This window comes from Neoarius graeffei, chromosome 23 (genome assembly GCF_027579695.1).
Source record: "Neoarius graeffei isolate fNeoGra1 chromosome 23, fNeoGra1.pri, whole genome shotgun sequence".
NCBI lineage: Eukaryota > Metazoa > Chordata > Actinopteri > Siluriformes > Ariidae > Neoarius > Neoarius graeffei.
In genome coordinates this window covers 9,835,856-9,907,944 of record NC_083591.1, presented here as the reverse complement: position 1 = coordinate 9,907,944, position 72,089 = coordinate 9,835,856, and the positions used below count along the sequence as shown (strand labels likewise).

The following is a 72,089-nucleotide window of genomic DNA, read 5'->3' as shown; positions in this document are numbered from 1 at the left end:
GAATCTGTGCATATTTAGGGCACCCCATTAGTTATGAAACTGGTTATTAGCACTAGTTATTAGCACCAGCATAACGTAATATTTCATCTTGTTTATCACACAAGTCAGTTCAGTTATTAAAATGGAAAAAAATGTCACTGTACAAACTGTAAAAGTGTTCTGTTGATAGGCTAATCCAACCACGTTCATACTGTTCATTTACCATTCGCTAATATTTTGAACACACGTGAGCGATAGCTACCTTTCTTTGGGAAAAACTGAGTGACCAGTTGCCTGCCTCTCCGGTCCCTCTCAGCTTTCAGCTGCCTTTCTTTACGTTTTTGACAGCCACGCTTCATCTTTAGCGATCATAGACTGTACGCACTCCACTGCTGGCTGGCTGCTGCACCGCGACACAGCAGCAAGTAGCGTTGCACTGATCAGCACACAGATTTAACGCATCGCGCTTCTACCAGAACTGGACCGTACCATTTCGCAAAAGGGGGAGGGTTAAATGACAATATGTTGAAGAAGTCAAGAAATAGACAACCTTGTTTAATTAGCTCATTTTACCAGATGGAATATTGCATTGTTGTTATTTCAAAAGTCTTATTAAAATCATATTATCAGCCCCTTAAAGGGCCCCATGGCAGTGCTGGGCCCCTAGAATTGTTCTAACCTTTCCCCCCCTGGCGGCGCCCATGGCTGTGTCACCCAACACGTGTTTATGTATTAGTTGTCACTGAAAAGTGTAAAAATAAAAAGAACACACACCTGTTCTGAAGCCTGCTTCCAGTTTCTCTGTCCCAGCACCAGTTTCGGCACCAGTGTAACACTTCTCTGACTTGTGGGAAACAGAGGAACTGGAAACAGGCTTCAGAACAGGTGTGTGTTCTTTTTATTTTTACACTTTTCAGTGACAATTAACACACATACTTTCACACACACACACGTTGGGTGACACAGCTCTCTCTCTCTCTCTCTCTCTCTCTCTCTCTCGCTCTCTCTCTCTCATTTTTGGCTATCTAAAAGGCACACAGATATACAGGTTAATAGACAGCCAGTAATTAGACACAGGCACACCTCATCATGCTACCTACTGGTTCAACCCACCTCCTCGCCGTTCACAGCCGACGCTCGACCACACCCCTGCTGCCACAATGTCCCTTTATATCCTGCGAGGAAACAGAAATAACTTGTCTGTTGCCTTTTGGATTTGATGGCTGGAGATACGGTACTCTTAAATTCATGAATCTGCTTGGTTAGAACATGTTGATTAAATTTCTGACAGTAGTGTCAGCTGGTTTATATTAACACACGTTTGTTAATATGTTATATGGTTTCTATAGTAATAACTCATTCACAGGGACTTGTTTATTGGACATTAATTTGAAGGTGAAATTAGAGTCAGGTGTTTTCAGTCAATGGGATGACAATCAGGTGAGAGTGGGCACCCTGTTTTATTTAAAGAACAGGGATCTATCAAAGTCTGATCTTCACAACACATGTTTGTGGAAGTGTATCATGGCATGAACAAAGGAGATTTCTGAGGACCTCAGAAAAAGCGTTGTTGACGCTCATCAGGCTGGAGAAGGTTACAAAACCATCTCTAAAGAGTTTGGACTCCACCAATCCACAGTCAGACAGATTGTGTACAAATGGAGGAAATTCAAGACCATTGTTACCCTCCCCAGGAGTGGTTGATCAACAAAGATCATTCCAAGAGCAAGGCGTATAATAGTCGGCAAGGTCACAAAGGGCCCCAGGGTAACTTCTAAGCAACTGAAGGCCTCTCTCACATTGGCTAATGTTAATGTTCATGAGTCCATCATCAGGAGAAAAGACTGAACAACAATGGTGTGCATGGCAGGGTTGCAAGGAGAAAGCCACTGCTCTCCAAAAAGAACATTGCTGCTCGTCTGCAGTTTGCTAAAGATCATGTGGACAAGCCAGAAGGCTATTGGAAAAATGTTTTGTGGACGAATGAGACCAAAATAGAACTTTTTGGTTTAAATGAGAAGCGTGATGTTTGGAGAAAGGAAAACACTGCATTCTAGCATAAGAACCTTATCCCATCTGTGAAACATGGTGGTAGTAGTATCATCGTGTGGGCCTGTTTTGCTTCATCTGGGCCAGGACAGCTTGCCATCATTGATGGAACAATGAATTCTGAATTATACCAGCGAATTCTAAAGGAAAATATCAGGACATCTGTCCATGAACTGAATCTCAAGAGAAGGTGGGTCATGCAGCAAGACAACGACCCTAAGCACACAAGTCGTTCTACCAAAGAATGGTTAAAGAAGAATAAAAGTTAATGTTTTGGAATGGCCAAGTCAAAGTCCTGACCTTAATCCAATGGAAATGTTGCGGAAGGACCTGAAGCGAGCAGTTCATGTGAGGAAACCCACCAACATCCCAGAGTTGAAGCTGTTCTGTACGGAGGAATGGGCTAAAATTCCTCCAAGCTGGTGTGCAGGACTGATCAACAGTTACCGCAAACGTTTAGTTGCAGTTATTGCTGCACAAGGGGGTCACACCAGATACTGAAAGCAAAGGTTCACATACTTTTGCCACTTACAGATATGTAATATTGGATCATTTTCCTCAATAAATAAATGACCAAGTATAATATTTTTGTCTCATTTGTTTAACTGGGTTCTCTTTATCTACTTTTAGGACTTGTGTGAAAATCTGATGGTGTTTTAGATCATGTTTATGCAGAAATATAGAAAATTCTAAAGGGTTCACAAACTTTCAAGCACCACTGTAGTTTTATCATCAATCTATTGGTAAATATTACATGTTTGCCTTTCTTCTCAAACTACGACCAGCCATCACTGAAATAATTTATCACTCTGGAACATTCAACTAAAACGAAGTGAGCTGCTCACTTGGAGAAGCAGTTTATCTTATAAATGCAGCACCTATCCTCTGCCTGGCTTAAGCTATTTTATCTTGATCCAAGTCATAATGCCAGTGTGTCCAGTCTCATCATCTTGTCATCTTAATGATCTCATCAAACTATCTCACAGCGTTCACAACTGAAACAAGCATCTGTGAGACTGTTTCCTCTCCACTCACACACTATAACTACACTAGTGTCTTATTGGATAATAAACAGAGTCATGTAATGTACACAAACTGCATTCCGTGAGCCTCAGGCTCCTTTTGGCTAGCGCTAAAGCCAGCTTAAAGCACGTCAGAGCTGTGAAACAATACCTCTAAATCTCTGATCATCAGGCTGAGAGTGTGTGTGTTGAGTGCATATAAACACACTGCCTTGAATGTAGCTACTAAATCGGTGGCAGCCCTGTGTGATATCATTGACCGTTACAAAAGGCTAAAAACTTCCAAATAACAAACAAGTTCCTGTACATGCTAATCACCTTAATTTGGTACACTTAAGTTGAGTGGTTGACTCCATCTCCACTACCATGCACCCTTACAGTGGTGCTTGAAAGTTTGTGAACCCTTTAGAATTTTCTATATTTCTGCATAAATATGACCTTAAACAACATCAGATTTTCACACAAGTCCTAAAAGTAGATAAAGAGAAGCCAGTTAAACAAATGAAACAAAAATCTTATACTTGAAGATGCCCTCAGGGACTGTTATGACATCACGGACTGGGATGTGTTGCTTAGCCCACACTGTGAGGACATAGAGGGGCTGACACACTGACACACCTTAACTTCTGTGCAGACGTGGTCTCCCCCGCTAAGACTGTACGGTGTTACCCTAATAACAAGCCATGGGTAACACAAGAAGTCAAAGCTGTCCTCAACAGGAAGAAGGCCGCCTTCAGGAGCAGGGACAGGGAGGCGATGAAAGCAGCACAGCAGGAGGTAAAACGCTGCATGAGGGTAGCTAAGGACAGCTACAGGAGAAAGGTGGAGCAGAAGCTGAAGGAGAACAGCATGAGAGAAGTCTGGGAAGGTGTGAAAACCATCACAGGCCACAACACAAAGACCAGAGTCGTTGAGGGGACAGTGGAGAGGGCGAATGAGTTGAATGACTTTTTCAGGCCCTGTCCACATGGCAACGGATTCAGGTGAATCCGATACAATTGTTTATCGTTCCGGCCTGGTGTCCACACGGCACCGGCGTTTTGGGTGCCCCAAAACGAAATCTTTTGAGAACGGGTTCCAGAGTGGAAAGATCTGGCAACGGCGCCGTTGTGAAGTCGTCTGGATGAGTAGAACGGATTTGTTTACGATGACGTCACAACCACATGTGCTTCACGCTGGGTAGAAGTGTAACGAACTCGATGCGAGTTGTCAACAACTCCTATAACTTGGTTCATGAAATGCGCTTACAATTATTTTCACTGTGAATATTTATTGTGTAATGGTGCAAAGTGAGAGAGAGAGAGAGAGAGAGAGAGAGAGAGAATAGCCCTTAGGGCAGAGTCAATCCCGCCAGCAAAAATAGAGAAAAAAAGGAGCGATCTCACCTCTTCAGATGTTGGTTTAAGTCCTACAATACATTCCTCAAAAAGGGTGTAGAAGAACAAATTAATCCATCAACGTGTAGCATTCAATTTATTCCGGACCATTAAAGACGCCGCCTTCCGCGTAGAATCATACGCCATCCTTGCCGCCATATTGGATAGGGCAAAGCGGAGAATAAAGATGCCTCATTCATGTGCTGCGTTTAACTGTACCAACAGGTTTGCCGTCCAAACGAGATCACATGGAATTACCTTTCACAGGTGAGACTGGAAAAATACTTTTCATTGTATTTGGTCATTATAACATAATTTTACGAACAGATTTTTCTGACTTTGTAATATGAAGTCTCGCGCATAATAGTTTATGTGCATGCGTCCTTACTTCTTCTATTGTTTTGGTGTCTCCGATGGGACCGCCTTACAGCGCACCTAGAGGTGTGGCATGTGTATTGCATCGTTTTCAGAAAGCGTTGCGTTGCCATATGTACCTGATATTTTATTGATCCGTTGCCCATGTGGACGCGATATTTAAAAAAAAAATCTTGTTGCCGTTGTCGTGTGGATGTAGCCTCAATCAGTTCAACCAGCCCACGTCCCCCCCACCCTCTCCCTCACTGCAGCCATCTCTCCTTCTTCCCTCAGCACACCTCCCCCCAGTCATCACAGCAGCCCCCTCCTCCCCCACCTCAACACAGACTCCTCCATGCATTACTGCAGACCAGGTCAGAGGTCAACTGAGGAAGTTTCACCCCAGGAAAGCAGCAGGCCCGGACAAGGTGTGTCCCCGACTACTGAAGACCTGCGCTGCTGAACTGGGTGAACCACTCCAATGCATCTTCAACCTCAGCCTGCAGCTGGGGAGAGTGCCAACCCTCTGGAAGACATCATGTATCGTTCCAGTTCCCAAAAAGAATCGGCCCAGCGAGCTGAACGACTTCCGACCGGTGGCACTCACTTCACATCTGATGAAGACATTGGAGCGGCTCTTCCTCAGCCTCCTCAGACCCCAGGTACAACATGCCCAGGACTGTCTGCAGTTTGCGTACCGGGCAGGTGTCAGTGTGGAAGACGCCATCCTCTACCTGCTACACCGAGCCCACTCGCATCTGGATAAGGGAAATGGCACAGTGAGGATCCTCTTCTTGGACTTCTCGAGTGCCTTCAACACCATCCAGCCCCTATTGCTTCAGGACAAACTGAACAAGATGCGAGTGGACCCCTGCCTGGTCACCTGGATCTCCAGCTACCTCACTGACAGGCCGCAGTACGTCAGGCTGAAGGACATCACGTCTGACACTGTGATTAGCAGCACCGGAGCACCCCAGGGCACAGTGCTGGCCCCTCTTCTCTTCACCCTGTACACTGTGGACTTCTGCTGCAACTTGGAGCTGTGTCACATTCAGAAGTTTGCCGATGACACAGCCATCATTGGGTGTATCAGTGATGACAGAGAGGAGGAGTAAAGGAGCCTGGTGAGGGACTTTGCTGTGTGGTGCAACAGGAACCATCTGCAGCTCAACACCTCGAAGACCAAGGAGCTGGTCATTGACTTTGGGAGGTCCAGACCAAGGTCACGACCAGTTCTGATCGAGGGAGTCAAGGTGGAGGCTGTGGATTCCTACAAGTACCTTGGGCTGTGGCTGGACAGCAAGCTGGACTGGACTTGCAACACCAAACACTTATACAGGAAGGGACAGAGCAGGCTATACTTCCTTAGGAAGCTGCGGTCCTTTAACGTCTGCAGGAAACTCCTGTGGATGTTCTATCAGTCTGTGGTCGCCAGTGTCCTGTTTTACACCGTGGTGTGCTGGGGGGGGCAGCACATCCAAGAAGGACACATCCAGGCTGGACAAACTGATCAGGCGGGCCGGCTCTGTGGTCGGCTGAAGCTGGACTCTCTGGTAACGGTAGCAGAGAAGAGATCTATGGACAAACTATTGAACATCATGGATGATGCCAGTCACCCTCTGCACACCGTCATCAGCAACCAGAAGAGCCTGTTCAGTGACAGAATGCTCCTTCCCAAGTGCAGGACGAACAGACTTAAAAACTCCTTTGTCCCTCACACCATCAGACTGTACAACTCCTCTCTGGGGGAGGAGGGGTAACAGGAGAACAGAGGATGGGAAGGAGCAGTAGCCTAGCCTAACAATAAGCAATACCGGACAATGTGCAATATAATGTGCAATATCTCTCCTGCCGCCGCCCCCCCTTTTTTTCTCTCCCCTCCTTCCCCCTTCCCCATATCTTATTATTTTTATATTTGTATATGTAAATCATTTATTTTAATTTATCTAGAAGTTTTCTCTATTTATTTTCTCTGTTTATCTGTAATGATGCTGCTGGAATCTTAATTTCCCTGAGGGAACCCGCCCAAAGGGATCAATAAAGTTTTATCTAATCTAATCTAATCTAATCTAATCTAATCTAATCTAATCTAATCTAATCTAATCTAATTTCTTGAGGAAAATAATCCAATATTACATATCTGTGAGTGGCAAAAGTATGTGAACCTCTGCAGTAAACAGATAAAGTAATAACTTGAGTTATAACTTTATACTGTATAGATGAAAAACATTCCCATGCAAACTGCCAATTGGTGGAATGTTTGTGGAACCGCAAAGAATCGTCCCCAGACATGAACAAGCTCCCAGTCTAATGATAAGGAAGGTAAGAGAGAAAGCCGGATAGACAGCAGTGGGAGAGAGCAGTGGGAACAGTTACACAGAGAACAATAAGCAATGAACTGCACCGCAGTTACCTCAATTCCTACATCCCATGCAAAACACCTCTGCTAAAAAAATGAGCACAGCAATGCACATCAGACAAATCAGAGTTCTTTTCGAACAATATACAGTGGTGCTTGAAAGTTTGTGAACCCTTTAGAATTTTCGATATTTCTGGATAAATATGACCTAAAACATCATCAGATTTTCACACAAGTCCTAAAAGTAGATAAAGAGAACCCAGTTAAACACATGAGACAAAAATATTATACTGGGTCATTTATTTCTTGAAGAAAAATGATCCAAATGTTACACATCTGTGAGTGGCAAAAGTATGTGAACCTCTAGGATTAGCAGTTCATTTGAAGGTGAAATTAGAGTCAGGTGTTTTCAATCAGTGGGATGACAATCAGGTGTTAGTGGGCACCCTGCTTTATTTAAAGAACAAGGATCTATCAAAGTCTGATCTTCACAACACATGTTTGTGGAAGTGTATCATGGTGCGAACAAAGGAGATTTCTGAGGACCTCAGAAAAAGCGTTGTTGATGCTCATCAGGCTGGAAAAGGTTACAAAACCATCTCGAAAGAGTTTGGACTCCACCAATCCACAGTCAGACAGATTGTGTACAAAGGGAGGAAATTCAAGACCATTGTTACCCTCCCCAGGAGTGGTCGACCAACAAAGATCACTCCAAGAGCAAAGCGTGTAATAGTCAGCGAGGTCACAAAGGACCCCAGGGTAACTTCTAAGCAACTGAAGGCCTCTCTCACATTGGCTAATGTTAATGTTCATGAGTCCACCATCAGGAGAACACTGAACAACAATGGTGTGCATGGCAGGGTTGCAAGGAGAAAGCCACTGCCCTCCAAAAAGAGCATTGCTGCTCATCTGCAGTTTGCTAAAGATCATGTGGACAAGCCAGAAGGCTATTGGAAAAATGTTTTGTGGATGAATGAGACCAAAATAGAACTTTTTGGTTTAAATGAGAAGGGTTATGTTTGGAGAAAGGAAAACACTATATTCCAGCATAAGAACCTTAAACCCATCTGTGAAACATGATGGTGGTAGTATCATGGTTTGGGCCTGTTTTGCTGCATCTGGGTCAGGACGGCTTGCCATCATTGATGGAACAATGAATTCTGAATTATACCAGCAAATTCTAAAAGAAAATGTCAGGACATCTGTCCATGAACTGAATCTCAAGAGTAGGTGGGTCATGCAACAAGACAACTACCCTAAGCACACAAGTCGTTCTACCAAAGAATGGTTAAAGAAGAATAAAGTTAATGTTTTGGAATGGCCAAGACAAAGTCCTGACCTTAATCCAATTGAAATGTTGAGGAAGGACCTGAAGCGAGCAGTTCATGTGAGGAAACCCACCAACATCCCAGAGTTGAAGCTGTTCTGTATGGAGGAATGGGCTAAAATTCCTCCAAGCCGGTGTGCAGGACTGATTAAACTGTTACCGGAAACAATTAGGTGCAGTTATTGCTGCACAAGGGGGTCACGCCAGATACTGAAAGCAAAAGTTCACATACTTTTGCCACTCACAGATATGTAATATTGGATCATTTTCCTCAATAAACAAATGACCAAGTATAATATTTTTGTCTTATTTGTTTAACTGGGTTCTCTTTATCTACTTTTAGGACTTGTGTGAAAATCTGATGGTGTTTTAGGTCATATTTATGCAGAAATATAGAAAATTCTAAAGGGTTCACAAACTTTCAAGCACCACTGTATCTCAGGCTTGATATGAACAAGAACTTAAATGAAATGCCACACAAGCATTAAATATGGTTGTCTGCATTTGGGCCATTTTCATCCCAGATTCCAAATGCCATGAAAAAGATATCCTCCAGCATTTTTCCAACATAGACAATACGCTTCAACCAACCACACACAACAATTTCGGTGTACTGAAAACCTGTTTATTCAAAACTCCCAGTGTAGTTGAAGCAAAACGTTTCAGATTCCATAGCAATTAAAATAATCCAGCCCTCTGTAGATGTTTTTTCTGTCAGGGGTGGGGTGTTTACCTTTCCTTATCCATAACCCTGATAAGGGGGACTTAGGGGCTTCTAGCATTTGTCCAGAATGCCACCACGGACTAGCAGAGGGAAGGGGTCGTCCTATGTCCCCATTGCATATTGGCTCCAAGCTAGATATGCCTGCTTCCCTATCCGATTGTCCACCTCCAAAGTTAGGTCCCCATTAAAATTTACTATGCTTCCAAGATATCCAAATCTCCAGAGAATGTGGATAGATTTGTCTATCTTGGAAGCATCGTAAGTTTTAATGGGGACCTAACTTTGGAGGTGGACAATCAGATAGGGAAGGCATCTTTTATGCTGACAGTAAAATAGATCCTTTGATGAAACATAAGTCCATCAGTCTAAAATTCAAGACCAGAATATTTCAAGCGGTAGTAATGTCAACACTGTTGTATGGAGCTGATGCATGGAATGTCACCATAACAGATGAGAAGCGACTATCTGCGTTTTATAACAGATGTCTAAGAAGGATACTAGGAGTTACTTTGAGAGATTGAGTGACAAATGGAGGACGAGTAAGCAAGTTCCACTTATCACCCACCTTAGAAGAAAGTCAAGTCAAGTCAAGTTTATTTGTATAGCGCTTTTAACAAACATTGTCGCAAAGCAGCTTTACAGAATTTGAACGACTTAAAACATGAGCTAATTTTATCCCTAATCTATCCCCAATGAGCAAGCCTGTGGCGACGGTGGCAAGGAAAAACTCCCTCAGACGACATGAGGAAGAAACCTCGAGAGGAACCAGACTCAAAAGGGAACCCACCCTCATTTGGGCAACAACAGACAGCATGACTATAATATTAACAGTTTTAACATGAGGACAGTTTCGTTGATGTTATAATTCTTCACTGATGGAAACTTGAGTGCAAAACTGTTCATGATAACTGCAGTCCTACAGTTAGCAAGTCAACTTTAGTCCTCAGCCATAAAAGCATTACTGTAAGAGTCCAGAGCATCCTCCAGGTATAATCCTCAGCTGTCCTCATGGGGCCGTCCTTCACAGGAGCGATGCGATAAAACTCCGACCAGACACAGGGCACCAGGATGGGTCAAGCAGGTCCGACGGGCAGAAGAGGCCAGCATCTCAATCCCAGGACCAACATGTAACTCAGAGGGACAGATTGGGGGGGGGGAGAGAGAAAGAAAACACATGTTGTTAGGTATGCCCTAAAAATGACAAGTATTAAATCTGTGTGGTAGGCTCGCAGAGACGAGGGTCTTGACATCAGGCATAACACACAACAATGGCATGTTAATATGGTTAAAAAAATATCATGACCTGCTCTGGCTGGATGCTTGATTGGGTGATGGGAGCACACTCCTCAGCAATGATGGGATGCAGATGGGACCCTAGGGGCTGGCCAAGACAATTCAGTTACATTTCACCGGGTCTGGGACATGCGACAGAAAGTCTGACGGCCGATTCCCTGCAGGCTATGATAGCCAGTTGAGGTCTCCACCCTCTCCACCAGAAGATTTTCTGTTGACTCCATGTAACTCAGAGGGATAGATTTGGGGTGGGGGGGGGGAGGGAAAGGAAACGCAGGTTGTTAGGTATGCCCAATGTCACCTGAATAAGTAGAAGCAATATACATATTGCACCGAGTACAAGCTGGGACTCCGGCAACTAACTATGACAGCATAACTAAAAGGAGAGAGCCAGAAGGTAACACAGGCATGAGGGAGCCCCGAGACATAAAGCAGCCAGCCACTACACCGTCAACAAACTTGAGTGAGCAAGCGAGTGGGGACTGACAGCATCCATACATCCCAGTTTACCAAAACACTCTATGTCTGAGGACCCTCTAGATCTACACCTTTACCTCATAAACACCATTAACAAAAGGCTTGACTAAACAGAGATGTTTTCAGCCTAGACTTAAATACTGAGACTGTGTCTGATTCCCGAACATTACTTGGAAGGCTGTTCCATAAATGTAGGGCTTTGTAAGAAAAGGCTCTGCCCCCTGATGTAGCCTTCACTATACGAGGTACCAGCAGATAGCCTGCACCTTTTGATCTAAGTAGGCGTGGCGGGTCATAGAGGAGCAGAAGTTCACTCAGGTACTGTGGTGCAAGACCATTTAGTGCTTTAAAGGTCAATAGTAGTATTTTATAATCAATACGAAATTTGATCGGGAGCCAATGCAGTGTGGATAAGACAGGCGTGATGTGGTCATATTTTCTAGTTCTAGTAAGGACTCTTGCTGCTGCATTCTGAACTAACTGGAGCTTATTTATGCACTTATTGGAACATCCAGACAGTAAGGCATTACAATAATCCAACCTGGAGGTAACGAAAGCATGGACTAGTTTTTCTGCGTCATGCAATGACATTAAATTTCTTATCTTTGCAATATTTCTGAGATGAAAGAAAGCTATCCGGGTGATGCTATCAATGTGAGTTTCGAATGAAAGACTGGGGTCAATAATCACTCTGAGGTCTTTTACTGCTGCACGTGAAGAAACAGAAAGGCCATCCAGAGTCACTGTGTTATCAGAAAACTTACTTCTAGCTGCATGTGGTCCTAGCACAAGTACTTCAGTCTTGTCAGAGTTAAGCAGAAGGAAATTAATAAGCATCCAGTGTCTAATGTCCTTAACACATTCCTCAATTCTATTAAGCTGGTGTCTCTCATCAGGTTTTGCAGAGACATACAACTGTGTGTCATCAGCATAACAGTGGAAACTAATACAATGTTTACGAATAATATCACCCAGAGGTAACATATATAGAGAAAAAAGCAGTGGACCCAAAACAGAACCTTGTGGAACACCAAACTTTACCTCAGTACGTCTAGAAATATCACCATTTATATCAACATACTGATAACGATCAGTTAGATAAGACCTGAGCCAGGAGAGGGCCATTCCCTTAACTCCCACAACATTTTCTAGTCTATCCAGAAGAATGGAATGATCAATGGTATCTCAATGCTGCACTAAGGTCAAGCAACACAAGTAGCGAGACACAGCCCTGATCAGACGCCAACAGTAGGTCGTTTACTACTTTAACCAGTGCTGTCTCTGTGCTATGATGAGGTCTAAATCCTGACTGATACATTTCATGGTTGTTATTCCTATGTAAATATGAGCATAACTGTTGTGCCACAGCTTTTTCAAGGATCTTGGAAATAAAGGGGAGGTTTGATATTGGCCGATAATTGGACAGCTGACAGGGATCAAGGTCAGATTGTTTAATCAGGGGTTTGATAACTGCTAGTTTAAAGGATTTGGGTACATAGCCAATCCTAAGAGAAGAATTTATTATTTTTAGAAGCGGTTCAATTACTCCAGGTATTATCTGTTTGAATAGACGGATCTAAGGGATCTAGTACGCAAGTTGAGGCTTTTGATGTAGAGATTAATGAAAGTAATTCAGTTTCTTTAAGGGGAGTAAAACATTTTAACTGATGATCTGATACAGTTATACAGTTAACTAAAAGGTCACTTTCATTGTCTGACCTTAAATTAGTAGTTTGAATTTTTTGTCGGATATTCTCAATTTTGTCATTAAAAAAATTCATGAAGTCGTTGCTACTACATACTGCAGGTGTGCATGTGTCTATAGTGGACTTATTCTTGGTTAATTTTGCTACAGTATTAAATAGGAATCTAGGATTATTTCTGTTATCTTCTATTAGGGAGGAGAAATATGTTGATCTCGCAGCACTAAGAGCTTTTCTATACTTCAGGAAGCTCTCCTTCCAAGCTAATTTGAACACTACCAATTTTGTTTGACGCCATTTACGTTCCAATTTTCGAGTGGTCTGTTTTAATGTGCGAGTGTCATCATTATACCAGGGCGCTAATTTTTTGTCTCTGACCATTTTCCTTTTTAGAGGAGCTACATTATCTAAAGTATGGCAGAACGTTGACTCTAAGCATTCAGTTGCTTGATCAAGTTCTGCAGGGGCTGACAGTGACCCAATCAAAGTTGACAACTCTGGGAGATCATTTATAAAGCTCTGTGCAGTAGTTGACGTGAAAGTACGTTTAATACAGTAGCGTGGTGAGGTGCATATATTATTACTCAGACATAGTTTGAATGAGATGAGATAATGATCTGAGATAACTTCAGACTGTGGAAGTATGACTATATTGACTACGTTTAATCTGAATGTTAGTATTAGATTGAGGGTGTGACCACCATTATGGGTCAGTCCTATGACATTCTGCTTAATCCCTACTGAATCTAAGATGGATTCAGTAAGTGACTGACATGGTAAGAATGCTGCTGTCACGCTTGCCGTGAAGATCACTGTTGTGGGAGCCTAGCGTCAGGAGAAGAATTGGGTGTCAAAAATTAAGATGGGAGGATGTAATTCAGAGAGACCTAAAAGATATCAGTTAATGATGATGAGGCACTGTGTATGGCTGTTAAAAGGAAAGAGTGGTTTAATTTTGTAGCAGCGTTATGTGGTTCTTCCACAACAGCATAAGAGAGAGAAGCTTAAGAACAGTTATCACAAGGTTTGACCTTTCCCAAATTTCAAAAAAATCCACCAGTGAATCACAAGAAAGTGGGCAGCCAATCATAATAAAATGTGCACTTTCTAAATTTTGTGCCCCCCGCTTCTGAATGAAAATGTGTAGGAATCTTTTCCAAACCCAGCACTGCTCTTCACCCAGAGATCACTGGCTACAGTGAAACATGGTGGTGGCAGCATCATGTTGTGGGACGAATTTCATTTCATACAAATTTTGCTTAAAATATATCGTATGTGATAGTGCTTCAACCAATGCAGTAATTAATTTAGATTGCAAGTAATGCATTGAATAAACAAGTAAAGTCATGCATTTTGGACTTATTTTCACCAAAACATAGTTCTGCTTTATATTATGGAGCTTGGCTACCTATACAATTAACTATTGCCACTTTTCCACTACCAACGCGGCTGAGTTGGGCTGAGCCGTGCCGTGCTGAGTTGGGCTGAGTCGAGCTGAGTGGGGCTGTTGGAGTTGCATTTCGACTACAACCGCGCTGAACCATGCTGGCTGGAAGTGGGTGGACACATTGGGTGGAGTTAGCGAAAGTGGGTGGACGTCACGTAATGTCGTTAGGCGGCGCAAACAGTGACATCAGTGATCTTTTAAGCGGTAGTCTCACGACCTGGATAGTAAACAATAAACATGGAGTCGTTAGTGTTGCTGGTCTTGGTGCTGTGGCTTGTTGTCACCGACAACGCCAACAGATACTGGCAAGAGCGTATAGATGAGGTGAGGCGCATAAGGCTTCAGAAATTCTCGTAATTCGTAATTCTTCTTCTTCCGGGTTTACGGTGTTTACAGATCCCAGCGTGCTCGCGGGGCGTGTGTGGGCGTGTGAGGACACTCCTCCTCACCAATCAGTGCACAGGGGAGTGTCTGCTCACGCCCCTAGCCCCACTCGGCTCGGTTTGGCTCGCTTCAGCCCCACTCCAAAACCGTGTGAGTTTTGGGTGCTCAGTAGGGCTGAAGCGAGCTGAGTCGTGCTGCTCTGAGGTAGTCGAAACGTGAGCCGTGTCGGGCTGAAGTGAGCTGAAAAAGGGTAGTGGAAAAGGGCCAAAAAAGAAAGGAAAAAAGCCCAGTTTCCTCGACTGTCATTGTATAATTCACCTTTTAAGTGGTCGTACGCCATTAATAAACAACAAAATACAGAAATCCAGCTTTCCAACACTGAAGCAAAATAATGCAACAATCATTGCAGTTATTTGTACATCCATTATCTGTAGCCGCTTATCCTGTGCAGGGTCGTGGGCAAGGTGGAGCCTATCCCAGCTGACTATGAGCGATAGGCGGGGTACACCCTGGACAAGTTGCCAGATCATCGCAGGGCTGACACATAGAGACAACCAACCATTCATGGTCAATTTGGAGCCACCAATTAGCCTAACCTGCATATCTTTGGACTGTGGGGGAAACCGGAGCACCCGGAGGAAACCCACGCAGACATGGGGAGAACATGCAAACTCCGCACCCCCGTCAGCCACTGGGCTCAAACCCAGAACCTTCTTGCTGTCAGGCAACAGTGCTAATCACTACACCACTGTGCTGCCCTGCAGTTATTTACACTTTCCAAAAGATTGTGTAGTATCCATGGTAATGCTTAAGCACAGGGTCCCCCCCACACACACACACCTTCTGGAAAGATGAATTATGTAAATGTAGAGCTTAATTTTCAAATACCTTTGGCTGAATAATTCACGAAAGCACATGTTAAAAAAAAATCTATTTACAGAATAAGTGCCCTTCCAGTCTTTCATTATAAAGTTTTGAGTAGCTTTTCCATTTTAGAGTGTAAATTTGAAGCCAAATACACTTGCCACTGCCACAACAGATGCTCATGAGCCAAAATACATATAACAGCATATTTTAGAGGAAATGATGTGCCATCGAGGCTGTACTCGCATCCTTTCTTCTCACTGCACACATCCCAGTCAATGGAAAGACATGTAGAAGCGAGACCAGTGTTTGAAGATGAAAGGAAGGACAGAATGCTTCCAGATGGTATTTGGATGAGCGGTAGCGAGAGAAAGCAGGAGGGACGGATAAATGAAGAGATTGAGGAAGGTGTAGAGCAACGATTTCTCTCACTAATCTCCTGGACGCATGCACAAACCTTGTGACGGAGAACAAAAGAGTGATGAAGGGGGGGAAAACAGGTGAAAGAGGTGTATGAAGATGACAGCGGTAGAGGTTCAGAGGAATCGGAGCTTCTCACATGAACAATTTTGGCATATGTAATAGGCACTGAGAGAGAGAGAGAGAGAGAGAGAGAGAGAGAGAAAGCGAGGGAAGGTGGGAGAGAGGGAGGGAGAGAGGGAGGGAGAGGAAAGCCACACTCACTCACTGTGACAGTGCCAAAGCAAGCGGAGGACACGAGAAGGAGGGGTAGAGAGAGGAAAGCAGTAGCCTTGAGAGCGCTGGAGGAGAGACTCGTAGTGACAGAAGGGTCAGAAGGAACGGTCCAGAGAGAAAGGAAGAAAAGAATGAAGGGCTGAAAAAAGAAAAAGAAATGGAAGGATGGGAGAGAGGAGTAAAGATGTAGATACGGCAGAGAAATTTCCAGAGTTGGACAGACACACCTAAAGACAAGAAAGAAGATAAGTGTGGAGTAACTAATGCGTAAAATGTGTGTGTGAGGCATCGTGATTGACGGAGATTGTCTGATGCCCTACTGGTGGATTATGTCAGAGATACACATTTAGAGTAAAGCTTGAGTGAAGGGGAGCGTAAAGTTTCAGGGCATCCAGGGTCAGTTCGGTTCATGCTTTCATCACATACTCTCTCGTCATGGGATTTCAGAAGCTCTCCAACCAGAAGACCTTATAGTCGGACCACACAGTCTCTTCTACTTCTACTCCTTCTCCCTTTCCCTTCCTCCTGTTGCTGCTCAACTCCGGAACAAAGCGAGAGAGAGAAGGAGAAGGAGCCTCGTGGATCCTGAGGTCTGAGGAACGCCGAGGCAGTACGTAGTATTCAGTGGATGCCTCCAGTATCCAGCCATGGGGGAATGGACCATCCTCGAACGCCTCCTAGAGGCTGCCGTTCAACAGCACTCTACTATGATTGGGAGGTAAGAACACTTCTTTGTGTTTGCACTAAAATGATTTGTTTCCCTGTGTGAGCATCATGAAAGAGACCATTTGATCTCAGACCGTTTGTTCCATTCAACCCAGGAAGGAAAAGGAATTTCCAAAGGCATTGAGGAAAAATAATGAACATGTATAACAATTTACACTAAAGAAACACTGATTCCATACTAATTGTCAGAATATTCACGGTGTGCATCTCTAAAATGAATCAGTTTGACATTCTGAAGCTTTGTTTAATTGTTGAACCTGCACCTAGTGAATCAAACTCAAAAATGGTGATGAAATAAAACAGCTCTCACACTGTGCATTTCTATTGTGCACACTGGTCCGTTACAGTGGCTTATGGCAGAGAGAGAGAGAGAGAGAGAGAGAGAGAGAGAGAGAGAGAGAGTGACATGCCGGGTGATCATATGTTGGTGGGGCTTTGGGGTAATCCGAAAGGATGAGGGGAGCAAACACACACACACACACACACACACTGCTGCTGGCTCAATGTTTAAATAGCATCAAATACAGCAAGACTTCATGTGACATCTATTACAAAGCAAACACACAACATTCTACACCGGATTCATTTTAATTCTTTCATTCAAACATCTAAAATGATTTAGATAATTATTATAGAGCTGTAAATGCACAAAAATGCCATACTGCAATTGCAGTATTGCATCTACACATTCCTCCACTTATGGAGGAATATTTCATTGAAACAATTAAATAATCTGGGGCGGCACGGTGGTGTAGTGGTTAGCGCTGTCGCCTCACAGCAAGAAGGTCCTGGGTTCGAGCCCCGGGGCCGGCGAGGGCCTTTCTGTGTGGAGTTTGCATGTTCTCCCCATGTCCGCGTGGGTTTCCTCCGGGTGCTCCTTTCTGTGTGGAGTTTGCATGTTCTCCCCGTGTCCGCATTAGGTTTCCTCCGGGTGCTCCGGTTTCTCCCACAGTCCAAAGACATGCAGGTTAGGTTAACTGGTGACTCTAAATTGACCGTAGGTGTGAATGTGAGTGTGAATGGTTGTCTGTGTCTATGTGTCAGCCCTGTGATGACCTGGCGACTTGTCCAGGGTGTACCCTGCCTTTCACCCGTAGTCAGCTGGGATAGGCTCCAGCTTGCCTGCGACCCTGTAGAAGGATAAAGCGGCTAGAGATAATGAGATGAGAATCTCATCTCATTATCTCTAGCCGCTTTATCCTTCTACAGGGTCGCAGGCAAGCTGGAGCCTATCCCAGCTGACTACGGGTGAAAGGCAGGGTACACCCTGGACAAGTCGCCAGGTCATCACAGGGCTGACACATAGACACAGACAACCATTCACACTCACATTCACACCTACGGTCAATTTAGAGTCACCAGTTAACCTAACCTGCATGTCTTTGGACTGTGGGAGAAACCGGAGCACCCGGAGGAAACCTAATGCGGACACGGGGAGAACATGCAAACTCCACACAGAAAGGCCCTCACCAGCCACGGGGCTCGAACCCGGACCTTCTTGCTGTGAGGCGACAGCGCTAACCACTACACCACCGTGCCGCCATTATTATTATTATTATTATTATTGTATGAAGAATATATTCTGCCTGTAATAAAAAAGGCAAATCTGGTAAAAATTTACGAAAGCTAACAAATGAAAGCAGCTAGAAACCACAGCTAATGAGGCATCTCGATTTCCTACATTACAACAAACCTACAATTTAAACATGAATATTTATGAATAAAACGCACATGATATATAACAGACTGTGTGTACTACAGTGGTGCTTGAAAGTTTGTGAACCCTTTAGAATTTTCTATATTTCTGCATAAATATGACCCCAAACATCATCAGATTTTCACACAAGTCCTAAAAGTAGATAAAGAGAACCCAGTTAAACAAATGAGACAAAAATGTTATACTTGGTCATTTATTTATTGAGGAAAAGGATCCAATATTACATATCTATGAGTGGCAAAAGTATGTGAACCTCTAGGATTAGCAGTTAATTTGAAGGTGAAATTAGAGTCAGGTGTTTTCAATCAATGGGATGACAATCAGGTGTGAGTGGGCACCCTGTTTTATTTAAAGAACAGGGATCTATCAAAGTCTGATCTTCACAACACATGTTTGTGGAAGTGTATCATGGCATGAACAAAGGAGATTTCTGAGGACCTCAGAAAAAGCGTTGTTGATGCTCATCAGACTGGAAAAGGTTACAAAACCATCTCTAAAGAGTTTGGACTCCACCAATCCACAGTCAGACAGATTGTGTACAAATGGAGGAGATTAAAGACCACTGTTACCCTCCCCAGGAGTGGTCAACCAACAAAGATCACTCCAAGAGCAAGGTGTGTAATAGTCGGCGAGGTCACAAAGGACCCCAGGGTAACTTCTAAGCAACTGAAGGCCTCTCTCACATTGGCTAAGGTTAATGTTCATGAGTCCATCATCAGGAGAACACTGAACAACAATGGTGTGCATGGCAGGGTTGCAAGGAGAAAGCCACTGCTCTCCAAAAGAACATTGCTGCTCATCTGCAGTTTGCTAAAGATCACGTGGACAAGCCAGAAGGCTATTGGAAAAATGTTTTGTGGATGGATGAGATCAAAATAGAAATTTTTGGTTTAAATGAGAAGCATTATATTTGGAGAAAGGAAAACACTGCATTCCAGCATAAGAACCTTATCCCATCTGTGAAACATGGTGGTGGTAGTATCATGGTTTGGGCCTGTTTTGCTGCATCTGGGCCAGGACGGCTTGCCATCATTGATGGAACAATAAATTCTGAATTATACCAGCGAATTCTAAAGGAAAATGTCAGGACATCTGTCCATGAACTGAATCTCAAGAGAAGGTGGGTGATGCAGCAAGACAATGACCCTAAGCACACAAGTCGTTCTACCAAAGAATGGTTAAAGAAGAATAAAGTTAATGTTTTGGAATGGCCAAGTCAAAGTCCTGACCTTAATCCAATCGAAATGTTGTGGAAGGACCTGAAGCGAGCAGTTCATGTGAGGAAACCCACCAACATCCCAGAGTTGAAGCTGTTCTGTACGGAGGAACGGGCTAAAATTCCTCCAAGCCGGTGTGCAGGACTGATCAACAGTTACCGCAAACGTTGAGTTGCAGTTATTGCTGCACAAGGGGGTCACACCAGATACTGAAAGCAAAGGTTCACATACTTTTGCCACTCACAGATATGTAATATTGGATCATTTTTCTCAATAAATAAATGACCAAGTATAATATTTTTGTCTCATTTGTTTAACTGGGTTCTCTTTATCTACTTTTAGGACTTGTGTGAAAATCTGATAATGTTTTTGATCATATTTATGCAGAAATATAGAAAATTCTAAAGGGTTCACAAACTTTCAAGCACCACTGTATGTGTAACAGACTGTAAAACAATATCAGAGGTGGACAGTAACGAAGAACATTTACTTGAGTACTGTACTTAAATACACTTTTTGAGTATCTGTACTTTACTTGAGTATTTTTTTTTTGTGTGGAAATTTATGACTTTAACTTCACTACGTCTGAAAGGCAAATATCGTACTTTTTACTCCACTACATTTCTATCAAGGTCCTCGTTACTATGAAGCAGCTTTGAAAATGGATGTTTTTTCTTTTTGTCTAAAACGTGATTGTTTTTTCGCAGGTGGCACTGAGACAGCCGATCAGTAATCACTAGGGTCACGTCACGTCCATAGACTGTATAAAATCAAGTTCACTGATTTCTCCGCAGCATTATTTAACACGATCAGTTGATGGCAGAATGGAAGGAGGCGGTTCTTCTGGGGAATGCACACACCCATGGCCATACATAGAACCCATGTTTCAGTTTTCTGAAAGGATTAAAGATTCGTTTCATTTTAAATGTTTGCTTTGTTTGCCGAAAACGAACCACATCACGGCCTACAAAAACTCACCGTCCAACCTGCGGAAGCATATTGAGGTATATAAATGTTTTATTCCAAGAGAAAGCTTGCAACGAAGTTGTCTGTGCTTTTAGAGCTAGCGATAACGTTGCAAACGTAGCTATGCCATCTGGTTAGTCAAATGACTTTCTATGGATTTGCCTGCCAAGTTGCCGTAGCCTCGTCCACGGCTTACATTTACACATAGTTAGTTAACTTGGACACTGTTAGTTAGCATGTAAAAATGGAGTTACGCTAAGATGAATAATGTTAACTTATCTGAAATCCTTTCAGAAATATCTCATCTCATCTCATTATCTCTAGCCGCTTTATCCTTCTACAGGGTCGCAGGCAAGCTAGAGCCTATCCCAGCTGACTACGGGCGAAAGGCGGGGTACACCCTGGACAAGTCGCCAGGTCATCACAGGGCTGACACATAGACACAGACAACCATTCACACTCACATTCACACCTACGGTCAATTTAGAGTCACCAGTTAGCCTAACCTGCATGTCTTTGGACTGTGGGGGAAACCGGAGCACCCGGAGGAAACCCACGCGGACACGGGGAGAACATGCAAACTCCACACAGAAAGGCCCTCGCCGGCCACGGGGCTCGAACCCGGACCTTCTTGCTGTGAGGCGACAGCGCTAACCACTACACCACCGTGCCGCCCCCTTTCAGAAATATGTTTTAGCATAATCTTGCCAAATAAACAGAATCTTTCTTTTCTAGTAGCGTTAGCTACTATGAAATGTATGATTTTGAGTTTGAAAAGAGTTTGCTAGCATGTCAGGTGGAGTTTCACTGACTAGCTAGCTTAACGTTAAACCACCATGATGGCACAGCATGTGTTCATTTTGTGAATTCACATTTCTGTCCTTGGTAACGGCGTTAGGTTTTGTAAGCGCTGTGGCAATAATACAATGATGCGTTGACAGAAAATGTACTTTTAATACTTAAGTATTCTTAAAAGCAAGTACTTTAACTTCAGTAAAATTTTGACTGGACAACTTTCTCTTGTGGCGGCACGGTGGTGTAGTGGTTAGCGCTGTCACCTCACAGCAAGAAGGTCCGGGTTCGAGCCCCGTGGCCGGCGAGGGCCTTTCTGTGCGGAGTTTGCATGTTCTCCCCGTGTCTGCGTGGGTTTCCTCCGGGTGCTCCGGTTTCCCCCACAGTCCAAAGACATGCAGGTTAAGTTAACTGGTGACTCTAAATTGACCGTAGGTGTGAATGTGAGTGTGAATGGTTGTCTGTGTCTATGTGTCAGCCCTGTGATGACCTGGCGACTTGTCCAGGGTGTACCCCGCCTTTCGTCCGTAGTCAGCTGGGATAGACTCCAGCTTGCCTGTGACCCTGTAGGACAGGATAAAGCGGCTAGAGATAATGAGATGAGATGAACTTTCTCTTGTATCAGAGTAACATTTGACCAGCGGGATCTGTACTTTGACTTAAGTAATGAAGTTGGGTACTTTGTCCACCCCTGAACAATATTAAAAGCATAAACCCTATTATTGCTATTTTTATTTGTTTAATTACCAGGAATATCATCAAGCATTTCGTGGTAAATATTTCTCTCTCATTATCTCTAGCCACTTTAGCCAGGTTTCTATACACATTTAAAGAAAATTATAGATGACATCATAAGATGAAACCATGCTTGTTTTGTTTTTCTTTAAAATAGTAATTACAAGTAGGGCCTAAAGTTGCAAGAAGGGAACTGAAGACACGTCGGACTACATGGTTGGTGTAGGATTTAGAGTTGATCTGAGGAATCATTCATTTGGATTTGTCATTTTAGCGTTGGACATTTTCTCGCAGTGACAGAAAATTTCCATTGGGTTCAAATTCTATAATATCGACGTGATAATGAAGTTGGTCACTCACACAGTATAGGAATATGGTTACTAAGCAACAACACGCTTGTTACTGATCAGGTTTAACTGTATGCTATTACAGTACATGCTGTTTTCAGTGTGAAATATATTACATTCAGTATTCAACTGCATGAAATTTGTGCCAGTACCTAGATTTTTGTCTCAGAGGCTCGAACTGAATTTGTGCTTTCAACACTGGAAGTTGATCATTCGTCTGACAAATTATTAAAGTCATGAGAACACTGTTGCTAAGCAACTGGGAAAATATGCACACGCTCGTGGCGGAGGATAGTAATTTGACTAGCTAGTCAATTATACAAGCAATGTAAAGGCTGAATAGAAATAAGACATGAATGTCAACCACGTTGGTAAAGAAAAGACTCCATAAGACTAAAATTACACCATAATTATGCTAAACATTGAATCCAAACACCAAATCCAAGGCACCAGACTAAGAAAGAAAAAAAAGAGTCATATGATTTTGTTTTTTCAAATGTGTTTTTATTTTGTGATTTTCCCCCCAAACGATTCATTAATTTTCCTCATGCAATTTTTATACGAGTCATTTAGTTTTGCATGAGATTAAGTCCGTTGTTTTCACGTGAATTTAAGTCAGTTATTTTCACGTGCGATTTTTACATTTAATTATTTTCACATGATTTTAAGTCAGTTTTTTTCATGTTATTTTTACATTCAATTATTTTTACGTGATTTTCAGTCGGTTATTTTCACGTATGGTTTTAAGTCAGTTATTTACCTATGTGATTTTTACACTTAATTATTTTCATGTGTAATTACTGTAAGTCAGTTATTTTCACGTGATTTTACATCAGGTATTTTCACGTCATTTTACATAAAATTATTTTCACGTGATTTTACGTCAGTTATTTTCGCATGTGATTTTACATTGAATTATTTGCCCATGTGATTTTAAGTCAGATTTTTCATGCTATTTTTACTTTCAATTATTTTTACATGTGATTTTAAGTCAGTTATTTTCACGTATGGTTTTAAATCAGTTATTTATATATGTGATTTTTACATTTAATTATTTTCATGTGTAATTAAGTCAGTTATTTTCACATGATTTTACATCAGTTAATTTTGCATGTCATTTTACATTAAATTATTTTCACATGATTTTACGTCAGTTATTTTCGCATGTGATTTTACATTGAATTATTTTCTACTGTGATTTTAAGCCAGTTTTTTCACGTTATTTTTACATTCAATTATTTTTACATGTGATTTTAAGTCGGTTATTTTCACGTGTGGTTTTAAGTCAGTTAGTTACGTATGTGATTTTTACATTTAATTATTTTTATGTGTAATTAAGTCAGTTATTTTCACGTGATTTTACATCAGGTATTTTCGCATGTCATTTTACATAAAAGTATTTTCACGTGATTTTTACGTCAGTTATTTTCGCATGTGATTTTACATTGAATTATTTTCCCATGTGATTTTAAGTCGGGGCAGTACAGTGGTGTAGTGGTTAGCGCTGTCGCCTCACAGCAAGAAGGTCCGGGTTCGAGCCCCGTGGCCAGCAAGGCCCTTTCTGTGCGGGGTTTGCATGGTGTCCGTGTGGGTTTCCTCCGGGTGCTCCGGTTTCCCCCACAGTCCAAAGACATGCAGGTTAGGTTAACTGGTGACTCTAAATTGACCGTAGGTGTGAATGTGAGTGTGAATGGTTGTCTGTGTCTATGTGTCAGCCCTGTGATGACCTGGCGACTTGTCCAGGGTGTACCCCGCCTTTCGCCCGTAGTCAGCTGGGATAGGCTCCAGCTTGCCTGCGACCCTGTAGAACAGGATAAAGCAGCTAGAGATAATGAGATGAGATTTTAAGTCATTTTTTCCCCAAGTTGTTTTTACATTCAATTATTTTTTACATGTGATTTCACATGTAAAAATAATAATCACATTTTCACGTGATTTTAAGTGAGTTTTTTACCTCCACCAAGGAGGTTATGTTTTCGGTAGCATTGGTTTGTTTGTTTGTTGGTTGGTTTGTCTGTTAGCAACATTATGGAAAAAGTAATGAACGGATTGCTCTGAAATTTTTTCCAGAGGTGTGACTGGGCACAAGTAACAATCCATTAAATTTTGGCGGTGATCCAGATCACCTTCTGGATCCCAGATTTTTTTTTAAAGGATTCTTGGCGGAGGTCTGCGCTCTCCGACTGCATTTCTAGTTTCATGTTATTTTTACTTTAAATTATTTTTACGTGATTTTAAGTCAGTTATTTTTACGTGTGGTTTCTCATCTCATCTCATTATCTCTAGCCGCTTTGTCCTTCTACAGGGTTGCAGGCAAGCTGGAGCCTATCCCAGCTGACTACGGGCGAAAGGCGGGGTACACCCTGGACAAGTCACCAGGTCATCACAGGGCTGACACATAGACACAGACAACCATTCACACTCACATTCACACCTACGGTCAATTTAGAGTCACCAGTTAACCTAACCTGCATGTCTTTGGACTGTGGGGGAAACCGGAGCACCCGGAGGAAACCCACGCGGACACGGGGAGAACATGCAAACTCCGCACAGAAAGGCCCTCGCCGGCCACGGGGCTCGAACCCGGATCTTCTTGCTGTGAGGTGACAGCGCTAACCACTAACGTGTGGTTTTAAGTCAGTTATTTACATCTGTGATTTTTACATTTAATTATTTTCATGTGTAATTTTAAGTCAGTTATTTTCACATGTGATTTTGCATCAGTTATTTTCGCCTGTCATCTCATCTCATCTCATTATCTCTAGCCGCTTTATCCTTCTACAGGGTCGCAGGCAAGCTGGAGCCTATCCCAGCTGACTATGGGCGAAAGGTTTTCGCCTGTCATTTTACACTGAATTATTTTCACATGTGAATTTATGTCAGTTATTTTTGCATGTGATCTTTAAGTCAGTTATTTTCACATATGACTTCTTACATTTGATTTATTTTTGCATGTGATTTTTACATTTAATTTATTTTCCCGTATGATTTGTCTGTCGTTTACTTTTGCATGTCATTATTAAGTGTTATTTTCACGTTATTTTTACATTTAATTTATTGTTACTTGTGATTTTTACAATTAATTTATTTTCTCATTAAATGTGATCTCATTGAATGTGATCATTAAATGAGTCGTTAATATTCTCATATAATCTTTACATGATCTTTGTAGTTCAGTGGAGATGGGAGTATCTGTCCAAAGGATCACTTTAAGCCATACACTCCACAGAGTGGGGCTTTATGGAAGAGTGGCCAGAAAAAAGCCAATGCTTAAGAAAACACATTTGGAGTTTGCCCAACAGCATGTGGCAGGCTCCCCAAACACATGCAAGAAGATTCTCTGATTAAATGAGACAAAAATCGATCTTTGTGGCCATCATGGGAAACACCATGTGTGGTGCAAACCCAACACTCTGAGAACACCATTCCTACAGTGATGCATGGTGGTGGCAGCATCATGCTGTGGGGAAATTTTTCAACTGCAGGGACAGGAAAGCTGGTCAGGACTGAAGGAAAGATGGGTGGCACTAAATACAGGACAATTCTGGAGGAAAACCTGTTTGAGTCAGCCAGAGGTTTGAGACAGGGCCCATGTTTACATTAGACTGTATCAGCGGATCATCAGATTAACGTTTTTAAAACGATTAGTGTGCACACAGCAACACCAATACACGATTTGCGTGCACACAGCAACACCAATACACGGATACGCTCGGCTCCGCAGGCATCCTGCGCTCCAAATCACTCCGCCCTGAACAGCGAGTGCCCTCTGGAGGGTGCGCACTCCGGCCTTGCGCAGCTCACAGAGCACGCGAGTGAAGTGAACAAGCTGTGATTCGGGACTGAGCCGCTGTGTGTGTGATCCCAGCACAGGTCACTTACCACTTGCAAGTGGAAGGATGGCAAGCCTAAAGACAATCATAACTACACAATGGGCAGTATTTGCATCAGTATTTGCAGTATTTTCATACTTTTATACTCTTTAATGAAAGGTGATACAAGGCGGAAGTCCGCGCCGTTTTTCAGCAGTCGCGTCACATGACCAACGCCAGCGAATCAGGAAGGTGGATGTCACAGTGACGTTGTCCAATGAGATGCCAGCTAGAGCTCAGCACAGCGTATCCGCATATTCTGAATGTTTACACAGCACCGGAGCTGACACGATCTGGATTGAATACGTGGACGCTGGCGGATTCCCGTTTCCCGGCGTTTCCAGGCGTTTTAATGTAAACGGACAGTGCATCTGCGAAGAAAACGAGACAGATACGGTCTAATGTAAATGTAGCCTGGGACAGAGGTTCACGGTCTAGCAGGACAATGACCCTAAACATACTGCTAAAGCTACACTGGAGTGGTAATGAGATAATCATTGTTATTCTATCCACATTCACTGGATATGAGCAATTGCATGCCCTGATTGGCTACTCTACTACTAGGTTATCAGCTGATATACCCACTATCTCCTGTTCCACACTCCAGCCCCTCGGTGGCAGTAATGCATGTTTAAGTTGGTTTGCCAACTGCCAAAAAAAAAAAAACCCTAAAGAAGAAGAAGAAGAAGAAACCCCAAAAATACAAACAAAAAAGCAACAAAATATGGAATGTGTCAGTAACAGTACTGAAAACCTGGCTGCTACAGACTACACTTCCATACACAGCCCCCATGGCTTAATTCATTATTTTTTAAAAATCACGTTTGACAAAATATTCTGCTATTTAGGTACTAATAAGAAACAAAACTAAGGACTATCGCACCTTCTTAATTTCCCTGAGGGAACCCTCCCAAAGGGATCAATAAAGTTTTATCTAATCTAATCTTTAATGCACCATTAATGCTGTTATTAATGATGCTGTTGATAAACCCTGTCAGACTCAATGTCTCTCCATTAGTCAAAGAACTTAAAGCTCAAACAAATCATGCATGCTTTGCAATTCACATTGCTTAGTGGGCCATTCATCTCCACCCCATCCTCTGTGCATTCATCCTTTACATTGCATCATTTCATTCTTTAAGTAGACAGGCTCTTGCTGTGACCATGACACTGATTTGCACAGTGAGCTCAAACCGTCGCCATGCTCGAAGTGAATACACTTGTAGCTAAAGAATGAGTTCACTGCACACAGATCCTCATTCATTATTCTACACCCAGAACTGTGCACGCAATCAGATTTCTGTGATCTCCAGCGTGCGAGTCTTGCAACAGTCGTGATTACAATGCTGTGACTATAATTAGCCATGTGCCTTTTTATAGCATCTCGCGTCATTTTATATCTTGCAGGGCTTTTTTTTTTTTTAAAGAGTGGGTAGATTTGCCAATTGCTTTTTCAGTCCATATTTGTGTTTGCAAATTAAGTAGATGAGACATACTCTGTATTTAAATAGCCTTTATTATTCACAAATACAGTACACGTCCGAGGACTATGTTTCACAGTGCTGGGGAGATTTAGACCAGTTTATTTGTTTCAAGAGGAAAACTGAAGAGCATTTATATCTATAATAGGGAATTCAGTGCCAAATCTACTGAGCTTCCTTAAAAAGTAGAGAAGGATTTTCTCTGGAAAGAGTGAATTCAGTGGTGTTTTTGCCATTTAAGGGAAAAGCTTCAAATATGAACTGGCAAAGAATATAAATACAAATGTATGAGGAATAATTTGCACTTGTCAGAAAAGCGTTTTTCCCACTGTGATATTGAACAAGGATCCAGACAACACTGGTTTAAAAAAAAATGATTTGTGTAATAACGGTACATTTAATATTTAATTACGTTGATGAATTATAATGATAAGCACCAGGGATTTCACAAAGAGGATAATGGTTGTGTACATTTTTATCTGTTGAAAAAGCGGATTGCCAAAGTGAATGGGGATATACTGGTACAAGCTCCTTGTCAGCTTAGAAATGAAAACAATTTTTGTATGTAAATGGGGTTTGTGTTTCTGTAATGGAGTCCAGCAGCAGGTCTTTTATGAAACCTAAAATGGAGATTGGCCTTTATGATTTCATGTTTATTTCAAGGGAGCTTAATATATCCATTAGTCATCGCAGATGAGATCCAAACCTTTCAAACAATGCTGCTTTCATACTAACCTGTCCATTATGAATAGCTCATCTTCATGCACTGATGATCCTCTAAGGAGGCAGTTTCTAAAAAGAATTTGCGCTATTTTTCAGGTGGCAGGATGAAACACTCAAGTCAGATTTGATTTTCTTCTTTACCTGAGTAGGATCAGTGCATTAGGCTGTAGTAGATCAATAAAAGCATTTTTTTTTTCATACCAGTTCAGTGGGTTTCTTGGGAGTTGGATTCTTTGAGAAGTCAGACGGCAGAGACAAATCAGCTGAATAAATCTTTTCCAGTCTGCTGTGTCTGAAGTGAATACAGTGGATATAAAAAGTATACACACCCCGTTTTATGTTTTTCCCCCTAACAAATCTGTTAGGGGGGAAAACATCAGAAATAAAAAACGTACAATAAGCCGGTTGCATAAGTGTGCACACGCTTAAACTAATACTTTGTTGAAGCACCTTTTGATTTAATTACAGCGTTCAGTCTTTTTGGGTCGGAGTCTATCAGCCTGCCACATCTAGACTTGGCAATATTTGCCCACTCTTCCTTGCAGAAGCGCTCCAAATCTGTCAGATTGCGAGGGCGTCTCTTGTGCACAGCCCTCTTCAGGTCACCCCACAGATTTTCAATTGGATTTAGGTCTGGGGTCTGGCGGAGCCATTCCAAAACTTTAATTTTCTTCTGGTGAAGCCATTCTTCTGTTGATTTCCATGTACACTTGGAGTCATTGTCGTGCTGAAAGATGAAATTCCTCTTCATCTTCAGCTTTCTAGCAGACACCTGAAGGTTTTGGGCCAAAATTGACTGGTATTTAGAACTATCCAACCCAAAATAGCCTCTATGAACAATTCCAGTCTGGTATCCGCCCCCACCATAGCACAGAAACTGCTCTCATAAAAATCACCAACGACCTCCTTATGGCAGCTGATTCCAGTTTACTTTCCATTCTTATCCTTCTTGATCTGAGCACGGCCTTTGACACAATTTCTCACACCATCCTCCTTAACAGATTTTCTTCCATTGGCATCAATCACACCGCACTTGACTGGTTTTACTCTTATCTTTCGGGCCGCACTCAGTTCATCCAACTCCAATCCTTCAGATCCCAGTTGTCCCCCGTTTCCTCAGGTGTGCCCCAGGGATCTGTCCTGGGACCCCTTCTCTTCATTATTTACCTTCTTCCCCTTTGCAATATATTCCGTAAATTCAATATCCATTTCCACTGCTATGTGGATGACACCCAGCTCTATCTATCCAGCAAACCAAATTCCACGTTCCCGCCCTCTTCCCTTTCTAACTGCTTATCTGAAATAAAATCCTGGTTCACCTCAAACTTCCTAAAACTTTACAGCGACAAAACCGAAATTATTCTTCTTGGCACAAAATCCACACTATCCAAAGCTGACAGTTTCTCCATCACAATCGACAGCTCCTTAGTTTCCCCTTCCCCTCAGGTTAAGAGTCTGGGTGTCATCCTCAAGATCTTTTCAATCTCACATCAGTAATATAACCTGGTCTGCATATTTCCATCTTTGTAATATTAATCGTCTCCGCCCCTCCCTCACCCCCATACCACGTCTATCCTTGTTCACAGCCTTGTCACCTCCCATATTGATTATTGCAATTCTCTCCTTTTTGGCCTCCCTCACAAATCCCTCCATAAGCTTCAACTGGTCCAGAATGCAGCCACTCGCATTATCTCCAAAACTCCCTCATTCCACCACATTACCCCTGTCCAACAACAATTCCACTGGTGTCCAGTTAAATACAGTATTGATTTTAATATTCTCCTTTACACATTCAAGGCCATCCACAATCTCCCCCCCATCTGTCAAATCTCCTCCATATCACAACTTCCACCATTTCGCTCAGATCCTCCTCTTCCACTCATCTCACCGTGCCCTCTTCTTGTCTTTGCACCATGGGGAGCAGAGCTTTCACCCGCTCTGCTCCCAAACTCTGGAACTCCCTCCCACCTGATATCCGTAACATTGACTCTCTTCTTCTTTTCAAATCTAGACTCAAAACTCACCTGTTCAAAATAGCCTATTCTTTGTAATTTGCATTGCTTTTCTCTCTTTTTTCTTATTTTTGCTGTTTAGTATCTATCTGCTGTTTAGCTTATTCCCTGTAAATTGTATATTGTGTAGTTTTTATCTGTTGTTTATTTTATCTGTTTTATTCTTGTAAAGTGTCCTTGAGTGTCATGAAAGGCGCTTATAAATAAAATGTATTATTATTATTATTAGTAGTAGTAGTAGTAACTGTTCATAATTCCCTCCACCTTGACTAAAGCCCCTGTTCCAGCTGAAGAAAAACAACCCCAAAACATGATGCTGCCACCACCATGCTTCATCGTGGGTATGGGGTTCTTTTGGTGATGCGCAGTGTTGTTTTTGCGCCAAACATACCTTTTGGAATTGTGGCCAAAAAGTTCAACCTTGGTCTCATCAGATCATAACACATTTTCCCACATGCTTTTGGGAGAGTTGATGCATTTTTTTTTTTGCTAAATTTAGCTGGCTCTGTATGTTTTTCTTTGTAAGAAAAGGCTTCTGTCTTGTGACCCTACCGCATAGTCCAGACATATGGAGAATATGGGAGATTGTTGTCACATGTAGTACACAACCAGTACTTGCCAGAAATTCCTGCAGCTCCTTCAGTGTTGCTGTAGGCCTCTCGGCAGCCTCCCTGACCAGTTTTCGTCTTGTCTTATCATCAATTTTGGAGGGACGTCCAGTTCTCGGTAATGTCACTGTTGTCCCATATTTTCTCCACTTCTTGATGACTGTCTTCACTGTGCTCCATGGTATATCTAATGCCATGGAAATGTTTTTTGTCCCCTTCTCCTGACTGATACCTTTCAGCAGTGAGATCCCTCTGATGCTTTGTAAGCTCTCTGTGAACCCTGGCTTTTGCTGGAGGATGCAACTGAGTAAATGTCAGGAAAATCCTATTAGGACAGCCGAACTTTATTTGTGGTTAATCACAGTCATTTTAATTGATGGCAGGTGTGAACCCAAAAAGACTGAATGCTGTAATTAAATCAAAAGGTGCTTCAACAAAGTATAAGTTTAAGGGTGTGCACACTTATGCAACTAGCTTATTGTACGTTTTTTATTTTATATGTTTTCCCCAAACAGATTTGTTTGTTTTTCAATTGAATTGTACAGGTTATAGGTCACATTAAAGGTGGGAAAAGTTTTGAAATTATTTATCGAGGTCTCATTTTTTTACATCAGGAAAACCTATCATATTAACGGGGTGTGTACACTTTTTATATCCACTGTACATTACTGCTTAAGCCAAAATGAATGAAGAACCATACAAAGGGTTGTCAACTAGCGGATCACAGAACCAGGAAAGTAGAGTATACCTATATCTCTTTAGTACTTCAAATACAGTATTCATATCTGTCTGTGAAGGTTCTCAGTCATCCAGGTCATCGTAAACCATAGGTGCTAAAAAAGGCAGCTGGACTTGCTTGAAATTATTGAAGACATTTCACCTCTCATTTGAAAGGCTTCTTCAGTTCTGTCTGACTAGTGGGGAGTTCCAGGTATTTATCCTCTAGTGGACCAAAAGCAACCCTAAGGAGAGTTTGTTGAGGTTACATGGGTCGTTGACCCTCTCAGTCATCCTGTAGGTTGTTAGGGTCTCTGGAAGCCAGGTGTGAATGGTGTTAGCAGCAGAGAGGGTCATTAGGGTGATCTGTGGGTCATTGGCTCTCTCTCCCATCATGTGAGTCAAGTCAGCTGAGTCTTGGTGTGGATGTGTATTCAGTTTTCTGGGAAGTGTGCCAAGGACTGCATTGTAGGTGGCTGATAAGTGGTGTCTCAGACCACCTCCTCTGTTCAGTGATGGTCATTCCAGGTTAATGAAGATGTCTTCTTTTACTCCTCTTTCAAATCATTGGTCTTCTCTGGCTAAAATACGTACATTGCAGTCCTAAAATGAGTGTCATTTGTTATTGAGATGAAGATAGACTGTAGAGTCCTGGCCTGAGGAACTGGCTCTCCTGTGTTGAGCCATGTGCTTGTGAAGCGGTTGTTTCCTTTCCCCAATGTACAGGTCTGTGCATTCCTCACTGCATTGAATTGCATACACTACATTGTCCAGAGCAACATGTAGAACACTATTGGGCATCCACTGCATCCCAAGCTAGTTCCAGTGATTTTGATTCTGTCTTGCCCCTGGACCCAGTTAGGTCAGGACGAGAGAGTGAGGGTGATGGCTGCGCAACTCTCCCTCACTCTAATCCAAGTCACGCACAACTCATGCCTTCAAATTCAAGTCCTGTGGTGATGGGTAAGTGGTGAAGCAACAAGTACGGAAACACTGGAAGCTGTAGTCACGAACCTGCACAAAGGCAGCCCAGGCCATAGGGTCACTCTCTGATGGAACAAAGCAGCAGCGGAGTTCAGCAGCCCCATGGGTGTCTGAGCAGCCCCATGGGTGTCTGAGCAGCCCTGTTGAGGATTTGCTCTGCATAACCTCCATGGAGGGCGGCACGGTGGTGTAGTGGATAGTGCTGTCGCCTCACAGCAAGAAGGTCCGGGTTCGAGCCCCGTGGCCGGCGAGGGCCTTTCTGTGTGGAGTTTGCATGTTCTCCCTGTGTCCGCGTAGGTTTCCTCTGGGTGCTCCGGTTTCCCCCACAGTCCAAAGACATGCAGGTTAGGTTAACTGGTGACTCTAAATTGACTGTAGGTGTGAATGGTTGTCTGTGTCTATGGCCAAGTTTACATTAGACCGTATCTGTCTCGTTTTCTTCGCGGATGCACTGTCCGTTTACATGGAAACGCCGGGAAACGGGAATCCGCCAGGGTCCACGTATTCAATCCAGATCGTGCTGGTGCTGTGTAAACATTGAGAATACGCGGATACGCTGTGCTGAGCTCTAGCTGGCGTCGTCATTGGACAACGTCACTGTGACATCCACCTTCCTGATTCGCTGGCGTTGGTCATGTGACGCGACTGCTGAAAAACGGCGCGGACTTCCGCCTTGTATCACCTTTCATTAAAGAGCATAAAAGTATGAAAATACTGCAAATACTGATGCAAATACTGCCCATTGTGTAGTTATGATTGTCTTTAGGCTTGCCATCCTTCCACTTGCAAATGGTAAGTGATGTGCGCTGGGATCACACACACAGCGGCTCAGTCCCGAAAACACTGCTCGTGCGCTTCACTCGCGCGCTCTGTGAGCTGCGCAGGGCCGGAGTGCGCACCCTCCAGAGGGCACTCGCTGTTCAGGGCGGAGTGATTTGGAGCGCAGGATGCCTGCGGAGCCGAGCGTATCCGTGTATTGGTGTTGCTGTGTGCACGCAAATCGTGTATTGGTGTTGCTGTGTGCACACTAATCGTTTTAAAAACGTTAATCTGATGATCCGCTGATACAGTCTAATGTAAACATGGGCTAAGTGTCAGCCCTGTGATGACCTGGCGACTTGTCCAGGGTGTACCCCGCCTCTCGCCCATAGTCAGCTGGGATAGGCTCCAGCTTGCCTGCGACCCTGTAGAACAGGATAAAGCGGCTAGAGATAATGAAATGAGATAACCTTCATGGAGGAAGGGGCTAGAAAAGGTGCCCTAAACATAGCCTGCTTCACCTCACCCTGGCCAGCACACCATGGCTGGTGGGGATCCCCCTCAGTGGTCAAAATACAACAAAAAAATAGTGAAGGTACTCAACCTTGGCACATGGAACGTCAACATGTGGGCGTACCTTCAAAGCCTGGATTGGCTTCATCAGTCACCTCTGGACCCACAACCACCACCCAACAAATTGAAGTTATCTTTGACCCCGAAGGATGAACATCATCATTACTTGCATTTAAGTCAATAATTTAGCTAAAACCGTGTCATCAGACTTGAGGCTAACTTACAAGGCTTGAGATATTAAGTCCGAAAAGGGAGAATTTCCAGATTTTTCATTTTATTTATCCTCTCTGATCTAATCAGCGAACAGCCAACATGAGGCTTGTTTAAAAAAAAAAAAAGACTATGAAAACTATAACTATGAATTTCCTTGCATTATATTCAGACTATGGTCAAAATGTTAACAAAAAACATCAGTATAAAACCAAACATCATAACAGTCACTTCGAATTTCTATTATACATAAAACAATAACTAATCATTAATTATTAAGAATTAAAAAGTAGCTGTTGTCACCGTTTATTCGTATTAAGTGCTGAACAAGAACTATGGATTTTTTTGTACCTGGACCTCTACAAACTTTTTGAAAACCTTTTGAATACCCCTCATGCAGTTCATGTTATACAATACGATTGGTGGTGCACCTTCTGGAATGTTTTAAAGCAAATGTCACATGAAATGACTGTTGCAATACTAATTAGAATTGAAATATCTATTTATATACAAATAATAAAGTCTTTGTTTCGAAAAATACTGTATATGGCGTGTGGATTATTGTGGAAACGTGTGTGCTGGTTAAAGGAGAACTGAAGTCATTTTAAAACTTGCTTTATTTCTTAATTAACGTGTTATTCAATTACATTTTCGGTTTTAGTAACCTTATATCGTGACTCGTATTGGCAACTAATTGCAATTAAATATTATACTTATCGGCCTGTTCGGTTTTTCACCATGTTGAATTTAGTTCGTTTGGTCCACGGCAGGCGTCGCTTATCCGCGCGATCTTCACGAGACTCGTGCGAGACTTCGAAACGTCAAGTGTCAGCCAGGTGTCAGTGCCGCCATTTTAAAAACTGTTTTCCAAACGAAATCTTGCACAAAAACAAGTTTAAATGACGATTACTGCCTACTTTTTTCAAACTTTCCTGATTGCTCTCAAAACAAACAAAACTTCCGGCTTGATTACATCAACATTTCGCGTCTTTTGACAACGTTGGCAGATGTCGGTCACTTTGATTTCCGCTGTACGTTTTACTTCCGTCCTACGATGTCTCGCACAGGTCTCGACGAATCTCGTTTACGGCCACTGCTCTGACATATGGACTGATATATTACATAGCGTATTCCAAACACTCATAACTTGCTATAGCAGCGACAAAATAGCGATCAAAAATGCATTCCAATATTTAATGAAATGAGAAGTAGAATTTTGATAAGAAAAAATTGCCTTCAGTTCTCCTTTAATTTCATAATTAGCTAAGACATTTGTGTACACTGATTTTTTTTTGTTGTACAGTTTTATGTTGACATCAATGTTGACAGCAAAGTGCTCCTAAATTGACAAGCTATTATAAGAACGTTCTAGCATATTAAGCTGGCATGGAAAAATCTGGCACATACCAGTGGTGCATTTGGATCCAACTTGGCTGACACTCATAAGAATAGAAAAGGCAAATACACACACAGTAGCAAATGTTACCAGAATCATCATAAAGGAATTTATACTTCCATGCATCCTGTCAGATGATTAGCCATTTATTAATTTCTTTTTTCAGTGATAGTCTCAAGGGAACATGTTGCTCATGCACTTCTTTTTGAGGATCACAGCTACTCTTTTACTATCGTTTCTTTCCCTTTATAGCTATGCTATTTCATCCTTCACTGCCTGCAGGGTCGTCCAAGATATTATCTCCTTCCCATGAGCTTCAGGAAATTCAAATTATTGAATTTTCTGTTGAAGATGTGACTTGTGGAATATTCCAAATAATTCACAGAACTTGTGAACATATTCAGGGAACCGGGTGAGACACTTAAACGTACATTTTTAGTAACCTATAATTGATGACTCATGGAAGAAGGCGTTTCAAACATCTCATCTCATTATCTCTAGCCGCTTTATCCTGTTCTACAGGGTCACAGGCAAGCTGGAGCCTATCCCAGCTGACTACGGGCGAAAGGCGGGGTACACCCTGGACAAGTCACCAGGTCATCACAGGGCTGACACATAGACACAGACAACCATTCACACTCACATTCACACCTACGGTCAATTTAGAGTCACCAGTTAACCTAACCTGCATGTCTTTGGACTGTGGGGGAAACCGGAGCACCCGGAGGAAACCCACGCGGACACGGGGAGAACATGCAAACTCCACACAGAAAGGCCCTCGCCGGCCACGGGGCTCGAACCCGGACCTTCTTGCTGTGAGGCGACAGCGCTAACCACTACACCACCATGCCGCCCTTGTTTCAAACATGTTCAATGCAAAAATAATATAGTTTTTGAAGTTTTTTTATTGATTGCATTTCAAGATCAAGTGTAGTTATAATGGGCTGGGACAGGAAAAGTGCCGTTTTCTAAATATTACCATTTTTAAAGCTAGACGGCCTTTCGATTTCATAAAATCGGTGAAATTTAGTTCCCTCTGAAATTTGCTCATTGTGATATATGTTTATTTCTCACAAAATATCAGCCCGTTCTGTGGCTGGGAAGTTATTTAAATTGAGGGTAAATAATGTGCACGAAACCACTTGCTTCGCGCAGTCAAGCAGTCCGTGTACGCACGCGCAAGTTTACCACCTTCTTCTTCTTTTGGGTTTTACGGCAGCTGGCATCCACAGTGTTGCATTACTGCCATCTACAGGTTTACCTTTGACCATGCACTGACAGTTCCATCATTCTGTCGCTAAACGAACAGCTGATATTTATTAGTTTGGTCCTACGTTTCCTTTCCTTCGTATATAACATAACGTCTTTTCTTTTTGCTTTCCGTTACTCATCTCATCTCATTATCTCTAGCCGCTTTATCCTGTTCTACAGGGTCGCAGGCAAGCTGGAGCCTATCCCAGCTGACTACGGGCGAAAGGCGGGGTACACCCTGGACAAGTCACCAGGTCATCATAGGGCTGACACATAGACACAGATAACCATTCACACTCACATTCACACCTACGGTCAATTTAGAGTCACCAGTTAACCTAACCTGCATGTCTTTGGACTGTGGGGGAAACCGGAGCACCCGGAGGAAACCCACGTGAACACGGGGAGAACATGCAAACTCCACACAGAAAGGCCCTCGCCGGCCCCGGGGCTCGAACCCGGACCTTCTTGCTGTGAGGCGACAGCGCTAACCACTACACCACCGTGCTGCCGCTTTCCATTACTGTAGTCGGTTTTTTTCATGTTTCATTTGCACACTCACCTCCTCCATTTTTCTCTCCTGTTTCAAATTTGTATCCCACAATGCCTTGCGCGAATGGGGAAAGCCCACCACGTCCTGCATGACGTAGTATCTTGAATTGGGTCATGGTGAAGCAGGAAAAAATAGCGGAGAATTTAGGGCCCCGTGGAGATAAATTCATTAATTGTTCTATTTTTAAAAGATACTAATACAATTGGAAGTCTGTGATTCAAATTCAGTAGCTTTCGGTCCACTAAACAAAAATAATTAGGTGTTGGAGGGGAAAATTCTTTTTATGACCTACACTTGAAAAATCTGAAAGGCAGTCTAGCTTTACGTTATTCATTTGAAAGCTGTTGTTGGTGACTGACTTGGCCAGTCTAAAATCTTTCATTTTTCCGCCAGTGTTTTTTTTTTTTTCCTTTTGCAGGACATTGCAGATGGTTGTTGTGGTTATTCCCAGTGATTGTTCAATGCCTTTTCCCTCTTTTTCAGCTTCAAAATGGCTTGCTTTTCTCCAATAGACACTGCTGCTGTATACATGAGCCAATGCGAGGAAATATGTGAAAGCCAGTGGAGTAAACAGACCGTTAACAAAAAGACGCACATTAGAATGTCCTCTATCTAAACACGGTCGTGATTCATATTTTATATAAATGCTGTAGTGGTAAACTTTGAGGTGTGTGTTGCACAAATGATCTCCCCCATTGGAAGGCACAAGCAAACAACAAACACAAGCTCACACACAGGCGTTAAGCACCATAAACACGACCTCTCACGAGTGATTCATATGCACAGAGAGACTCAACACTTTAATGGCCAGATGGTCAGCCATATACAGAGAGAGAGAGAGAGAAGAGAAGAGCAGCAGCTATATTTAAAGCAAGTGAAAATCATGCCAAAACTCAGTAGTAGAACCAGAAAGTCCTATATCAGGAGACTCCTCGCAGTTTTCACAGACTAGCACATTCACACACTTTTACATGGTATGAAACAATTATCCTCCTGTTTGCCGACACACACACATTGTGCCAACGCGATTTGCTGTTTACTAGCAAGTGTGTATCTGTGCATCAAAACCACACAACTATTCTGTGGCCAAGTGGCGTCTGGTAGAGTTCTGTAAAATGTAATAATCAAACTCACAGATTCTCACACACACACACACACACACACACACACACACACACACACACACACACACACACACACACACACACACGTGAATCTGCCATGAAATGAATTACACTCCAATATCCACCCAAACCTGCAGTGTTCTCTTCTTCCCAAACTCATTACAGATGCCAGGAACAGCCAGACAAATTCAGTTCAGTTTTATTTGTATAGCCGTTTTAACAATAGGCATGGACACAAAACAGGTTTACACAAATCAGGATGTAAATGTCGTCGATGTTTGAGGCACATTTGATTGCAGTTTCATAGACTCCCACTCAAGTTCAGGAGCTGGAGGAGGTGATTAAAGAACATGAACATTCTTTTATACTTAAGTTATTCCATGAAATCGAGTCATACATATGTATTTATTCTATCCACATTCACTGGATATGAGCAATCGCGCACTCTGATCGGCTACTCTACTACTAGGCTATCAGCTCATATACCGTGAGCAGAGAAAAACAAAATGACGGCGCATGTTGCTGAACCAACTGAGGATGAGATAAAAACTCTACTCGAAAACAAAACCCACAAAAATACAAAAAAAAGCAACAAAATATGGAATAAAAGTATTTGATCGTAAGAACGTCTCATCTCATCATCTCTAGCCGCTTTATCCTGTTCTACAAGGTCACAGGCAAGCTGGAGCCTATCCCAGCTGACTACGGGCGAAAGGCGGGGTACACCCTGGACAAGTCGCCAGGTCATCACAGGGCTGACACATAGACACAGACAACCATTCACACTCACATTCACACCTACGGTCAATTTAGAGTCACCAGTTAACCTAACCTGCATGTCTTTGGACTGTGGGGGAAACCGGAGCACCCGGAGGAAACCCACGCGGACACGGGGAGAACATACAAACTCCGCACAGAAAGGCCCTCGCCGGCCACGGGGCTCGAACCCGGACCTCCTTGCTGTGAGGCGACAGCGCTAACCACTACACCACCGTGCCACCATCGTAAGAACGTATTTTTTTAAATTTTTCGAGAATTAGTATTATCGCATTTTTCCACAAATTGCTCCTGTCATTTCGCCGGTTTGTTTACATTCTAAGTGGCAATTATTTTATTGGACGTTTTGTATAAAGTTTTTATTTGTCGAATTTGCAGAAAATAAAAACAAACATGCTCTGTTTCTCAAAATCCAGTGAATGTGGATAGAATAAAACAGTTATTCCACTCAATCTTGTCATACATGGCTTATAGATGACTCGGTGCTATGCGCTTCATCAGCTATCAGCTCATATACACAGTGCTCTCCATGATTATTGACAGCCCTTGCACTGTAAAGATCAGTAAAAAGGGTGAGAAAAAAATCCAACTTTTGAAATCGCGTCAGCTCACACTGAAAAAAAAAGGGGGAAAAATCTAACCGTGAATTAAAATAACTTTATACGGAGAAAAACAAATACCTCATCAAGAAATAATTATTTTCAGAAATGATTTTATAGTGAGGGCGGCACGGTGGTGTAGTGGTTAGCGCTGTCGCCTCATAGCAAGAAGGTCCGGGTTCGAGCCCCGGGGCCGGCGAGGGCCTTTCTGTGTGGAGTTTGCATGTTCTCCCCGTGTCCGCGTGGGTTTCATCCGGGTGCTCCGGTTTCCCCCACAGTCCAAAGACATGCAGGTTAGGTTAACTGGTGACTCTAAATTGACCGTAGGTGTGAATGTGAGTGTGAATGGTTGTCTGTGTCTATGTGTCAGCCCTGTGATGACCTGGTGACTTGTCCAGGGTGTACCCCGCCTTTCGCCCGTAGTCAGCTGGGATAGGCTCCAGCTTGCCTGCGACCCTGTAGAACAGGATAAAGCGGCTAGAGATAATGAGATGGGATGGACACCAACTGGAACTGTTACAGACTTGCCTGGAAGAGGACCCAAGTTTATTTTGTCTCCACATACAGCAAGGAGGAGGGTAAGAGAGGCAAAAAGAAAAAAAAAATCCCCAAGGATCACTGCTAGTGAATCTCAATTCATCTCATCTCATTATCTGTAGCCGCTTTATCCTGTTCTACAGGGTCGCAGGCAAGCTGGAGCCTATCCCAGTTGACTACGGGCGAAAGGCGGAGTACACCCTGGACAAGTCGCCAGGTCATCACAGGGCTGACACATAGACACAGACAACCATTCACACTCACATTCACACCTACGGTCAATTTAGAGTCACCAGTTAACCTAACCTGCATGTCTTTGGACTGTGGGGGAAACCGGAGCACCCGGAGGAAACCCACGCGGACACGGGGAGAACATACAAACTCTGCACAGAAAGACCCTCGCCAGCCACGGGGCTCGGACCCGGACCTTCTTGCTGTGAGGTGACAGCGCTAACCACTACACCATTGTGCCGCCCTACGTAATATCATATATCATATCATATATATAATTTTTTTTAAGTTACTCCTGTTAAAAGGATGCTCCCTGGGAACATATTGTTAATTCCAGAAGTCCTGAAATGAGCACAAGATTTTTTTTATGCTAATAATAATAATAAAGAATTGATGCAATCAACACCCTTGCATTCCCAGTTGTCACATACAGCATGAACATCATAAACTGGAAAATGGAAGAACTTAAGAAAGTAGACAGAAAGACAAGAAAGCTCTTGACCATGGAGAAAATGCACCATTCGAAAGCTGACGTGGATAGGCTCTACCTTCCAAGAACAGCAGGAGGAAGGGGCCTCGTCCAAATCGAGACCACCTATAAAACATCTACAATTGGTCTCTACACTTACCTCTCCAACAAAGATGATCATCTCCTCAAAATAGCCAGAGACTACGATCTAGGCAAGAAAACATTGTCAGTACACCACGAAGCCGCCAAGTTCAAAAGAGAACTCAACCCACCAGAGATTGAAAAAGTGGAAAGCGAACTAACTACCAGCTATGCTCGGAGAATAAAAATGATGGCTAAACACCAAGCTCTAGAACAACTCAAGAACAAATGGGAAGAAAAGCCTTTGCACAGACAGTACCCAAAAAGAATAAGTGACAAAGATGTAGACCAAGTCCAAACCCACAAATGGCTGAGAACAGCTGGTCTTAAATCAGAAACAGAAGGTTTCATCATTGCAGCTCAAGATCAATGCATCAAGACTAATTACTATCGAAATAAGATTCTGAAAGATGGCTCCAATCCAATGTGCAGAATTTGCAATCAATATCAAGAGACAGTAGACCACCTTGTCTCAGGATGCCCGGAACGTGTCAAAGTAGAGTATATACAAACAGGGCCGGCTCTAGGTCTTTGGCTGCCCTAGGCGAGATTGAGTTTTGGCGCCCCCCCCCCAAGAAAAAAAACCCTCTAATAACATCTAAATAACACTTTAATCTATCACTATTACTATTAAACAATGTACGGTGCATGGACAATAAACAAGAAGTCATTTTTATCTTGTTCATTATTGTTATTATTGTTATCATTATTCACATAAAGTGTCACAAAGTAAAATGACCACACAAATTCAATACATATCTCCATATAATGGGCAAAAACTCTTCCGCACCCTGTTCAAAGTGTAGTGCATGGACAATAAACAAGAAATTATTTTTAGTTTCTTTTTTGCTATTAAAAGTTAAGTCATCTCTGAAGAATTAACAAATTAAATGAATAAAAAATTCTACAATTCTAAATTGTGCAAACTTAAGCACCCTGTTAGGACATCAATGGGCTGTATTTTCAAACAAAAGTACTATTATGGGTACTTTGTTATTGAAGTAACATTACAATGGGACTCGTCTGGTCTTCCTAATGGCAAATTCCTTGATAATATCATCAAATGATATTTCTCTTGAGATCTCTTGGTTGATGCTCATCAGAGCAAGCCCATTCAGACGTTCTTGACTCATTGTTGACCTTAAGTATGTCTTCAGCAGTTTTAATTTTGAAAAGCTTCTTTCAGCAGAAGCTACTGTCACAGGTAGTGTAACAGCAGAGGTAAGGAGCGCGTATTTCTACATCCCCAGCCGCATCAGAGGTGTTGTAAAAAAGGTTTTCAACCTTTCATGAGCCAGGGCGCACTTTTTTCAATGAAAAAATCTCAAGGCACATCACCAATAGAAAATGTTGACTGAAACTAAAACGCTGTTGCCAATATTTACAATATACAGTCATTCTATAATTTTCCACGGTACACTTGGTGATCTCTCACGGCACACTAGTGTTCCGCGGTACTAGAGTTCGGCAGCACAGTGGTTGAAAACACTGTACACCACTGATGCACTTGGTAACATCTCCATTCAATAACTCCATCCCTCCTTTTTGGTGGGGTTTTGGTCACCCTTGGCGCCCCTGGGCACACTAGGTCGCCTATAGCAATCGCCGGCGCTGGTAAAGAGAACACATCTGAGTGCTTGTTTCGTTTCCCTGCAGTCTTGACGCACTGAGATTGTTTCTTGTTTTCAACGCGTTTATTATATTTTCCTCCAGGAAGCTCTTCGCAACATGGTTGCTTGAATGAGCTGCTCAACTGTCATTTTAATGAGAACACAGATCAACAAAGCAACTTTGTTTTATTTTAAAAAAAAACGTGCCAGGCACCATTGGAATATCTCGCTGCGAAACGTGTTCGGTGCATAAAAGACCTTTACTTCAGCCCAGACTGCTCAACGACACCGACAGACTGCTCCAAGTGCAGCCATATTCAAAACAAGCAACAGATCTATGTCAGTTATCTACGTTATGCAAAAACACTCTTTAGCCAACAACACTTAGGCTATTACATGGCCAAAACAGAGAATAGCCGCGGATGCGCACTTGCACACCCGAAGACACACTATAGACAGGGCGAACCACTGTTGAGCGCTTATTGTTTCATGATTAACCACCACCACACCCCACCACACCCCACCCCGCTTTTTTTGACAAATCGCACCCTGACTACATGCTTTGCTGTACAATTAAATTAGGCTAAGACATAATGCCGACTCGTTTTCAGAATAGTGGAAGTCATAATTTTTCTCCCCCCGTTTCTGCGCCCCTGGATGGACGCAGCGCCCTTAGCATTTGCCTATATTGCCTATGCCACGGGCCGGCTCTGTATACAAAGGCATAACAAGGTAGCGACATATCTCCACTGGGCAATCAAAGTGCAAGACAAATATTACAAACACAAGCCGTCAATAGTTACAGAAAACAAAGTAGTTTCTATACTCTGGGATATGCTGATTCAAACTGACAAAGAAATCAAGGCAAACAGACCAGATATAGTCGTGAAAGACAAGAAGGAGAGAACCTGTCTGCTCATTGACATGTCTGTCCCCACAGAAAGGAACACCTCTTTGAAGACAACAGAAAAACTATCAAAGTAGATCTAGAGATAGAAATAGAGAGAATGTGGGGCATGAAAACAACAATTCCGGTGGTCATTGGTGCCCTTGAGCTTGTTAAAAAGGGAATTGAAAAATACACCAACAAGATCCCTGGGAACATCAGAATTAAAGAGCTTCAGAAGATCATTCTCTTTGGAACTGCTCACATACTCAGGAAGACTCTATCTATCAAGTAATTCACCAGACTTATGACTGCCTCAGGTTTGGCACCATGAGAGAAAAGAGCAGTACTTTAAGGATGAAATCACACTCACTCACTATCCGTTTTGAGTCAGTTACTCAGAGACGTGTGTATGACTAGCAGTCTTCAGCAGAGCTCTCCATTCAGCATGGTCTTGAGTTGCTTCCTCTGCAATATTCCATAGCTTCAAGTCAGCACGGACAGATTCTTTCCAGCTTTTTCGAGGTTGGCCACAGTTGTTCGTGCCTCCAGCTTGCAAGGTAGTACATCTGTTGATCCAAGAATTATTGCGTTGGACGTGTCCAAATCAACGGAGACGATTGCATCTGAGGACAGTGTCAAGGCGACGGAGGTTCAGCATCCGCAGAAGAGAAGGCGTGCTAATTTGTGTTCCTCTTTTGACATTGCACATCCATAAAAGCATGGCTCTTTCATTACGCTCAAGCCGTTTTTGGTCATCTCTTCGGAGTGCCCAACATTCAGAACTGTATAACATGAAGCTACGCACAGAACTGCTATATAGTTGACCACGGGTATGAAGTGAGACAGCTTTGCAGGTTAACAATGGCAGCAGCTCCCTAAACTTTCCCCAAGCAGAACGAGTTCTGATAATCATTGCCAGTTCACAACCACCTCCTGGGCAGATACCATCACCAAGGTATACGAAGCTATCGACAACCTCTAGTTTGCTACTTGCCAATATTACCTCACTGCATGGTCTTGCATCAATCGGCCGAGCTCCTCTGAGACAACGCTGACACTTGTAATCTGGGTTTTCAACTAACCTTCCCTGCACACCAGAACTTCTTTTGTGTACCCACATTTTGCAACCACTACAGAAAATTGCGTTCTGGCCAACCCATTTTCTGCACACACCACAAGGGTATTTTCCAGAGATTCTCAGTGTGTTTAGATCATTACCAGAGCTCATGACTTTGGTCTTCCCCATGTTGACTTTCAGCCCCTTTTCCTGAAATTTTCATTGAGAGAGTGGTGGAGAAAATCATCAGAGGTTATGTCAACATTTAAAAATCTCATTCTCATTTCATTATCTGTAGCCGCTTTATCCTGTTCTACAGGGTCGCAGGCAAGCTGGAGCTCATCCCAGCTGACTACGCGCGAAAGGCGGGGTACACCCTGGACAAGTCGCCAGGTCATCACAGGGCTGACACATAGACACAGACAACCATTCACACTCACATTCACACCTACGGTCAATTTAGAGTCACCAGTTAACCTAACCTGCATGTCTTTGGACTGTGGGGGAAACTGGAGCACCCAGAGGAAACCCACGTGGACACGGGGAGAACATGCAAACTCTGCACAGAAAGGCCCTCGCCGGCCACGGGGCTCGAACCCAGGACCTTCTTGCTGTGAGGCGACAGCGCTAACCACTACACCACCGTGCCGCCCCATTTAATAATAATAATAATAATAATAATAATATGGGGGCAAGTTTACAGTGTCAAGCTGAGATTATCCATGGAAGTAGGAAGGTGAACCCTAGACGTAAAACAATATTCAGAAGTTATGCAATAAATCAGCTCGAACAAGAAGTAGTATTAAGTCCAGTGCCACTGTCAGACAGTTTAATGTAACCACAATGTGTCCCACTGGAATTTATGTTTTGAATACAATAAATCAAATACATCTAACTACAGAATGCCATTTGAGGCCAATATTAAAATACAGAAATATGATATAAATAGGCGGCACGGTGGTGTAGTGGTTAGCGCTGTTGCCTCACAGCAAGAAGGTCCGGGTTCGAGCCCCGTGGCCGGCGAGGGCCTTTCTGTGCGGAGTTTGCATGTTCTCCCTGTGTCCGCATGGGTTTCCTCTGGGTGCTCCGGTTTCCCCCACAGTCCAAAGACATGCAGGTTAGGTTAACTGGTGACTCTAAATTGACCGTAGGTGTGAATGTGAGTGTGAATGGTTGTCTGTGTCTATGTGTCAGCCCTGTGATGACCTGGCGACTTGTCCAGGGTGTACCCCGCCTTTCGCCCGTAGTCAGCTGGGATAGCCTCCAGCTTGCCTGCGACCCTGTAGAACAGGATAAAGCGGCTAGAGATAATGACATGAGAATGAGATGATATAAATATCACAGTTCCTTCACTGTTAGTATTAGGACTTCTGAGGAGACCCGTCTTAATCAGAGACATTGCGAATGAATGAATTTTTATGGATATAAAGTTATGAATGAACTTAAACCATGCTGCACATGTTGCAAATAAATGCTTTCTGTTTGTTCTTTAATCTCTTGGTATTGTTTTATTATTTCTACAGCTCCAAAAAAAAAAAAGTTATAAAAATAGGTTATGTCTCATGCACTAATTACAATTTCATTGTATCTTGTGGCTTCAATAAGCTGTGCATGCACTTAACTATAGAGTACAATATATATTTAAAAAATAAATGCAAAATAAAAGGATCAAGTGCTATTTTATAAGCTGCCTAATATTTCTTTATATGAATGGCTTCATATTAGAGGATTATTTCAATACTTGCTGTCTTTTTATTCATATATCATTAGTCTTTTTTTAATTTTGCATTTTAATTTGTGGGCGGCACGGTGGTGTAGTGGTTAGCGCTGTCGCCTCACAGCAAGAAGGTCCGGGTTCGAGCCCCGTGGCTGGCGAGGGCCTTTCTGTGTGGAGTTTGCATGTTCTCCCCGTGTCCGTGTGGGTTTCCTCCGGGTGCTCCGGTTTCCCCCACAGTCCAAAGACATGCAGGTTAGGTTAACTGGTGACTCTAAATTGACCGTGAGTGTGAATGGTTGTCTGTGTCTATGTGTCAGCCCTGTGATGACCTGGCGACTTGTCCAGGGTGTACCCCGCCTTTCGCCCATAGTCAGCTGGGATAGGCTCCAGCTTGCCTGCGACCCTGTAGAAGGATAAAGCGGCTAGAGATAATGAGATGAGATGAGATTTTAATTTGTCTCTTACATTTATGCCAGTTTTGTCGGGGGGATCAGTACGCCAGGGCCTCCGCCTTTGGCTGCCACCCGATCCACAGTGCACCGGACCCTTATGGAACCTCCTGTGGGCGGTGGGTCCACAGGAGAGCAGTTCCGTGTTGCTCATTCAGGCTGAGCCCGGCCGGGCCCCACAGACATAGACTCAGCCACCAGGCGTTCGCTGACAAGTCCCTCCCCCAGGCCTGGCTCCAGGGTGGGGCCCTGGTATCCCTGGTCCGGGCAAGGGTACTCGGATACCTGTTACCGTACATTGCATTACATTTGACAACAAAGGAATAAAGCAACATATCTTTATATTTTCAGGTTCTATATCATTTTTTCCCTCAGTTTTTTTTCCTGGATTAAAGGCAAGCGCTTGTCTTTAAGCACTTGGTCTAGAAGCTAATACCACACTTACAACCCACCGTAATAGTTTTGGACACACACGGGTCGCAGGGTTTGGTAGCTCACAGCTGTGCCACAGGATCGTGGTGAACCTGGGGGAAAGTTTGGGGGAGGATTACAGGCAAAGTACTTGTCAAGTACAGGTTGCACGCCTGACTTCCTCGAGGCATGGGAAAAATTGCACCGTTAGCCCGTGGAAAGCATATGTCTGACGCACGTGATCAGTGCGTGTTCAGTGAGTGTGGAGTGCATGTGACTTGCATTTTACCACTTTCCTGCGCTAGGAGTACGGGCCGCACTTGTGAAGCATGTGTGACGCACGTGATTAGCACGTGACAATCACTCATGACTTGCGTGTGACGCAAGCCAGGAATGGGTATAAAACCAGCGTGTCTGCAGCGTTCTGCATCTGTCTTTCAGCTGAAGAACAATATCGCTTCGTGCTGCTCCTCAGCTTCTATCATCTGCCTATAAGGGTCTAACTTCCTCAGTCGTTGCGGCAGTATGGAGACAGCCATCTTCTTCCCTTCTACAACGCTACATGTTACATGATCGATTCCTTGGTTCCTCCCCAATATATATACCCAGAGTCTTGCCCCTCGTGTCGCGTGCGGGTTGCGTGCACTGTGTGCACGTCACACATAGGGGTAGAAAATGAGATGTACTTCTGTCTTAGGGGCCGCACAAATAGGAGGTGTGGAGTACTTGTGTAGTACTTCTGAGGCACGTCACTCGTACAATGACCGTGTGTCACTCGTGCATCTGACTGTCATCACAAAGCCCCTACTAGCCGTGCTGCTGACTTGGTTCAGGCGTACAAAAGGAGTACGGGTCCTGTACGTAGTGTATGCGTTCTTGATTTTTCGCAAGACCCGTAGAATTTGCATGTGCAGGACCAAAAAGCCAGTCTGCGGCCTTCTATGGCGCTGAACACACGCAAGTCTCAAGCACGGTTTTGCCAAATTTTTTACCGTAGACCGTCCGTAGTAGCACGTATAGCGGGTTGTGAGTGAGCCTTAAAGGTCCCATGGCATGAAATTTTCACTTTCTGAAGTTTTTTAACGTTAAAATGAGTTCCTCTGACCTTCTTAAGTCACCCCAGTGGCTAGAAATGTCATAATGTGTAAACCATACTATGCCCACCCTTTGTCAACATTTGAGAATGGTGCGTCAAAATGGCGCGTTGATAGGCTCTTCCCTTTACTACGTCAGCAAGGGAGATGATCCCCACGCACCCCCTCTGGATTCCCACCCACTGTATGGATTGCCCGCCCAGCTCAAAAGTTGCCACCATAGATACGTCACTTCAATTTTGTAGTGAGGAGACCATAGAGGACACAACAACATGGCACCACCTAAGTGAGCGAAACATGGAAATTGCGCTGTACATGGATGTGACAACACAGAAAGGAGTCTGTTTTTACTGCCGACGGGAGAGCCCCTGAAGACGCAGTGGCTTAATTTTATTTACTCCAATAATACGCCGTCGAGTCTACCTAAGACGGTGTATGTTTGTCGGAAGCATTTTCCTGATGAATGTTTCCACAACTTGGGACAGTACAGGGCAGGTTTTGCACATCAACTGTCACTGAAGCCTGGGTCCGTACCAAGCATCCCTGCCGCATCAGCCACAAACACCGAACAAGTAAGTGTATAACTGTTAAGTCGTTTTGCCGTGTTTTAAAATCGGTGCGTTAGCCTTGCAATGGCTACATTAGCTGTGCAGCTAACCGCTTCCTGCAGTTAGCCAGGTACTCTGCGCTGAAGGTACTCCTGCTGAAGTCGGTGATTTACAGTTTGTTCAACTGCTTGCGCTTCTGCTTCGGGGTCGGACTCCGGGTCAAAAGCGAAAGCTTGGACTGTTGCTTGACCTGCCATTGCTACTGTTCACACACAGGTAGCATGCCCGCAGCTTGGTCAAGCCCCTCCCCCTCCCCCCATGGCCCGACCCCACCCTCTACCCTTCCCCGCCTCCATGCTTCTCATTAGCAAAACGACGCACTGGGAAAAGGGCTGAAATGGGGCTTTCTCCCAGGAGGCTATATCTACGTGCCAAGGGTTCATTTCGAGAAAGGCTGTGGATATAACATCCAGAAACCTCCACGAGCCCGTTTAAAGCATCAACAAACCACCATGCCATGGGTCCTTTAAAGAAAAATCTCGGAGGTGTGAACTACACCCAGGTTATTTGGTGCACTGGAAATTGACTTCAGCTTGTGCGTAACCCGAATGTGAATGCGCAGATTCCCCTGCGTAAATATGAACAGAATTTCCCACTTCATTCTTTTCAGATTAATAACATTTCCAGGTTCTATATGCAGTACTATATGGAGTTATTTGGAGATCTGTAAAATAATCATGACAGATGACATTTCTTATTATAGACCATCACTGCAATAACATTTGTATTTCTAGATTCTTAATAAAGGTCGGTAAGTATATTAAAGCTTGTTGGCTGTAATTGTTTTTGCACAGCTCTTATCAGACTGACATGTCAGATTGCATGTGGATTAATCTGGATTATAGTTAACCTTCAACTGGAGCTTTTTCCAAATTCCCTCATCAAAACAAGGGCAAAAGGGTTCAGTACCAGGGGATGGGAATCTGTGTAACACACTAAGAAGGCATAAAAGTCAATTATTCAAGCAGATGAACAACACTGGGGTTTGCTTAATAGCCTTCATTGACAAATGAAGAAGACGCTAGGTGTGCGCTAAGTCAACTGTGCAACCAGAGGAGCTACCTTGCTGCTTTTTGAGCATTTAAGAGCTGATTTAAGAACTGATTTTGCATTATTATTTAAGTTATTTATTAGCTTTTCTGAGGTTATTTTTGGCAGGATAGATGGAAATCCAATATACTGTACATAGGTACATTCTGATTGCCAGATAGTCGATTACCTTATCTCTGCATTTAAAGCTAGACGGCCTTTCGATTTCATAAAATCGGTGAAATTTAGTTCCCTCTGAAATTTGGTCATTGTGATATATGTTTATTTCTGTAACATCTCACAAAATATCAGGCCATTCTGTGGCTGGGAAGTTATTTAATTTGAGCGGATTCCCGAGCAAATAATGCATGAAATCGCTCGCTTCGCGCAGTCAAGCAGACAGAGGAAGTCCATGTGTGCATGTGTAGGTTTACCTTCTTCTTTTGGGTTTTACGGCAGCTGGCATACACAATGCTGATCTACAGGTTTACCTTTGAGTGTGCACTGACAGTTCCATCATTCTGTCACTAAACGAACAGCTGATCACACCGAGGTGCTCGCTGAGCGCCGATATTTATTAGTTTAGTCCTGTGTTTCCTTTCCTTCGCAACATCTTTTCTTCTCGCTTTCCGTTACTGTAGTCAGTCTTTCATGTTTCATTCGCACACTCATGTCCTCCATTTTTCTCTCCTGTTTCAAATTTGTATCCCACAATGCCTTGCGCAAATGGGGAAAGCCCACCACGTAATGCATGACATAGTATCTTGAATTGGGTCATGGTGAAGCAGGAAAAAATAGTGGAGAATTTAGGGCCATGTGGCTCTAAATTCATTAATTGTTGTATTTTAAAAAACCCAATAAAATTGGAAATCTGTGATTCAAATTCAGTAGCTTTCGGTCCACTAAACAAAAATAATTGGGTGTCAGGGAAAATTATTTTTATGACCTACACTTGAAAAATCTGAAAGGCAGTCTAGCTTTAATTACCATATTTTGCATTTATATCCTAAATAGAAATAGCAACAGAGCAAACAAAATAGCAAACACAAAAGAAAAGTGAGAGTAGGGATTATGCTATGATTAATTATTCTGAACATTCATCATCAGCAGCAACCACTCTATCCTGGTCAGGGTGGATCCAGACCCTTTCCGTAGGAGGGACACACACCCTGAATATATACAAGTCCATCTGTCCAATCCACCTACTGGCATGTTTTTGGGATCTGGAAGGAAACTGGCAAACCCAGAGGAAACTCCCAGTGACTTGGGTAGAACATGTAAAACTTCACTGATACCCCTTTTGCACCAAAAACATTGGTTTGCACACCAAATTTTGAACCTTTTAGGAGAAAAAATGAATTGGTTCAGAACCTGAAAAGTTGGCTCCAGCTGGGAATCAAAAGATAGCTGTTTTTTTCCAGTGTGAACCGAGACGACATCAGTAGGCGTGTCATTAGTTTGGAGAGTTTCTGTGTCTTCTTATGGAGCTGGACCTTGCTTGTGTTTTGGATGAGAACAAATATTTGCAAAAACACAATGAAAGCTCACAGGTAATCAATGCGAGCCGCCATATCGCTACTACTGTTTACTTCCGTTGTGTATTGTTCAATGCCCTCCATGACGCATCCTTGATTACAAAGGTTCCTCTTGAAACTGCAGGAAACTTGGGATGGTTCACTTGATGGCACCAAAGTTCAAAGAATCCTGAGAGAACTGGTTTAAAAACTCATTCCCTGTTGGTTGAAGAGTGGTAACAGAGTAACCTGGGCTCAGGATCGAACCGGGAAGCCTAGAACAGTGAGGATACAATGCTATCTACTGTGCCATTGTGCAAAGATCATGTGCTACCAACTCAAGTAGGCATATCAGGTGAAAATTCAAATTCAATCCAAATTGCTTGAAACTGGTCTCATTGAATGCTAAGCAACATACTTTTTACAGAATTAAAATAAGTTTATCCGTTCTTGAGATATTACAAATCAACGATTGAAAAAAACGGCTTAATTTTTAGAAAACTGACGGAATATTCTCTATGAGGATCACATGGTCCAAAATGGGCTTCATTAAGCAATGAGATCAAATGTTTTTTCTTAATAACTTTTTTATTTTTTAAGATAGTTATATGGAAATTGGCAGGCACATAGATTGTTGTATACCGAATACAAAATTTGAGAAAATTAGTAAAAACCAATTAGGCAAATTAGTATTTAATTAGTATTAATTGTGCTAATTAGCGGTGGTGTAGTGGTTAGCACTGTCGCCTCACAGCAAGAAGGTCCTGGGTTCGAGCCCAGTGGCCAATGGGGGCCTTTTTATGTGGAGTTTACATGTTCTCCCCATGTCTGCATGGGTTTCCTCCACCACCCAAAGACATGAGGTTAGGTTAACTGGCTACTCTAAATTGTCCATAGGTGTGAATGGTTGAGAGAAGAAAACCTCTATAATAATCCGGTAGACGGCAACGGGAAACCATGACTGTAATGTTCCCTAGAAGCTCTGATGGACATCAGGCAGAACATTAAGAAAAAGGCAAAGAAAATCCCAATGCCAACATGGTCCAAAACACTTACAAATTGGCCAAGAACTCCACAGGCTACAACTTCATCCACCAGTAAATCCAACACCACATTTTAAGCTCCTGTTTTAACATATATGAATTTTGTACATCTTTATCTTTTGTTTCTATTTTAGTAGCTCATTGCCTTTGGAAGATGTGAGCAATTACACTGAACAGAATTTAATTTCATGGGTGGCTGCACAAAGGGGGTGTCAGTGGTTGCCTTAAACCTTGTGTGCTTTCATAGAAGGCATTCGTGGATATAAATGCGTCAATATCAGGTGTGCAACTTCTCATCTACCACCATTTCAGGTAGCCGGTGGGTGAAAAAGCAGCAGGTCCTTCGATAATCGGTCGTTATCTCATACAGTAACTGCTTCGGCTCATGCCAACCTCCCTCTCTTGTTCTCCTGCTCTCTTTCTGCCCTGTGCTGTTGCCATGGCAACAGGCGCAGAGAGATGGGTGCAAAAGGGAATGGAGTTGTGGGTAACGCACACCCCCCATCCCCCATCCCGTCCCAGTCTCTCTCTCTACTCCAGTCTTCTTCTCTTGATGAAGTAGCTCCCGGATGACTGGCTTTATTTGTTACTCTCTTTCTTCCACACACACTACAGTCAGCATTGGCGAATGAAATAAATCATGATGCCAGTTGGCAGATTTTCTGAAATATAACGCAACAGCCTGCAAAATCTGCAGTAATTGAATATCAAAGGAAGAGATTTCAGTAGAATTATTGATTTCTGTGTGATGCAGTAAATCACTTTTTTTTTTATTTCTGGACTGGTATAGTAATAACTTTTTTTAATAATAATAATAATAATAATAATAATAATAAAAAGCCAAACATTCGAGTAGAGTGGATAACAAATAATTATTTTAAGTTATTAACAGTATAAATTGAATGCTTAACATTTCACTGGTCGTGAAAATGCTAGAAATGATCACACGCTTGATATGGGGGGGGGGAAACACTCGTGAAAAGAAGGAGTAGGTGGGGGTTGGGACAATGGATAATCTAAAGCTATTGGATGGCATTAAAAGAACTACTAATGTAAGAACCCTTCTAGTACAGATCCAGTACAGATTAAATGTTTGCATGTGGAAGCATTATATAATTCATTTTCTGATGAGATTTTGTTTTCCATTTCATTCCATTTCATTTTTTTAATCTCCCGTCATGTGTCTGTGTGTGTGTGTATATACTTCCATCCCTGCATAAATACCTTATAAATGCTTTCTCTTTCTTTCTTGCTTTCATGTTCTCCCTTCTTTTGTATTTGTAACCGTACACCTCTGCAGAATTCCAGTATGCAGAATTATAATGTCTCCGACATTCTTCAAGTGTCTACCAGCAAGCAACCTTTTCATTTTCAGCTTGGAGTGAATCCAGATTTCAGGAGGTGATTCCCCCCCGCCAAAAATAAACAAATAAATAAATAAAGCTGGGCATGTGTGTGAGTCGGTGCGGATTATTCCTAGTCCTCACAGCTGGAATACAAATTCATTATGATTTGGATTAGAAAGCAAAAGGGCTGTACAAATGAATTATTATATTTATTAAAAACCCTTGCATGTTTACCGAAAGGGACAGTGGATCCCAAATTTTAATAAAAAATATATTACATAAAATGAGGACAGTATACAGAGTATACTGTACAGCGATGATTGTTCATGATATTAGATGAGAGGGCTAAAATATAATATTTATCAATAGCTCGACAAGGAAATTATTAGGTTTGAGCAATGTGTTATGTCGCAAGGTTTCAGTGATGGCGTATTAAGAATGCTGTGGAATAAACTACTTTATTATATGGCACAAGGTACTTCTGGTAAAATCGTGCATTCTGATTGGTTCCTTGGTGGGGAGTATTTTCCTGTAATGCCCGTGAGTGATTATGGACTTTCTTCCCAAGGCACGAGCTTTCAACGTTGCAAAAAACAAAATGACAAAAAAGATAAATTGGAAATCAAAATGGAATCAACAAGAGTGCTCTGAGAACTCAATATCCCCTGCTGGCAACTAGGTCATAACTCTGGTAAAATGCGACTGAATTGGAAGAAATTGCAATATGCGTATTACCAACATATAACAAAGAATCCGGTCAAGTTTCGTGAAATTCCTCCAAAAATTGTGAGAGGAGTTGATTTCAGAAGGCGAGCACCCTTCCTAGGACGAACAGATGGATGGACAGACATCGCCACGATATAATCCCCCTTCGGGCCTCTTGGCCAGCGGAGCATAATAAAAATTGTGAGGGAAGTTGATTTCAGAAAGCAAGTACACCTTGATGAAATTACCAAAGTACAAGTTTGTTCATAATCAAGGGCATAACTCTGGTAAAATTTGCCCAAATTAAACGAAATTTCATTATGCAAAATAACTGTCATATAACAAAGCCTTTTGCCAAGTTTGGTGAAATTCCTCCACAAATTGTGAGAGAAGTTGATTTCAGAAGAACCTACACCCTCATGAAATTGTCAAAGTTATTTAATCAAGGGTCAAAAGTCTGATAAAATTTTCACAAATGAAATTAAATCACAATATGCATATTACCGTCATATAACAAGGCCTTTTGCCAAGCTTCGAGAAATTCGTCCAAAAATCACGAGAGGAGTTGATGTCAAAAGGCGAGCACACCTTCATGAAATTGTGAAAGCATAAGGTTGTTAATCAAGAGCCGTAACTCTGGTAAAATGCAACCGAACTGAACAAAAAACAATATGCGTACTACCGACATATAACAATGCATTTTGCCAAGTTTTGTAAAATTCCTCCAAAAATTGTGAGAGGAGTTGATTTCAGAAGGAAAACACTCTCATGAAATTGTCAAAGTATAATTTTGTTCATCAAGGGCTGTAACTCTGGTAAAATGTGACCCAATTTAACGAAATTACAATATGCATATTACCGGCATATAACAAAGAATCCTGCCAAGTTTCGTGAAATTCCTCCAAACATTGTGAGAGGAGTTGATTTCAGAAGGTGAGTACCCTTCCCTGGATGGATGGATGGATGGATGGATGGACATCGCAATGATATAATCTCCCTTCAGGCCTTTCAGCCAGCGGGGGATAAAAACAGCCAAAACACAAAAGACAAACGAGTCATGGAGTTATTCAAGAAATGAGCAACAAAGAGCATTCAGAAACTGTTTATTCAGCATGTGTCACTCAACTACGATACAAATATGACGTGATTGAACGCAGCGTCACGTCTCATTATAATGACCGTCTATGTCCATCAGACCTTGGTCTTTTTGTACGGACCTCGCCTACGGCTCAGTCCATACTGTCAAGACCTCGGTCTGATATTTTCCCGTAAAGACCTCGTGCTCAGTTAATAAGTAGTTAGTAGTACACACACCATTACAGGCATATATGCAGCAGGTCAAGTCTGTAATGCCTTACTGGCTTCATATCATGCTTTCTCGGAATATCAGACATGTTAAAAACAATTGTAGTTTCTCCTTCAAAGGCATTTTAGAGAGAAAAGCCTGTTATTTAACCGATGTACAGTTTGGGCTACAAATCAGCTTCTGCGTTGCTACTTCATACCATTCTGAGTATTTTTCTTATGACCACTGGTGGTGCTGTTGTCCTTGGTTCAAGAAAGGTCCGAAATAAGACATTAACATACAAAAATTGAATGTGCTATAGTCCATATATATCAGCTGTACCTAAATATTGCAATTAAACCATCCGTCCGTTATCCGTAACCGCTTATCCTGTACAGGGTTGCAGGCAAGCTGGAGCCTATCCCAGCTGACTATGGGCGATAGGCAGGGTACACCCTGGACAAGTCGCCAGGTCATCGCAGGGCTGACACATAGGCTACATCCACACGATAACGGCAACGAGATTTTTTTTTAAAAAAATATTGCGTCCACATGGACAACGGATCAGTAAAATATCAGGTTCATATGGCAACGCAACGCTTGCTGAAAATGATGCAATACACATGCCACACCTCTACGTGCGCTGTAAGACGGTCCCATCGGAGACACCAGAACAATAGAAGAAGTAGACGCATGCGCATAAACCCCTTCTTCTGTAGCATCAGCCACAAAGTTTTGATTATTAATCAGTAGCGTAAAATGAAAGACGCGGAAAGAGGAATGAATGGGGGTAGATGGAAGCCGGTACGCCAACATTCTGATATCCTCCAGAATTCTTTAATGGTCCGGAATAAATTGAATGCTACACGTTGATGGATTACTTTGTTCTTCTGCGCCCTTTTTGAGGAATGTATTGTCGGACTTAAACCAACATCTGAAGAGGTGAGATCGCTCCTTTTTTTTTTCCTATTTTTGCTGGCGGGATTGTTTTTGGAACGCGCACAGGCGGTGTGCGGTTTGGTTATACTCAGTACTTCTGCAGTGTTTGGACTAAAGACTCTGCCCTAAGGGCTATTCTCTCACTCTCTCTCTCTCTCTCTCTCTCTCTCTCTCTCTCTCTGCACCATTACACAATAAATATTCACAGTGAAAATATTTTGTAAGTGCGTTTCATGAACCAAGTTATAGGATTTGTTGACAACTCACATCGAGTTCGTTACACCTCTACCCGGCGTGAAGCACTGACAGTCATGTGGTTGTGACGTCATCATAAACAAATCCGTTCTACTCATCCAGACGACTTCGCAACGGCGCCATTGCCAGATTTTTCCACTCTGGAACCCGTTCTCAAAAGATTTCGTTTTGGGGCACCCAAAACGCCGGTGCCGTGTGGACGCCAGGCCGAAACGATAAACAATTTTATCAGATTCATCTGAATCCATTGCCATGTGGACAGGGCCATAGACACAGACAATCATTCACACTCACATTCACACCTACGGTCAATTTAGAGTCACCAGTTAACCTAACCTGCATGTCTTTGAACTGTGGGGGAAACCGGAGCACCTGGAGGAAACCCACGGAGAGAACATGCAAACTCCACCCAGAAAGGCCCTCATCAGGCACTGGGGCCTTTCTGCTTTGTTTTTGTATCAACATGCCTAATTTGTCATTTATGTAGCAACTTTTGTCATGTAAATAGAACAGGGATACTGGTATATGAATAACTGCATTATTATACTTCTAACAACCTATAAAAAGTATACACACTATCAATCCTTGTACACATTAAACAGCCTCTGTCTCTTTCTATCAATTGTCCATAAATAGCTTATGCGCTTATAAATCAGTGTGCGACGTACACATTGCTATAGAGGGAAAGAACAGAACTGCCAGCAATCATGTGTCAATGAACTGAAACATCTGTTCTGAAATTCGCTGATGAAGGTTTCCCGTATAAACAGGGTTTCATGGCACAGAAAGCGCTGTTATAATTAGTGGCTGAGAGCGTGGTTACGTCAGCCCTCACTTTCAAAATAGGTTACTTCATTAACCGAGCAGAGACAGCCATGAAAAGCATGAGCGAGAAAAAGGCTCGTTTGAATAGCACAAATATGGCTAATTAGCATGTGAGTGAAAAGATTTACATCAACGGAAGCCTCTTTTTGCTTTCAGAAGGTTTTCTAATTTATTTTTCCCACTCTTCCTCTTTCTTTCCTTCAGGATTCTACTGACGGTGGTCGTGATCTTCCGGATCCTTATTGTAGCCATTGTGGGTGAGACGGTGTATGAGGACGAGCAGACAATGTTCATATGTAACACACTTCAGCCTGGCTGCAACCAGGCCTGCTACGACAAGGCCTTCCCCATCTCGCACATCCGCTACTGGGTCTTTCAGATCATCCTGGTGTGCACGCCGAGTCTGTGCTTCATCACCTACTCCGTGCACCAGTCAGCCAAACAACGTGATCGCCGCTATTCCTTCCTCTACCCAATGCTGGAAAAGGACTACAACCGTGAAGGCACCCGTAAAGTGCGCAATGTCAACGGCATCTTGGTGCAGCACCCAGACAGCAGCGGTGGCAAAGATGAGCCCGACTGCCTCGAGGTCAAAGAGATCCCTAATGTAGCACGTGGTCTCACCCACAGCAAGAGCTCCAAAGTACGTCGGCAAGAAGGTATCTCTCGTTTCTACGTCATCCAGGTCGTGTTCCGTAATGCCTTGGAGATCGGCTTCTTGGCAGGCCAGTACTTCTTGTATGGCTTCAGCGTACCAGGCATCTTTGAGTGTGATCGCTATCCATGCCTAAAAGAAGTGGAGTGCTATGTGTCACGGCCCACCGAGAAGACAGTCTTTCTGGTGTTTATGTTCGCCGTGAGCGGTATCTGTGTGGTACTCAACCTGGCCGAGCTCAACCACCTGGGCTGGAGGAAGATCAAGATGGCCATCCGGGGTGTCCAGGCACGCCGCAAGTCTATCTGCGAGATCCGTAAAAAGGACATGGCGCACCTGTCACAGCCTTCCAACCTGGGCAGGACCCAGTCCAGCGAATCAGCTTATGTTTGATCCTCTATTAACATCTTTAAAATGGAGTCAAGGGGTTGAATGTTGATAGTAAGGGATAAGGAGTAGCCTTACCAAACCAAACCCCGTTTCCATCAACCACTCCATTCCTATGTGTTAGATAGTGTTGTGATGTTGCATGAGAGGGATGATGGGAAGAGTGCACGAGGGAGAGTAAACATATTTTCTGAGATTCTTGTTTCTGGAGAGTCTCAAGCTTAGTATGAGGGCTGGGGGAGGACAGAAGCACGGAAGAGCCGTCAGGAAAAGGTGACGGATTTCCATGGCAACATGCTACAGGAACAACAATGGCTTAGATCACCTTATAACTACTCCTCTTAGTTTCGGGGGGGGGGGGGGGGGGGATGCACGAAATAGCAGGAGAGTGTCATTCCTGCCATGGCTCATTGTCACGGAAAAAAATTACTGTTTATACTTGGAATTGTCAGTGAGTCACGCAATGAAAGAAACAGAGAAAACAATCTGAGGGTATCTAAACAGATATTTAACAGAGATTTGCTTCTTCGCTCCTTTTCTTCTCTCCCAGTCTACTTCATGATGGCACCTTTATATTACCATATCCTGCCCCAAGGTCTCCTCGGTCTTTGTTTTAGTTTATCATCCCTACATTTCGTATCATGAAGACGAGAAAGAGAAGAGAAAAATGAAAAAATGGTCATATCATTATAATTTATGATCCTATTTAGTGCCATGATTTTAAGACTTCATGTCAAATATATATATATATATATATATATATATATATATATATATATATATATATATATATATATATATATATAAATAAAATTTGCTATTTAGTTATCAAATCATTATAAAAGTAGAATGATTTAGCTTTATCGAGAGATAGGATGACGCTTATAATTTATTCAGAGATTTCCTATATACAAATAACTCTTATCTATGAATGATTTCAAAGCTTTTTTTTTCCTGATACTGTATTTATAAGAAAAAAGAGAGATATTGTAAAGGTATGACATTGAAAAAGGCATGTTTACAAAGCACACTCCGTTGTGCAGATGAAATGTGTTGTTTTGTTGCGAGGGAGCTTTGATTATTAGCTTTCGTCCCTCCGTGGTGTGTTTTGAATTGCATGTCTTTTATGAGAAAGAAAGAGAGAGGAATAATCATGCATGTACACGTCGCACCTTGTTTATCAGAGAGACGGGGAGAGAACGGCCGAGAGAAAGAGAACTCACTCTTGGGAAGGGGTTTGCTGATAATGCTCTTACAGCAAGATTTCTTTTAGTTCACTAGCCAAAGAGACAAGAGTAGAGAGGACATAGAGGCAGCCTTGAGGGTTACGTCTATAAGAAGTGACATGCATAAGCTCGACTGCTCTAAAGAGACTTCTTAGCCTTTAGTGGAGATAAAGACGGAAAGGAATGACAATACTTAAGACCACGCCATCTTTTAGAGTACATTTAGCGTGTGTGTGGTCTGATCCATTGGTAATCCCTTGGGTTAAAGCAAAGTATAAGTGGTCCCATGTCCATGCACACACACATGTACCGTACAGACTCAGAGCTCATATTTCAATGAGACACAATTAGGCCTATATTATCAACACTCAAGTATAAGTGCTTGAGCATGCACTCCACAGATAGTGATGAAACAATGCAGAGAGCTAGCGCAAGCGTGGAGACAAAACACAGTCTGATGGAGAACCGCCAGGAGAAAGTCGGAGGGGAAAAAAAACAAAAAAACAGGCAAACGGCCACATGTTCTTTTTCTGGTGTGTCAAACACACAAGCCTCTTTCAGAAAGAGGAACTGGTTAAGGTTTGGAGCAACAAATGCTGCGGTCTCGCCATAACTCAGCTCATGTTTCTGCACATGACCTACAGCCAGGAGATGATCATCTTACACTACCGTTCAAAAGTTTGGGGTCACCCAGACAATTTTGTGTTTTCCATGAAAAGTCACACTTTTATTTACCACCATAAGTTGTAAAACGAATAGAAAATATAGTCAAGCCATTTTTCTGGCCGTTTTGAGCATTTAATCGACCCCGCAAATGTGATGCTCCAGAAACTCAGGCCAAGTTTACATTAGACCGTATCTGTCTCGTTTTCTTCGCGGATGCACTGTCCATTTACATTAAAACGCCTGGAAACGCCGGGAAACGGGAATCCGCCAGGGTCCACGTATTCAATCCAGATCGTGTCAGCTCCGGTGCTGTGTAAACATTGAGAATACGCGAATACGCTGTGCTGAGCTCTAGCTGGTGTCGTCATTGGACAACGTCACTGTGACATCCACCTTCCTGATTCGCTGGCGTTGGTCATGTGACGCGACTGCTGAAAAACGGCATGGACTTCCGCCTTGTATCACCTTTCATTAAAGAGTATAAAAGTATGAAAATACTGCAAATACTGATGCAAATACTGCCCATTGTGTAGTTATGATGGTCTTTAGGCTTGCCATCCTTCCACTTGCAAGTGATAAGTGACTTGCGCACAGCGGCTCAGTCCCGAATCACTGCTCGTGTGCTTCACTCGCGCGCTCTGTGAGCTGCGCAGGGCCGGAGTGTGCACCCTCCAGAGGGCACTCGCTGTTCAGGGCGGAGTGATTTGGAGCGCAGCATCTGAGGAGGAAGCGATGAGCCGCACTGACACATTTCAACTTACGTGCCGAATTAGTCATGTGATTAGCGTATCCGTGTATTGGCGTTGCTGTGTGCACGCGAATCGTGTATTGGCATTACTGTGTGCACGCTAATCATTTTTAAAAACGTTAATCTGATGATCCGCTGATACGGTCTAATGTAAACCCCACCTCAATCTGCTCAAAGGAAGGTCAGTTTTATAGCTTCTCTAAAGAGCTAAACTGTTTTCAGCTGCGCTAACATGATTGTACAAGGGTTTTCTAATCATCCATTAGCCTTCTGAGGCAATGAGCAAACACATTGTACCATTAGAACACTGGAGTGATAGTTGCTGGAAATGGGCCTCTATACACCTATGGAGATATTGCACCAAAAACCAGACATTTGCAGCTAGAATAGTCATTTAGCACATTAGCAATGTATAGACTGTATTTTTGATTAGTTTAAAGTGATCTTCATTGAAAAGAACAGTGCTTTTCTTTCAAAAATAAGGACATTTCAAAGTGACCCCAAACTTTTGAACGGTAGTGTACTTTAATTAGAACAGTGAGATAAATGTGATTAAAAGGCAGAATGAGTTTATTGACATCTATAACATTGTTACCTCAGATGTCCTGCAGCCAGAAAACCAAAATTTGTTTCGAATCGAATCGAGGTCGATGAAAAGACGACGAAGTAGATTTTTACAAAGGCAAATTTACGGACAAAAAAAAAAAAACTTCAAAGATATTGACAGAAAGTATATGAATTATTTAAAGCCAAGGCTTACTGCAGGTGAGAGAAAGCTGGGCAGCTAATATTAGTCATTACTTTGAGCATCTTATTGGCTTTATTGTTCTCTCTAATTCCTTTACGTCCCTAATTGAAGGACATTACACTTCCAGCCAGACAATCCATCAACAACTCATTGTCCTCGGGCTTGTTACGAGAGAAAGATCCAAGTCGAACTAGCTGCTTCCCTAAGTGAGCTTTTCTTCAGTTGATTGTGATTAAAGCCTATTCTTCTCCTCGGGCTCTTCTTCTACTACTACTACTACCTTTATCAGTGTTTAAATACAAAGAGAAAAGCAGAATTATGCAAATACTTTTCTATTTTTTTCCCCTTTGGCTTGTGTATTGATATTCTGTGTACTTTCATTGTTGTAGTGTTTCCCAACCTGAACCACGAGATGGTCTGGATTTCTGCTCTCTCTGTGTGTCTGATAATATAGCCTTACAATCAAACACTCAAATATTGACTGTTATTTTTTAAAGAATTGGCACTCTTACATAGTGCTTTGTTGATTAGTAGGAAATCATACATGCTAGGTGCAGATTGGCTTAAGTCGAAAGATGCCAAAACATTACAGCACTGCCAGTCATGCGTCAGGAAATAAGTTACATACTGGACTTTTTTCATATTAAGTGTTAAACAGTATGAGTTTATTCTCCACTTCAGTTTAAAAATGGATGTGCCATCTGTTTCAGAGTCTATGCGCTTGGATGCTGCAGTGTGAGTCAAAAGGCATTTTTCTGTAAATCTAAGCATTTTTTGTTGTTGTTGTTGTTGTTAGAACGAGAAAAAAAAAATCAGGATCTGTAGCAAAAGTTGGTACAAGCACCAGAATATGCGACCGGTTGTTTTGGAAGATGGTAGAGAGCAGAAATCGTCTTGGGTTTGCCTACAGAATGAGTTGGGAAACACTTCAGTACTGTAAAGTGAAGTGATGTTGAGAGCTTTGGGGTATTTCATGTAAGTAAAAAGGGTAATATGCCAGGGGAGTGGGGGAAAAAAATTATATATACATATACATACACACACAGAGGATATTACACAGTTGCACGAAGAGTCGAAGTTTATCTTCGAGTGGTGGGTGAGTGTGTTCATGAGTGAGCAAAGCAAACGAATGATATATTTTTCAATATGAGAGAATAAACTTTATATCTTCACACCACATTATGCAAGTTTTCATTTTGAACCAGTTCGCCATTTTGACGACACGCGTCTAGTCAGCAGGAAAACACTGGGAGTGGAGTGAAATATCAGGAATTATTACACATACAGGACACTTTTTCAATGGAGTAAAAACATATATTCTATTCCCTTCTAGCGGGTTTCGTTCATTTGGTTCGATAGCATGCAATATTGTTAGCGAAACAATTGCTAGCTTATCCTACGTGTATTACGTCACTCTACCCAGTGGAGAATGAGCATTGAGGATGGTGTACGATATTGCATGGTTGTCAAGACAACATAACGTCACACATCGGAGCTGATGCGAATATTCAATGAGGAAGTTTTCTGCTCAGCATGAGCAGAAGCATTTCTTTGTTCGCCAGCAGCACCCGCAGTAAACTGTCGCAGTGAACTGAAAGTGCCATAAGATACGTATTACACGTAAAACTTCTGCACTAGCAAGCGACTGTGACAATTTGTAAACCCTGTTCTTAACTTTTTGTAAACTTTATAATTGTTCCATCGAATGTGTAGGTATACTACTAATAATAATATTGGCTGGCATTGCGTGGTCTATCAGATATGTTCCATTCAGCTAGCATGACATTGAACTCATCTTCAACTTGTTCAATATCATGCTTGGTGAATGGAATACAGTATATCTGATACACCACTCAACGCCAGCCAATATTATTTAAATATGTCACTCAGATCTGCGATGTATTTTGGATGAAAGTTATGAGTTTTTCAACATGAAAAGATAAACTTCATATCTTTGCGCAACAGTGTAATATCCTCAAATGCATGTATATATATATATATATATATATATATATATATATATATATATATATATATGCACACACATACACACACAGTGGTGCTTGAAAGTTTGTGAACCTTTTAGAATTTTCTATATTTCTGAATAAATATGACCTAAAACACCATCAGATTTTCACACAAGTCCTAAAAGTAGATAAAGAGAACCCAGTTAAACAAATGAGACAAAAATGTTATACTTGGTCATTTATTTATTGAGGAAAATGATCCAATATTACATATCTGTGAGTGGCAAAAGTATGTGAACCTCTAGGATTAGCAGTTAATTTGAAGGTGAAATTAGAGTCAGGTGTTTTCAATCAATGGGATGATAATCAGGTGTGAGTGGGCACCCTGTTTTATTTAAAGAACAGGGATCTATCAAAGTCTGATCTTCACAACACATGTTTGTGGAAGTGTATCATGGCACGAACAAAGGAGATTTCTGAGGACCTCAGAAAAAGCGTTGCTGATGCTCATCAGGCTGGAAAAGGTTACAAAACCATCTCTAAAGAGTTTGGACTCCACCAATCCACAGTCAGACAGATTGTGTACAAATGGAGGAAATTCAAGACCATTGTTACCCTCCCCAGGAGTGGTCGACCAACAAAGATCACTCCAAGAGCAAGGCGTGTAATAGTCGGCGAGGTCACAAAGGACCCCAGGGTAACTTCTAAGCAGCTGAAGGCCTCTCTCACATTGGCTAATGTTAATGTTCATGAGTCCACCATCAGGAGAACACTGAACAACAATGATATGCATGGCAGGGTTGCAAGGAGAAAGCCACTGCTCTCCAAAAAGAACATTGCTGCTCATCTGCAGTTTGCTAAAGATCACGTGGACAAGCCAGAAGGCTATTGGAAAAATGTTTTGTGGACAGATGAGACCAAAATAGAACTTTTTGGTTTAAATGAGAAGCGTTATGTTTGGAGAAAGGAAAACACTGCATTCCAGCATAAACACCTTATTCCATCTGTGAAACATGGTGGTGGTAGTATCATGGTTTGGGCCTGTTTTGCTGCATCTGGGCCAGGACAGCTTGCCATCATTGATGGAACAATGAATTCTGAATTATACCAGTGAATTCTAAAGGAAAATGTCAGGACATCTGTCCATGAACTGAATCTCAAGAGAAGGTGGGTCATGCAGCAAGACAACGACCCTAAGCACACAAGTCGTTCTACCAAAGAATGGTTAAAGAAGAATAAAGTGAATGTTTTGGAATGGCCAAGTCAAAGTCCTGACCTGAATCCAATCGAAATGTTGTGGAAGGACCTGAAGCGAGCAGTTCATGTGAGGAAACCCACCAACATCCCAGAGTTGAAGCTGTTCTGTACGGAGGAATGGGCTAAAATTCCTCCGAGCCGGTGTGCAGGACTGATCAACAGTTACCGGAAACGTTTAGTTGCAGTTATTGCTGCACAAGGGGGTCACACCAGATACTGAAAGCAAAGGTTCACATACTTTTGCCACTCACAGATATGTAATATTGGATCATTTTCCTCAATGAATAAATGACCAAGTATAATATTTTTGTCTCATTTGTTTAACTGGCTTCTCTTTATCTCACAAACTTTCAAGCACCACTGTATATATATTTTACTCTCCCTCACCAAAGTACTGTAATATGCAACTTCATTCTTGAATTGGAGTTTTAAGAACATTTATAGGCTTGGATACATGCATGCATTATGGACTGTAGCTGGAATAAACTTGTTTTGTAATTTATTTTATAGAAAAAAAAGCAAATTGTAGACTTTTTTCCAAGACTAGTGCTACTTGACAGCAAACTTTCAGCCCTCGTCTGTGAGTTAGGCAAAGTAGACCAATTGAAAATGATGGTAGCTCAACCTTGACAAGTAACCCAGAAAGTGCAATATTATCATTTGAACATTATTGTATGTCCCACTTGATGTGCGGTGTATTTCATTTTTTTTTTTAAATTTGTATTAATTTATTTTCGAGAATGTGGTGTTTGCCAAGATTGTTGGACATTTTTTCTGGTCACATCATGTCTACAGCCCCTCACTGCCAGAGTGTTTTATAGGGTTCATTTTTATTTTGCTTTCTCAATCTTTGGGAGACATAATTGATGTGTTTGTAGCCGTGATCTGAGCATTCAATCGATACTATAACCTTAATCACTGCCACTGATTGGTCCTTCACTTTTGAAGTGAGGATGTTTTTTACTATTACAGAAGGTCATAATGACGATGGAGCGCTTAGAGAAAGTAGTGGACCAGCATTAATGTCTACTGCACATGCAAAAATGTCTCAGGTATGTTGATTTTTTTTTTCCAATCTGACACTTGGAGGTAGATTGTTTTTAACTGTTTATACATTTAATACTCAAATGTATCTTTGCCATTTGGGACTCTACCCACATTTTGAAAAAGTTGTTACTGGCCAGTTGTAAAACCTGTAATATGTAGCATGTATAATGCATTCAAAGACAAACAAAAACATTTTTTAAAAGAAAATAACTTTTCAGCCATGCCAATGGACAGTGATTATTGAATATGACTGTTCAAACAACAGTGTTTTACAGGCATACACAGCACATGCAATGCGAAGTCTACAATCTTATATTGCCACGTATTAATCCCTTTAAAAGAGCCATCATGATGTACTAATGTGCTCTCTCTGTGCTCATGTACCTAACCACAACCTACTCAATCCAACAGGTTGACTCTTATTCCAGTAAAGTCTATTCAGTCACAGAGATTTCCTCGCTGTTTACGTTTACTGGGTTGGCGTTGGGTTGGTAGTTCTGTACTTGGTAAGTGGATCCAAGACTAGCTTTTCGTCCCTAAAACCTGGTGAAAACTAGCTTTATAATCCATCCATCTATTATCTGTCACCGCTTATCCTGTCCTACAGGGTCGCAGGCAAGCTGGAGCCTATCCCAGCTGACTACGGGCGAAAGGCGTGGTACACCCTGGATAAGTCACCAGGTCATCGCAGGGCTTAGCTTTATAATGTCTCATCTCATCTCATTATCTCTAGCCGCTTCATCCTTCTACAGGGTCGCAGGCAAGCTGGAGCCTATCCCAGCTGACTACGGGCGAAAGGCAGGGTACACCCTGGACAAGTCGCCAGGTCATCGCAGGGCTTAGCTTTATAATGTATCTACCAATTTGGAAGAAAGTGCTGGGCATAGAGAGAGCACCAAACAACATCAGGGCACTTTCTAGTAATCAGGGTAGCAACATAATTTTCAGATCACTGCTTCCTGACAAGTCGTTTTTGAAATTACAGAGCACTTGAACAGCATTCCATGTGTATCTCAGCATACTACACTTCGAACACTGATGTTGAGCATTGGTATAGTAACATATTCAATGATAGCAGATTTTATACGGACATATCAGAAAGGCCAATTCGTACTGTTTAACATGAGGGCTAAATAACAACAAAGTCACCAAACAATTACAATTGCTACATTAATTAATAAATGAAACCAATCATACCATAGTAAATGTGAACAATCTTTAAAACCTGGATTCTTAGACTCTATCTTGTCTTGATCCTTTTTTAGATTAGTTAATTGCAACAATTCTGAATTCTGTTTTTTTTTAAAAAATATGCTGGTGTAAATTCGCATGAGTCGGTACAAAGAATTTCTACCTTTAAAGCCTTTCAGATATTTCAAGTGTAGGTCATGAAAATTATTTTCCCTGACACCCAATTATTTCTGTTTAGTGGACCGAAAGCTATTGAATTCAAATCACAGACTTCCACTTTTATTAGTTTTTTTTTTAAATAGAACAATTAATGAATTTAGGGCCATGTGGCCTTAAATTCTCCACCATTTTTTCCTGCTTCACCATGACCCAATACAAGATACTACGTCATGCATCACGTGGTGGGCTTCCTCGTTTGCGCAAGGCATTGTGGGATACAAATTTGAAACAGGAGAGGAAAATGGAGGACGCGAATGAAATGTCAAAGCCCGGCTACAGTAACAGAACGCAAGAAGAAAAGATGTTATGTCGCGAAGGAAAGGAAATGCAGGACCAAACTAATAAATATCGGCGGTCAGCAAGCACCTCGGTGTGATCAGCTGTTCGTTTAGCGACAGAATGATGTAACTGTCAGTGCACGGTCAAAGGTAAACCTGTAGATGGCAGTAATGCAACACTGTGGATGCCAGCTGCCGTAAAACCCAAAAGAAGAAGAAGCAGGCAAGCCTGTGCATGCACACACAGACTTCCTCTGTCTGCTTGACTGCGCAAAGTGAGCGATTTCATGCACATTATTTGCTCAGGAATCCCCTCAAATTAAATAACTTCCCAGCCACAGAATGGCCTGTTTTTTTTTTTTTTTTTTGAGATATTACTGAAATAAACATATATCACAATGACCAAATTTCAGAGAGAACTAAATTTCACCGATTTTATGAAATCGAAAGGCCGTCTAGCTTTAACCGAGTCCTGGAGTTATTCCTCTAACCCCCAAAATCCCCAAAACATCTAACTTCAGTCATGTCACAATAAAAAAGATACAAAGCCATAGCAGAACTTAATAAAAGGGGACTTTATAAATTCTTTTTACGTTTTTTCCCTCTATTTTCTTCCAAATTTGGTCACCTGCTAATTCCCACCCACTAGCCAGCTCTCACCTAACATATGACAGAAACCCATTGGGGAATGCAAAGGCTAAAACCAACTGCATCTTTTCGAGCTGCTGCTCAAGTGCAATGTAATGCACTTGAAGCAAACGCTTTCTGCTGTCTTCTGCATCCATGAGTTCACAGATACCCATGACTGGCTAGTTTCACTGTGATTGACATGGAAGAGAAAGCATGCCATCTCTCCCACCTGAGAGCATGGCCAATTTTGCTCCCTTGCTTCTCAGCCACAAATGGCTGTGGCATCAATCAGGATTCAAAACTCTCTCAGTGGTCAGGCAAATGCTTTTTTTTTTTTGTATGTGTGTGTCCACGCCAAATGATATAATTTCAAAAGATACTTTAGAACAACTGTCATTTACAATGCTTTGTTACCTTTGCTCACTCGACAATTTACCAGTGATCTTTTCAGGACTGTCTTTCCAACCCAACTCCCATTAACACTCTTAACCAGCCTTGCCCTACTCCGGCTCCAGCAGTACTTTTGACCAATCCTGCCCACTCCTGTTATTTTTTCCTGATGTACCCACTATATTTTCTAATGAACTTAGAACTTATGGTTTTAATTCCCTTAATATTAAGACATTTAAGCTCGATGGTGCAATGAGAAGCACCGCTGCTTCACAGCTCCAGGATCCAATCGTGATTTCGGGTTACTGTGCATGTTCTGCAGGTTCTCTGGTTTCCTCATACCTTCAGTAACGTGCCAGTAAGTGGGTTGGCTCCTCTAAATTGTGCGGTGATTGTGTATGTTTGTGGTGTCATGAGAATGACCCATCCAAGGATTCCCACGTTTCTGCTATCAGCTCTGGATTGTCCATGACCCTGACCATGTAAAATTAAAGTAAAAACCTGATGCCCACCATTCCTGCAATGCTTCTGAGAAGCCCTCAGACCCTGTTCAGGCTGTTTTCTTTTACCGTCATACATTTTTAACAGAAATGGAGGTGGGGTCAGATGGGGTAGTGAGAACACCGGTCAAAGTTTTCTTTGCAACTGCAATTTGCCACACAGGCAGCACAGGGCTCAAACTGCTCCTTTAAGACCATTCAAAGGAGAACTGAAAGCAAATTTTTTTATTATCAAAATTCTATTTATCTCATTTTATTAAATATTGGAATGCAATGTTGATCGCTATCTTGTCACTGCCATAGCAAGTTATGAGTGTTTGAAATATGCTTTGTAATATATCAGTCCATATGTCAAAGCAATGGCTGTAAACGAGATTCGTTGAGACCTGTGCAAGACATCGTAGGACGGAAGTAAAACATACAGCGGAAATCAAAGTGACCAACATCTGCCAACGCTGTCAAAAGATGCGCCCGCCCTCTTTCGAATGCTGACGTAATCACGCCGGAAGTTTTGTTTGTTTTGATAGCAATCAGGAAAGTTTGAAAAAAGTAGGCAGTAATCGTCATTTAAACTCGTTTTTGTGCAATATTTCGTTTGGAAAACAGTTTTCAAAATGGTGGCACTGACACCTGGCTGACACGTGAAGTTTCGAAGTCTCGCACAAGTCTCGTGAAGATCGCGCGGATAAGCGACGCCTGACGTGGACCAAACGAACTAAATTCAACATGGCTAAAAACCGAATAGGCCGATAAGTATAATATTTAATTGCAATTAGTTGCCAATACGAGTCACAATATAAGGTTACTAGAACTGAAAACGTAACTGAATAGCACGTTAATTAAGAAATAAAGCAAGTTTAAAAATGACTTCAGTTCTCCTTTAAAGGATGTTGAGACACATAGAATTTAAGAATCCAAGAGTGTGACTTTTTCCTAAAGCCATATAATGAAAACACTGGTATTCGTGTATGCAACTTATTGCACTGACATTACAGCATCAAATTTCAGGAAGAAATTCAACCACGACTAACAAACACTATGGCTCCATGCTGGAACCAGGATTTATTGGTGATGATGTACATGTAGCATTTTAAGATTAGTCTGTAACCTTTGAGGCCGTTATGTCATGACATCAATCATATCATGATTTACATATGAATCAGGGTTTGGGTTTGTCTACAATATGCACTGGATTTTGAAATATCAAATTTTAAAAATATCTTTTTTTTTTTAGTTTCTGGAATTGGGTTGGAATAACATCAAGTCGTACAAATATGCGCACAAACCTCACTTGCTTCGCCAAAAATAATCAAGTGGTACATGTCTTCACTGTCTAAAACTGCCACAAAAATAAACGCTCCGAATTCTATTTTTAGCCAAGAAGTGAAAGAGTCAGTTGAAAAAGAGCTGAAAAAGTGGCAGCCTGCTGTACTTGTTAATACAGAAACAGCTGCACTCTACTCTTCACACTCTTCAAAACATTCAGGTTTACTGAGCCATCGGACGCATATTGAGTCTATATAAGCCTCTCTTCCTTCTAAGTATAGTAGCATCCACAACTTCTCATCCATAGCCTTCGCTATGTTTCTTCAGAATTTCTTCAATGTACTTGTTTCTAATTTTTAGAAGAAAAGAAAAATCTGTTGTTTGGATCACAGATGTTTTATATCTGAATGAAGTTATGTATGTTTCTGACTTGTGTACTGTACATAATGAGTGAATTAAATACCTTGAATGTTGAATGAGATGCTATCCGTGTTGTGCCTGTGTTCAAATGATCAGATGATGGAAGTTCAAGGTCATGGTTGGTCCGAAGGCGGTAGGTATTTCCAA

The 72,089-nt window shown here is 42.2% G+C and overlaps 1 protein-coding gene across 1 annotated transcript; it reads left to right on the top strand.

Moving 5' to 3' along the window:
• Window positions 1-16,701: 16,701 nt before the first annotated feature.
• Window positions 16,702-59,395, top strand: LOC132871149 (gap junction delta-2 protein). Its single transcript, XM_060905257.1, has 2 exons — window positions 16,702-16,772; window positions 58,552-59,395. The coding sequence occupies exons 1-2, from the start codon at window positions 16,702-16,704 to the stop codon at window positions 59,393-59,395; spliced, it is 915 nt and encodes a 304-aa protein (XP_060761240.1).
• Window positions 59,396-72,089: the final 12,694 nt, after the last annotated feature.

Excerpts from the sequence above, each read along its gene's own strand:
- LOC132871149 (XM_060905257.1), top strand. The coding sequence starts at position 16,702 with ATGGGGGAATGGACCATCCTCGAACGCCTCCTAGAGGCTGCCGTTCAA. Across the intron at positions 16,773-58,551 it reads CACTCTACTATGATTGGGAG|GATTCTACTGACGGTGGTCG; the intron begins GTAAGAACACTT and ends TCTTTCCTTCAG.